Source organism: Ochotona curzoniae, unplaced genomic scaffold (assembly GCF_017591425.1).
Source record: "Ochotona curzoniae isolate NIBS_2020 unplaced genomic scaffold, NIBS_Ocur_1.0 scaffold_4506, whole genome shotgun sequence".
Taxonomy (NCBI): Eukaryota; Metazoa; Chordata; class Mammalia; order Lagomorpha; family Ochotonidae; genus Ochotona; species Ochotona curzoniae.
This window is the reverse complement of record NW_024467119.1, coordinates 18,783,536-18,855,624: the sequence shown is the minus strand read 5'-3', so window position 1 is coordinate 18,855,624 and position 72,089 is coordinate 18,783,536. Positions and strand designations below refer to the sequence as shown.

General features: G+C 39.9%; 1 protein-coding gene across 1 annotated transcript; it reads right to left on the bottom strand.

The window, feature by feature from the left end:
• Positions 1 to 39,241: 39,241 nt before the first annotated feature.
• EREG (epiregulin) lies at positions 39,242 to 54,663 on the bottom strand. The gene is made up of 5 exons (XM_040967339.1): positions 54,607 to 54,663; positions 41,892 to 41,978; positions 41,171 to 41,294; positions 40,456 to 40,605; positions 39,242 to 39,320 (listed from the first exon to the last, which is right to left on the bottom strand). Exons 1-5 carry the CDS (start codon positions 54,653 to 54,655, stop codon positions 39,242 to 39,244), a joined length of 489 nt encoding a protein of 162 aa, XP_040823273.1. The 5' UTR covers positions 54,656 to 54,663.
• Positions 54,664 to 72,089: the final 17,426 nt, after the last annotated feature.

The following is a 72,089-nucleotide window of genomic DNA, read 5'->3' as shown; positions in this document are numbered from 1 at the left end:
CTCTGGGGCAACTCGGCGGGAGCTAAGAGCAGGAGGAGGAGAAGACGGCACAGGAGAGAGCGGAGAAGAGAGCGCGTGGCTGTGGCCAACGGGCCCGCCCGGCTACTGCGGCGGCTGCAACACCCGGGGCTCCTTGGGGATGGTTCAGCTGCGACTGGGGCGTTGGCACCGAGGTGCGCGAACATTCCTCTGGGCGCCGCGCACCTGCCGCTTTATATGCCCGGCCGGCAGGAGAGGAGCCGGGGCCAGCGACGTCACTGTGTGGGTGGGGATGGGGGCCGCCCTTAAAGTTACTAACCCCGAGCCACGTGCGGGTGGCCCCGCGCCGCACCTCGCTTGTGCGTAACACAGCCCTGGGAGGAAATGGGAGCTAGTTCCTCACTGTCAAGACTGCCGGTGATTTGAAACTTACCTGAAAAAGCCCTACACAACTCAGGTTGAGATTAATGTTATAGGGAGGCTGGGAGTACATACAGAAGCTATGGACCACAACTACTGCTCACTCTGGGTGGCTGCAGTGTTGTTCAGGTGTCTGGGTCCTTTCCACCTCAGAATCTGGGCACCGAGTCCCTGGGGCGTTGTGTGCCTTTCCGTGCCTCTCTCTTACTCTTTCTCAGCCTCCATCGTGTTTGTGTGTATGTGTGTGTGTGTGTGTGTGTGTGTGTGTGTCCCTCTGCCCATCAAATAGGAAAAAAAAAAAAAAAAAAGCAGCAAAGACAATCCACACAGCTGGTAGTAGCAAAAGCCAACCAGCCAACAATTCAGCCTCTTTCCACTCTTATATAGGAATTAAAGGCTAAACTGATCTTGGGAAAGAGGATTTCAAAGGAGCGCCATGCTTAGCCCACCACTGGCATGGCGCCATTTGTGCAGAGTCATGGAATATGCATCTCAAATCATGAGATAAGAGGGGCAGTTCTGAGGACCTGACGTTTAACCGTGACAAGTAGATTTACACGAACCAAGAGGCGAGAGGAGCTGTTTATTGCTGAGGTAATAACTCCCTAACTGGACTTTTCCTGACCTAGGGAGGAGAAACAAGCACTCTTCTGCTTCCTTGTCCCACAGATAGGTATCTCTATCCTGATTGTAAAACAGCCATTTTAGGAATGTGGGCCATAGTGCACCTATTGTAATTCTGGGCTACATTTAAGAGCTTGCTTTTTAAGGATCTATCAAACTGAGTAGGCTGAAATAAACAGGAGTCGGAAATCATGCTTTCTCTGCCATGTGACGTCTGTCGAGTGTGGGATTTGTGTAAGCCACTCGTTGGATTGTTTATAGAGGGGGAGAGCACAAAAGGGGAGACTCTGTGACGACCAACTCCCTTAGCACAGGGATGTGGCACAGACCCAAAGATAAATACATCTCCTCTATAGGCATTGGGGCCACAGAAGGCAAGGAGACCCAAGGACACAGCTGAAGCTTGCCTCTACAGACCATGGAAACAGCTCAGTGCAGAGGTTCCTCCAAGCCGTCCCCAGTGTAAAGCTTAGGTGAAGGAAGCCCTCACGTCAGGATGGACCCCAGAGTGGGAAACTAGGAGCCTGCACACTCATCCTCTTTGGTGGATGAGGCAGTTCTGATTCACAGGGGTTCCGAGACTTGCCCGCAGATTTCGAAAGCTCAGGGTGGTAATTTTGTTGAGAGCGCAAGAGTTGACCAAATGGTTGTATCTTTCTGTCCTCAAAGGCTTCAATTTTGTTCTAGTTCTGTCGTTGCCATTTTATTTTGCAACTTTTAAAATCCCTTTTCTTTTTAATGAGTAAATTTAAAGTGCCTGGGTTAATGGCACATGACGTATTTTGATAGATGTATACATTATAGGTAAGTCAGGCTTTTAACGTTGCCATTTTTTTTCTCTTCTGATTGAGTGTAAGTTGCACAGATCATTAGAAGTGCTGCACTTTCTCTTCTATGTAAAAGTGGGCTCTTTCAGTTAGAAAGTGCTAAGCCTTTTTCCAGTAAGAAAGTTCAGAGTTTTCATTCCATTCCTGTGCAACCTAACTTAGGTCATGGCGACAGAACAGTGAAACCCATCTGAGCTTTTGGACACACATTCCACCAAGAAATGGGCTCCGTATGTGAAGACCCAGAATCCTCATGGGAAAATAGAAAGAAAGCCACCTGCCTGCAATTCGGCAGATCTAATAAAATAAGCTACATAAGCAAATAGCATAGATCTCAGCAATGCTCAGTAAGTGGTAAAATTGTTACTACTTTCAGCATGGTGATAGTCACCGTACAGGAAATACACGGAGGGGCCAAGTGACTCCTCAAAGTGGAGCTACTTACAGAACAAGCAAAGCAATCCCGGTATTTTCACGCCGTGAACTTTGTCTCTACTTCACGTGAAGACTGAGTGTTTTGAGCATTATCTGGTGCACCACAGGGTTGCAGGGGCATCATCAGAATTGCATCACAATGGAGCACTCATTGATGTGTCATGGTCCTCTGTAATACAGGCATGATGGGAAAGTAACCCCTTGTGGAGAGGGGAATTTCACCTTGCTGGGCTGACACGGGAGAAACAGCAAGTGGCAGCTCTAGTTTTTCCTGGCAAGTTAGTCCTCTCCTCACTTATGTATACAACTAAGGCTGGTCCCAATGTCACATGCTGCTAATAAACTACTCATATAGGCTTCTACTGTCTGGAACCTAATAATTCAGAAGTTTTGAGAAAAGAAAATCTCATTATTTGGTTAAAAATTGCATGTTAGGCCAAAGTATGATTATGTGCTTAACCACAGAATTGATTTTGAAATTTTTATAAATAGTTCCTGTGTTAGAGTATCATGAATCAACAAGTGAACACCCAAGCCACAAGTAAGAAATTGTATAGGAAGAGGACATTTCGCATAAAGGTTAACACACTGGTTAAAATGACTGACTCCCACATTGGAGCACATAGGTTTGATTCTAAACTCCAATGCCTGACTTTAGCTTTTCATTATTACAGATCCTGGGAAGTACTAGCAATGGGTCAACTCATTGGATTCCTCATCTACTCATGTGGGAGCCCTAGACTGTGCTGCTTGTTGCTAGACTCAGCCCTGGCCAGCCCTGGAAGTGGCAGCATTTGAGTGGTAAAGCAATACCTTCAAATAATTAAATGTTTAAAGCAGATGTTCTACAATGTACAGATAAAATTCCCTACATTATCAATAAACACTTAGCTTGACTTATACGTTTATAAAATTTTAAAAATGTTTACCTTGAAATTTACCCATGATAAAGTACATGTAATTTCCGGGCACTTCAAGGAGAGATCTTTGCTGAATTTGCCTGCTGTGTACCTTGACATGCAAGAAAAGTGGGGGCAGGTGCTTGGTGCTTCACTAGTTCAGATTCCAGCTGCTCTGCTTCGAATTCACTCCCTGCTGATGGAGAAAGGAAAGCAGTGGAAGAAGGCTCAAGTTCTTGGGCCCCTTCACCCATGGGGGAGGCTTACATGGAATTTCATTCTCTTGGTTTTGGCCTAGCTCAGTTCTATCCAGTTTCTGAAGTTGTTTAGGGAGTGAATTAGCAAATGGAAGACTTCTATCTCTTAAAAATACTGTTATAGGGTCCAGCACTGTGGCCTAGTGGCTAAAGTCCTCACCTTTAACGCCCAGGATCCCATATGGGCACCAGTTCTAATCCCGGCAGCTCCATTTCCCATCCAGCTCCCTGATTGTGGCCTGGGAAAGCAGTCAAGGACAGCCCAAAGCCTTGGGACTCTGCACCTGTGTGGGAGACCCAGAAGAGGTTCCTGGTTCCTGGCTTCGGATCAGCACAGCACTGGCCTTTGCGCTCACTTGGAGAGTGAATCATGGGATGGAAGGTCTTCCTCTCTGTCTCTCCTCCTCTCTGTATATCTGACTTTGTAATAAAAATAAATAAATCTTTAAAAAAATACTGTTATATATATGCACATTATATATATTATAGAATTTTTGTATACTAAATATTATATACTCTATACAATGTCCTTGTGTTTAAGGTGCATACATTTCATTAAAGGAAAACAGCTACAATGTAAGGAAACCATTCAAAACTAAAATAACAAAACCACATTTAGGTAGAACTAATATGAAGGCAATAAAATGATGTGACTTTGGAAAAGCCCTGATGAAAGAGAGCGCCAAGTTCAGGACAACATCTCTACCTTAGCTACTTACAATTTCTCTCTAAAGGAGAAGCATACAGGATAAAATAGAGAAGCGTATCCTTCTGAACAACAGTCAGTGCAGAAGATCAGAGATACAGAAATGGTCACGGGCTGGATGAGGACACGGCCCTGCGAGGAGACGGATCTCAAACTTGGTATCAAAATCATAGAGGGTTTTAGACATTGAATTGGAAACTTTCATTTTAGTGATTGTGCCTTACGCACTGCTGTGTACCCTGACAGCCGAGAGCTTTCCTGGAGTGAGAGGTTGCAGCACAGCGGGCTAAACTTTCAATTGAGATACCTGCATCTCATATCCGACTGTCTGAGTCCCTCCTTGGCTTCTAATCCAGGTGTCTGCTGATACACACCCTAGGAGGCAGCGGATGGTGACACAAGGACGTCATCCATGGAAGCCCTAAAGGAGCTCCTGGCTTCTGGTACAGTCCTGCTACTGCAGCATTTGAGAATGAACCAGAGAATGAGAGATCTCTGTTTCTTACCTTTTCTCTCTGCCTTTCAAATAAATGAAGTCTGAAGAAAAGTTCAAGTAGGAACAGGAAGTACAAATAAGTAAGTAAAAGTGTATACTAAAAATACACCTTAGGGCCTGGAGTCATAGCCTAGTGGTTAAATCCTTGCCTTGTATGCACCAAGATCCCATGTGGGGTCTCATGTCCCAGCTGTTCCATTGCCCATCCAGCTCCCCATGTCCTGGAAAAACAGTAGAGGATGACCCAAAACTTGGGGACCCTGCGCCACGTGGGAGACCCAGAAGTGGTTCCTGGCTTCTGACTTCGGATTGGCTTGTCTCCAGCTATTGCAGCCACTTGGGGAGTGAACCAGCGTTAGGAAGATATTTCTATCCCACCTTCTCTCTGTATATCTGCCTCTCCAATAAAAATAAGTAATAAAAATACACTTTAATAAATGAAGGAAACACTGAACACAGTTCTACAATTTGTTGCATAAATGTAATCATAGCTAATGTAGACTATAATGAATGCTTACTAACTTGAAGCAAAAGTTAGACAAGAAAATAAAGTATTTACAACTGCTACACTGAGTTGGGAAACATTCAGATTTCCGTACTGTGATAATTCCTCCTGTGTTGGTAACTCCACAGTGATATGTGGCACTTTAGGAGCCAGTGTTGTGGCAGAGCCACACTGGCATCCTATACCAGAATGCCATTTGGAATACTGGCTGCTCTTCTGACCCAACTTGCTGCTAATGGGCCTGGGAGGCAGCTGACGATGGCCCAATGACGGGAGATCCCCAGCTGTAATTCCTGCTCTTGACATCGGCTTGGGCTGAACCTGGCTGTTGCTAGTATTTGGCTAGTGAACCAGCAAATGAAAGATCTCTCTCTCTCTTTCTCACTCTCTCCCCCGCCCCACCTCATCTGCCTCTCCTTCTCTTTTTTGTCTACTTTCCAAATAAGTGTTTAAAAAGTTCTGACAGTTCATTATTTCAGAAAAATTAAGTATTACAATTAAATAATTTAAATCCTAGTGAAAATGTTTATGGACTTCCAATTATATTCATTAATATGTATTTTTATTATGTCATTATATATTTTATCACTTCAAAAAGACCAATTCACATGCATTTTATATAACAGTTCGAGAAAGAGTAGAATTAAAAATAATTTGTTTCTACACAAAGAAATCTCAAGTCCACATACATTCATTCATAACTACATTATATTTTAAATAAATTGAGATTAGTCCTACACATGGATTTCATTTCTGTGCACTAATATAAATTTGTATTTTAATTACATTTTCCTTGAGCTTTCCTTATTTTCCTACATTTTGTTTTATATTTGATCACTCCAGTTATTACAATTTAAGTCTTTTTGAAAAAAAAACGTATTTATTTGAAAGTGAAAGATACACAAAAATAGGAAGACACATGACAGGGAGGAGAGAGAGGCAGTGCTTCCATCCACTGGTTCAGCTCCCAAGTGACTGCAATGGCCAGGGCTAAAGCAGGCTGACCCAAGGACAGGAATTTCTTCCTGGTGTCCCACATGGGTACAGTTATCTAAGCACTTGGACCATCTTCTGTTGTTTTACCAACACATTGGCAAGGAGCTGGAGTGGAGCAGCAGGGACACGAGCCAGTGTCCCTATGGGAGGCCTACATTGCAGGTGGTGGCCTAATTGCTATGTCACAATGCCTTTCGTCATGAACTGTTATTCCCAGTTGTCAAATTCTTCTATCATCCCTCTTGTTATTTTAACCATGATCACAGATGCATGTCTCTAGGGCTTGCATGAAATACTACATTGGTTCATGTTATGACTTTGTATTATGAATGTATAGAATCTCTTCAAATGTTCACACATTTTTAGGAAAAACAACCAAGTCTGTTAGGTAAAGATTTTGCTGTATTTTCTCATAAACATAAAAGGCTTTTGTTGCAGAGTTCATTGGGAAGAGTAGTTTTATAATTTTGCAAATTTTCCTTTATTTTATAGATAATTCCTTTATATTATGTCCTAGGCAGGGACAAGCTAAGCCACAAAAGAAAATGGCTTCCATATGTTATATGTCATGAACTTTCTGAATCTATGTGCTGAAATTATGTGGCCAGAATAAGAAAAAAAACAGTTGCTATGTAACATGAAGAAAAAATATATCATACTGATTTTTTAAATCTCAAATGTGTTCTGCAGCTTTTTTTCCCTGAAATTGTTAGTTTTGTCTTAAATCTGTATTTATGTAGTTCCCAATAATTTTACCATTCACAAATTAGTGCTTCTACTTTTCATTTTTCTTTCTTCCTAGAAGTTATTAATCTTAATCCCTTCTTGAGAAGATCAAGTATGCTGATAGATTTTTAATATCAAATTGCTAGGGATTGTGGGTTCTTAAGCACTGTCTGGACAGTTTTCAGTAAATATTTGGGCCTTCAACAGAATTATTGACCTGAGCCCATCCTGATAAGAGAGGGGACTGCTACTTCAGTGACAGGGAAAATTTTTCTTCTTTTTTTTTTATTACTATTATTTTCCATGATACAGTTTTATAGATATAGGGATTCCCATCTCCCCTAATTTTAAAGATTTGTTTTTCTCCCCAATTCTATTTATTTTTAATTTTATGATATAATCCCATTGGCTTTGGGATTTCCCTTACCCCCTTTCCAAACTCCCTCATCCCAACTGATTTCCCCCATAATATTATAATAGTATAGTTTTTTATAACTTCTTAAGAGCAAATATCAACATGGCAAAATGTTTTATTTGGTAGCATATAATTCTTATATCTAATTAAATAAAAGAAAAGAACCTTTGAGGATATGTTTTGCTTAAAATTATATTGGAAAATTTAGGCAAATGCCACTTAAAATACACTTTAACTGCCAAATGGCTGAGCATATGAATTATAGAAGTTTTGCTAAGCTTTATGTTTCCAAACATGATAATTTAGAGATATTTAAAGATATGCCTGCATAGTATCTAAGCATAACCTATATTTGCTCTATTTTCCTTTTTAAAGTTTTGATTAATATAAAGAGGACAGATTCCATGTATTTCATTGGTATAATTTTAAGAAAATACCCATATTTCCTTTCTTCTTCCTCTCCTTCCCTCAGTGCCCTGCTTCCTTGCTTTGTTGTTGTCATTGTTGTTACTCTGCAAAAATGTATTTCCAATCCATTCGATAATCGCAGAGTTATGCACAACTAACCATAATATTTAATACATAAAATCTAGAGAAACTGGGCCCGGCATGATGGCTCAATGACTGAATTCTTGCCTTGCAAGCATCCACATGGGCACCAGTCCATGTCCCAACTGCTCCACTTCCCATCCAGCTCCCTGTTTGTGACCTGGGAAAGCAGTAAAGGATGGCCCAAAGCCTTGGGACCCTGCACCCACATGGAGACCCAGAGGAGGCTACTGGTTCTTGCCTGTGGATTGCCACAATCCTGGTTTTTGTGGCCATTTGGGGAGTAAATCAGTGGGTGGAGGGTCTTTCTCTCTGTCTCTCCTTCTCTCTGTGAATTTGATCTACCTTTCCAATAAAAATAAGTGAATCCTAAAAAAAAAAAAACTAGAAAAACTGCAACAATCAAATCGCATGATGTCCATAATTCCTTTGCTTTTTTTGTATGCTATATTAACCATTGCATATCAAAGAGCACATGATATTTGCCTTTTGGGATTGGCTTATTTCACTGAACATAATGGTTTGTAATTGTATTCATGTTCTTGCAAAAAAGAAGATTCCATTCTTTCATGGTGAACTAATATTCCATAGTGAATGTGTATCACATTTTCTTTTATTTTTAAAGCTATTTTTATTGTTTTTCTTTGAAAGGAAGATTTACGTGGAGAGAGACACAGAGAAAGAGATCTTCCATATGTTTGTTTTCTTCCTAAATAGTCACGAAGGTTGGAGTTGAGCCAATGTAAAGTCAGGTCCTTTGTCCAGGTCTTGCCCATGGATGTACAGGTCCAAGGACTTACGCTATCCTCCTTTGCCTTCCCTGTCCAGAAGCAGGCAGTTGGATCACAAGTGGAGCAACTGGGGCATGAACCAGCTCCCATATGATATGTCAACACCACTGGCGGAAGCTTAGTCTACTATGCTGCAAAGATGGCCCCAAGTTTTTTTTTTATCCAGTCATCAGTTCATTGCCATTATGTTTCTTAAAGCCATGTTACAAAATGTACAAAGCAATTAGTTTCAATGATGTTTTCCTAGGTAAACATGACAGCTGTCTGAGATTTTGGAGAGAAATGCCATACACACAGAGGAGGAAAAAGAGAAGAACAGGCTAAGAAGACAAATGAAAGGAAAGGAAAAATTACATGAACATACCTAACTGCTAGCATTAGAAAGATGCCTTATCAGAGTGCTGGCTTCTACTTCCAATCTAGATTCTTACTCATGAATCTGGTGAGGCAACAGAATGTGGCCTGTGCTGTGGTATCTCAGTTTAAGCTGTCTCCTGTGGTGCCAGAATTCCATTTGAGCACTGTTTTGAGTCCTGGCTGCTCCACTTCCAATCCAGTTCCCTGATAATGTGCCTGGAAAAGCAACAGAGGATGCTCCAAGTGCCTAGGCTCAGTCACTTATGTAGGAGACCCAGAAGAAGCTTCCGGCTCCTGAACCAGCTCTGGTGATTGCAGCCATTGGGGGAATGAACTAGAGGATGGAAGACCTCTCTCCATGTAACTCTGTCTTCCAAATAAATAAAATAAGTCTTTTGAAGAGGAAGGAGGAGGAGAAGGAAGAGGAGGAAAAGAAGGAGGAGAAAAGGGAAAAGAAGAATCACAGGGAGAGGGAGAAGGATGGGGAGAAAGGAAGAGAGCGACTAGGATGGACTTCCTGACCCTTAGCTTGTGCCCAGCCTAGGCCTCATTTACTGTGGCCCTTAGGAATGTGAACCAGATGCTTGAACATCTCTGTTTCTGTTCCTCTGCTTTTCAAACAAAATTGTGTAATCAAGTAAATAATAAAAAGTGTGCTGTCATTTTAAAAATGGTACCTTGAGGGACCAGCAACATGACATAGCAGCCCAAGTATTCACCTGTGGTGCCAGTATCCCATGTGGGCGTCGGTCGTGTCCGGCTACTGATCCACTGGATCCACTTCTGATCCAGTTCCTTGCTTGTGGCTTGGGAAAGCATAGGAGGATGGCCTCTGGTTTCCTTGGGTTTCTGCACCCATGTGGGAGAGCCAGAGGGAGCTCCTGGTTGCTGGCTACAAATCAGCTCAGTTCCAACTATTACAGCCATCTGGAAGTGAGCCAGCAGGTGGAAGAGCTCTCTGTGTCTAACCCCCTGCAATGCTGTCTTTCAAATAAAAATAATAAAGCAATTTTTTAAGATATGGGGTACTTGAATAAAAAATGAATAAAGCAGTGTATATAGCATGATCATTTAGTATATTAATAAATATATATGTATTATAAATAAATGTGCATATGTAATCTTTAAGAGTATAGAAAATGTTAACAATGTTTATAGCTCGCTTCAAGAACTAAATGTTTTCTGATTCATACATTCTAATAGGTATTACACTATTGCTATATTTTTAGGTCAAAACAAAAGGTGCAAGAAGATAATCTCCAAATAAACTGATTATATGATTCTATCACTGATTACAACACTTTCCGAGTAAGAATGGCAGTTTTGAAATGCTCTCCTCACCCACCCTCTTTCCCCCACCATGTGTTACACTCGCACAGTTGTCCCATTGTCTGTGCTGTGCTGAAGAGCGAGAGTGAGAAGGCAAAAGCCACAGAGACTGAGGCTTTTAATACAGCTCTGCCCTTTGCCCAGCAGGGTGAAGTGTGCAAGTGCTTTTAGGTCTACTTCTGTCTTCTCTAAAGATAATGATGGCGGTACCAAAAGCCAACAGGTTCTTGTGATACTTAAATGCAATAGTACATTTCACACCCTTGGAATGGCATTTGATTTTTTATAATTACTCAAAATTTTTGAGCATTTTTATTACCACTGAGATGACTGAAGAAGACACTAGGATTGCCAAAGTAATTTTCTCCAATGGATATTTGTGATGAGTAAATGTGGTTATAAGTGATTTTATAAATAGAGACCCTCTGCTTGCTATGGTAGATAAGCCTGTAAGAATTCAAAACCTTTCTGAGAAGGATGAAGGCCAGAGTGAGCCATGTTATTAAGATCCTTTTTCAAATAGCTTGCATTACTGACATTGCCTGAGCATTACCGGTTTTTAAGTATCTAAACTCTATACAGAAGAAACTTCTAATCACCCTTCTTTTTTGAGCTGTGCAATTCAGAACTTTCCGTTCCATTTTCTGTGAGCTCTTAGAAGCCAGTTCATCTGACATGAGCAAACATGGGTGTCTCAAAGAGTGTTTTAGAATTTTGATTTTTATTAGGTGATTTGAGGAAAAGTTTAAGGAAATAGGACTTTATTCTGGCATAGAGTCTATTGGGATATTGGCATAGTTCTATGATCAAATATCTTAATAAATCTTTCGTAGAACGGGAGAGGTTAAATCTAACTATTAAGAATTAACAATCATCAATACTAATCAGGATATGAGGGTATTTGGTTATGGTTTTGGCTTGGGCAACATTCTTGTATTGTCTTTATTCAGAAATGATTATGGAACAAACACTTTTTTTTTGTTTCATCCATCATGTCCATAGAGTGGCCTTGCCTGATGCTAATGTCCCATGAAATTATTTATGTTCAGCAGAAGATCTTGAAGGCCAAGGTTATAGAGCAAGATCAGCTCCTGCAGCCTGGTGCGATAGCCTTGTGGCAAAATGTTCTCACCTTGAATGTGCTGGGATCCCACATGGGCACCAGTTCTAATTCAAGTGACAGCGCTTCCTATCCAGCTCCCTGCTTGTGATCTGGGATCAGTCGAGGATGGTCCAAAGCCTTGGGACCCTGCACCTGCATGTAGGTGAAACCAAGAAACCAAGCTATTACTTTGTTTCAAGGTTACCAATATAACATTCAATTTTTAAAATAAATTCTGATTTCACATAAGAAACCAATGCTTATGCTAATATGATTATTGAGTATATAAAAGTTGAAAATCTATGGAGAATGAGAACTGATCATATCTGACATGAATATTTTGTAATAGAAACAAGGATGCATTATATTCATCTGTTCATCACCTTGATCCTAAGGTAATTTTATGCAAATTAGGATATTATCAATAAATATTAACGAGAAAGGGACAGAAAGCCAATAAACCAATGTTCTGTAACTTCTGAAACAGTTAGCTTGGACTTAAGTTCTTTTACAGTAAGAGACACCTCGGATGGAAAGGATTCCTTTAAATTGTAAATATTATCATGTAATTTAGATAACTTGAAAGCTGATGCTCTTAGTACTTTATAGCTCTCACTTCATATGAGCCTTATTAAAGGCTATAAAACAGATGTCATCATCCCCATATAAGAATGAAGAAATCAAGGGTTCAAAACATTCTGCCGAAGGTCAGATACTTGCCCCAGAGAGAGAAGATTTAGGGCCAGCTCCATGACATAGTAGGCCAAGCCTCCATCTGTGGCCCCTGCATTCTACATGGGTGCCAGTTCCTGTTCCAGCTGCTCCACTTCCCATCCAGTTTCCTGCTTATGGCCTAGGAAAGCAGCAGACAATGGTTCAGGTCCTCAGGACCCTACACCTGCAGGAAAATCCCAGAATAAGCTTCTGGTTTCTGGCTTCAGATCAGCTCTACTCCAATCATTATGGTCATCTGGGGAATAAACTAACAAACGGAAGATCGCTCTCCTATGTGTAACTCTGCATTTCAAATAAAAGCAAGTCTGCCAAAAAAATAGGCTCTAAATTCAAGTCTGTTCCACCCAAAGTCCATGCCTTTAGTCACTATTATACACAATGGCTAGCATAGCAGTAGCCATTCAGCAGCTGCCCAAGCATTTTTTTTTAAAAGAAAATGGTTGGATAAACTGAAATAGTTATCATACCACAGAGTAAAAGAACCTAGAAATAAACTGACATCTGCACTTATAATTTATAATAACTAATGGAACAAAATAAGTACATGAAATAAAACTAAAAGACCAAAATTAACCCTGCACCTGTAAGGCATGTTTTCAATAAAACCGAGGACTAAATGTAATGATTAAAGAATGATTTGTGAACCCAATTGTTGAGTTTGATTCATGGAAACATGTTTCTTGGACCAATGTTCTCTGATGTAAGTCTGTCACTTTTATCCTGGTAGCTGACACAGTATTAGGGAAGAGATAGTTATACTCATCCTAGACTAAGGGCACTGCAATTTTCTGGTTAGAAACTGTCTTTTGGGGGGTATGACATGTTGACACAATGATTGGACATCCCTTGGGTTGCCCACATCCCATATCAGAGTGCCTAATTCCAGACTTAATCTACTCTGCCATTCTGAGGCAGCTTCTTGATGACACACACAGTGGAGGCAATGCTTAATGGTTCAAGTGCTTGGGTTCCTGCACCTGTAAGGAGACTCCCATGGAGTTCCTACCTCATGGGTCCTAGCATTTGCCTGTGCTATCCTGGTGCTATAAGAATTTAGGAAGTAAACCAATCTCTCTTTTTCATTGAGATATTTTTTGAAAAAATTAAAAACCCTAAAAGAAGAAAACTTTTTTTGTTGTTTTCCAAGGATAATGCAGATCGAACCAGTTCTGGCACCCAAACCCAATAGAAGCCATCACTCTATCTATAAATTATGTTTCTACCTCATGCTAAGCAAATTTGCTTAAATCTCCTTTGAAAGTTAGCATTATTTTCCAAGAATGCCCATGCTGAAGTCCTCAGCTTCCACTGTCGTCCTTCCCCTCCCTCCCTCCCTCCCTCCCTTCCTCCCTTCCCTCCCTCCTGTCCTTCCTCTTTTCTGAAACTACTTATTCAACCCTATTACAATAGGCAGTGTTGAAAGTCACTAGGAAAACAAAAATTAATAAGAGAACGTTTCTAATCTGTTTACAAGGCAAAGGTGGACACAAAATAGAAGCAGTTACAATGACAAAGTAACAATGCATACTAAGGGATGACATGGTTTATGCAGAGTTGCATAATTTAGGCCTATGTTCCAGACTTGAAAGATTCAACAAGGCTTTCTTGAACAAATTGCATCTGGGAAGGGTAAATTGGAGTAGTTATAGGAGGACTGGAAAGTTCATTGCATACACTTTTTGGGAGTGAGAAGCAGGAGATTGCTGGCTTTCCAAAAGGAACAGCATTTGCAATGACCTGCATCTAGGTAGAAGCCAATGTCTAACTGCTGGTAGAGTTCTGTCAGTTGTCAGGGCCACTGTCAGACTTTACAAAATTACAATGAAACAGGCCTAACTCGAAAGACAGATCTGATGTCTTATACTCACAGCAAACACTTGTGGACAACCCCTTTCCTTAGTCACGGGCCAGAGCCCAGACAGTCAGGTGGTGCTTCTTGGTGCTTTGGTCTCCCAGACATCATTGTACTTGCTTCCTCCTATTTTGGGAACACCTGTTGCCTATTGAGAGCTGTTGCTGTGGCAATTCTGCTGAGCGTGACTCATGCCAGACACCTTAACATGTAGCACCCTTCAGGCCTCCAAGAGTTCTCAATTTGCTTACATTCGCAAGTGACACACGATCTAACAATTTCTGAGCTTCTGGTGCTTATCTGTAGAATCCACACAAAGAATGACTTTTGCCAAGAGGAAGCTGAAGGGAACATTCTGAAGGACTTTAGCACACAAAAGGAAGATTTTAATATAGCATGAGGAGACTGGCTAGGGCTGTTAGCAATACGGATGGCATGTCATGCACCTGTAAGCGTAGGTGTGTGGAAAGCCTGGATCTGCTTCATACTCAATAAAAGGATGCATCAGCAGTGTGGCAGGATCACACGGGGTAAGTAAAAAGTATAACTTTCTGAGGTGCCCCAAATCAGTGTTCCTCTGTGGAAATGACATATTTTTACAGACATGTTCCCTTTTACTTTTTAAGATATACAAATATATCTTGTAAAAAAACAAATCTAAACATTTTTTCTCTTAAAATAAAAGATGTTAGCAAATATAAAGCTGAAAAATCTCTACAGTGCAGCAGATAACCTCCCATATGGATGCTAGTTTGTGTCTCAGCTGCTCTACTTCCAGCTCCATGGTTAATAACCTGGGAAAGAAGCAGAGGGTTGTTCCAGTCCTTGGGCCCCTGCAGCCATGTGGGAGACCAGCAAGAAGCCCCTGGCTCCTGGCTTCAACCTCGCCCATCCCTGGTCCTGACTTGGCCTTGCCTTACCTAACCCTGGTCCATGTTGTTATTTGGGAGAACCAGTAGATGGAAAATAGCTCTGTAACTTCACTTTTGAAATGAATAAAATAAATCTTTTTGAAGAAGAAGGAGAAAGAAGGACAAGGAAAATGAAGAGAAGGAAGAAGAGTTTTCTTACATATTTTGAGATCCCAGGGAATAAAAACTGACTAGACAACAGAATTTAAAGGCAGTTTTTCGCCAATCATTGTTATATTTCCAAGTAATTATTGCATATAATGCACTCAAAAGAAATCAAGGTATATTCTTGGTAAACATTCAAGATATCTGATTCTGAAAAGTCCCTGCTTCCTGTGCCACCTCTTAGGTAGAATCGCTGATATCTGTTTGGGTTTTTATTTTCTTTCTGATTGGTATTGTGTGTTTAATATAATCCACTACTATTACAAATTATAAATATTTTCTCCTCTCCATTGAAGAAAAAGTATTTATATCTGACATCGTGTCTCAACTCTTCTCATTCCCCAATTCTGAGAAGTTACTCTCTTTGTTCTTTATTTAGCTGTTAACCAGCATATTCAAAGACTATCTTAAATTCATATGCTCTATAAAGAAAAATTTAACTCCCTCCATATAAAAACAGAAAACAGAAATGACTGCTTCATTTTTACCCTATACATTTTACTGTACTGGTTCCAAATTTCATTCCAATGATTAATAGTATAACATTACCCAATTTTGAAATTTTATCATTCTCTTATTTTACTATGATTGGCACCATTTGTGCTTTTTTTTTTTTGATTACTTAAAAACTACAGCTTAGTGAACAACAATGGCAGCATTATAATGCCAAACAAAATACTGTACCCATGAAGAATGGGACGGCACTTGAATTTTGCTGTTCAGAGAAGCAGTATACCTCTAAATATCTTTCCTTCTGCTTGCCTTCACTTCTTTGAGTCAAATTGAGTTGCCACTGAACATTTTATTACCTGTAATTCTTTTGTAGTTTTTTTTCTTTTCCTGGACAATTTCCTCAAATAAACTTTTCTTTTTACATTGTTCATTCTTTTTTAAAATATTTGAAGATGCAGTTCCACGGGCCCAGGGATTTCCCCTCCTGGCCTTTCTTCTCCCCTTCCCCACTGATTTGCCCTATTCATTATGATAGTATAGTGCTTCAACAACAGTTACAAGACCATCATTCTGTTATTCAAGTGTATCATGACGTCGCATGCATAGACAATGGTAGGAAGTTCAACATTCCATTGTCAAAATACACTCAACAGTTTCATTGGGATTCCATCTTTAATTCAGAAATAGAGATGCATACTGCAATGTATCTTCACTTCTCATATGCTGGTCTCCATCATACAGTTCCTCTAGATGAATATGTTCACGTGCATGTATACCTATATATCTACTGATCTTTTATTTTGCAAAAAGCTTGCCTTATATCAGAGAGAACATATGATATTTGTCCTCTTGGGATTGGCTCATTTCACTGATCATAATGATCTCCAGTTGGGACAACTTGTTGCAAATAGGATATTTGAGCTGTTGTTTGAATTCTTGTACAAGTGTGTCTTGAAAATCTTTATTTTCTCTTTCTTCTTTGCCTCCTTTGCTCACCCTTGCTGCTGAGAAACCTGGAATTATCAGGTGGATTCAGATTCTTTTTAGGACATCTTGCATTTTCCTCTTTCATCTTCCATTTATCTTTCTGAAAGCCTTTAGTTGTCTTTCTCAAGGAGTGTGGTTATGAGTTTCAGATACAGGACGCATTAAAAAAAAATTGTGAAAATCTTTTCCTATAAAAACACTGCATGAATTTCAAACTTTTTACATCAATGTAAATTTATCTTTTCTTCCCATTTTTCCATGAATTTTTTCAAGTACCTTCTTCTCTTTAATCAGTTCCATCAAAACCTAATATTTTCAGTTACATATAAAAAAGGTGTTCCATCATAACTAATTTTTTAAGACTTATTTTTATTTATTTTATTGGAAAGGCAGACGTATAGAGAGGAGGAGAGACAGAGAGGAAGATCTTCCCTCCGATGATTCACTCCCCAAGTAGCCGCAATGGCTGGTGCTACCCCAAGTGGCCGCAATCGCTGGTGCTGTGCTAATCTGAAGCCAGGAGCTAGGAACTTCTTTCCCGGTCTCCCATGCAGATCCAGGGGCCCAATGCTTTGGGCCATCCTCAACTGCTTTCCAAGGCCACAAGCAGGGAGCTGGATGGGAAGTGGAGCTGCTGGGATTAGAACCAGCACCCATATGGGATCCTGGTGCGTTCAAGGCGAGGACCTTAACCATTATGTTATCACACCAGGCCCAATCATAAATAATTTTGAGTTAAATTTTAGTTTAACTCAATGAATGAAATGGCTTAGTAAAGCAGACAATGAAATGAAGAAGGGAAGAGTTAAAATTGCTTGGTCTATCTTGAGAAGGATGCAATTATGTACTTTCTCCATTTCTTTTATCAAAGATATTGCACCAACAAATAATAACAATATAAAGTAATTATATGAAGGGAGAGTCAAAAGTGAAATGATACTTAAGCATCTTAGTTTCTAGTTTGAGTATAATTAAATTTTTTCTGCATATTAGGAAATTCTTTGAGTTAGTTTCCTAATTAGAAGAGATGAGTTTTTTCCCTCAAATGATTATTGTTCACACCACTGCAACTGCACAGCTTGTGTTCTACTAAAAGTATCTTGATGCTTTTGCATCACAGAGCTCTAACTGACTTCAAAAGGAGGAACAATGTGGGATACGAATAAGAGCCAGACTTGGCTTTCTATAAACATGCTATGTATTATGTCTGAGTCATAACCATGTTGTTGACTGTTTACCTTCCCTGTTGTCAGCTCCGTGAAGCTGACACCAACGACTGGGAAGTGAGCTACACTCTATTCTTAGTATATTACAACTAGTGCTTGATAACTTGGGAATTCATTATGTTCCCTGTGAACTAGATCGTTTTTCCCCCTGTGGTGGCCTGAGCTGAAACCAGAACTTCTATCACAATATCAAAGTGTGAACTAGGACAATGAGAAAAAGCGTGAGACCACACACAAATGGATGTTCACTTAACTTAGCTTATGACATCTGATCGGCCTCCAGGTGGGCAAGGAACTCTGAGAACTCTGTGGAGCATTCTAACACTCAAAATTCTTGAAGATTATTTGAGAGGACATTTAAGCTTTTGGCTAAAGTGTTAATAGAACTAATTATTATTTTTTTAAAAAAGGAAGAAGGACCTTGATTGTTGAAAGAGAAGATCTACATTTAGAGCTCTAAGAATAGGCAAATTTGATCCCAGGGCAGAAACCAGGAAACTAACTGCTCTGGAGGCAGAGCAAAGAACATGTCAATTAGAACAACATCACAGAGTTGAGTCCCATCAAAATGTAGTCTTGAATTTTCATACCTTATATGCTAGGGGAATATAAGGATGGAGCAAGCTCATATAACTAGTTTCCTCTGCTTTCACCCCCTACTTCCTTTTCTACCCTCAGTAGAGGTAACAGACATCCTGCATGTATGTGGAAATGGTGTTCATCTTGCACACCTGCTTAAGAACCCTTTGACAACATGGACTCCAGTAGTTTTCCTCCCACCCCTGCCTCCACCTGGAAAATGTGACCTAAGTATCCCCCAATTTTATTTTTGCTCAGCATTAGCTGATTACATTAAGAATGATTTTTTTCATTGTACTTAGTACAAAGAGTTACAGCAATTTTCTCATTATTAAAATATGTTTGGCTTCATATAAGTAGATGATCTGGGGAAATAGAATGTTTCTTTTCCAGTGGCTGTACCCATGCTAAAAGAAAAGATTTTTTTGAGGTAGTCATGTAGCTTTGTCCAATGCAAGTGTGTCCCCTTAACCAAAAGAGAAGAGAGAGAGAGAAGGAGACGGAGACAGAGAAGAAGAAGGAGGAGGAGACGAAGGAGAAGAAAAGCAGGCTAAAATCATTACTTAAATATTGAGGGGTCAAAGTGTAGCAATAATTCCTTTCTTTACTTAGTTTTGAAGCATTATTAAGGAACTATTTTCAGTAGCAAGGTGCCACAATGCATTTAAAATAAACGTGATCCAGTAACAAATGTTAAAAGATGTCTCTCACACAAAGGGAATTAAACTTACTCGTTGTAACATGGGCTAAGAATAAGATAAACAGCTTGAAGAAGGATGTGATATCACTCATCTCTTTAGGAAAGGATTTCTCTGTCTCAGAGTAAGAGCTCCAGGCAGAGGAAATGGGAAGGCGGGGAAAACATGGACCAGTTCCAGAGGAGATGATGGGTCATGGAGAATGAATGAGTCAACAGCACCAGAGGGCGAACAATGAGGGTTTGGGGAAGGGGGAAGAAAGGAAGCTGTGGAGCCTTTGAACCACTCACACCCACACCCATACACATACCCCGGGCTCTTGGGGCACAGAAACAGCCCTTTTACTCCTGAAAGAGTGACCAAATCACTGCCAGAAACTGGGTTGGCGGGGCAAGAGTCTGACACACCAAAGTCAGGGGTGATGAAAGGGGAATCGTCATAGCAGAGCACTGCAAGCTGTCAGCATTAAGCTCTTCTACCTAGAAGGGTTGGGAGAGAAACAAGAAAGGCACTCCCTACAAAGAAAAAAAAATGCAAAACAAATGAATATCACTGAGTTGTAGTAGAATGAGTGGCTTGCAATATTGTAAAATGCAATTTTACCCAATTGATCTAAGATTGCCCCAGGGTTTCTCAATATCAACCATGTGAAATATTTTAATTTCCCAGTGGACAGAAGTGGAAATAGATCATTATTTCTGTGAATATGTACTTCTACACCTCAGCCCCCTCGTACACACACCTAATATTAGTCAACCTTTTTTTTTACTTATCTTTTTCTATATATTTATATTCTCAACAATGTCATTTATATTTACATGACTCTTGTTTTCTGAAGGATTTTATAATTCTTTACATTTATCTGACTTGATGTTTGCTCCTGTAAAATCAAATAACTCAATCAAATGTGTCCACGTGAGACAAAGAAAGGAACAAAATAAAAATATAACCTAAACTTCCTCAAATTACTGTCTGTCTTTTTGACCAACTTCTTCTGAAACAAAACTACTTGGAAGTAAAAGACTAAGCCATCAAATATGCTCCTACAGTTGCTAGGATGAATCGTGAATATTAAGCTATAAATGAGGTTAGCTCCTAAATAGCTCTTTGTATGGAAGGAAATCACAACAACTTCATTATAACCAAAAGATCCTGTGTTATATGGTTCCTACCTTTCTGTCCACACTAGGATACCCAAAGTGTTGTTTGAATAGTAACAGCAATAGTAAATTGATCACTCAATTCTGACCTCACGTCTCTGCCCCTTCCAATCTCATTACACTGGCCATCTCAAAATTAAACTCTTTCATACATTTGATTCCCTATCTAAAGCATGAAGGACATCTCTCTTCCTTTTCACCTGGTTCATATCTAGGCACCTGTCAAATCTGCTAAAACTCATTTCTTCACATTATTGGAGTATAAATCTGTCACCCTCTCTTGCTACACTCTGCTGAAATGCTAGATTGTTTGCAACCCAATTGCTATGGTTTAGACTGAACTGCTTGCCAAAGATTTGTGTGGTAGAGAGTTGCTCTTCAGCATGACAGAGATGAGGGGGTGGAACCTTAAGGGGTGGAGCCTAGTACAAGGTAAGTAAGTCATGGGGAAATTTGCCCAGAAAGACTTAATGCTGGTCTCTTGGACAAGTGAGTTTGTTTTCCAGAGAGGCCCTCACTGCACAGAGCTGCTTCCCTTTCCACATTTTTTGTTTGTTTGTTTGTTTGTTTGTTTTGCCATGCGGGCCTTCACTCCTGGTAAAATAGTTGGGGTTGCCCAGTCTTGGGCTCTCACCTTCTAAAACAGTGAACTAAATAAACCTCTTTTCTTTATAAAATATCCAGGCTCAAGTATTTTGTTATGACAATGAGAATGGACTAAAGCATTTCTATTTCTGTTTATTTTTAGTATTTGTCTCCCCCACAAACAGGAGTCTGAGGCAGGTGGAGAAATGGCATTTGAATTATTCTCAACACTATCACCTGTTTAGGTTTCCAGAGGTCTGTCTCTACCAAAATTGCTCTCCGTGGGAGACATAAACAGAATAGCTCAAAGATCATCAACATTAACTGCAACTCGATGAAAAAGTCAAATCTCAGGTGTACTATACCACAGGGTGTTGTTTGATGAGACAGACTTGGTGTTTCCAGCCCACATTGCAGTTTCATTGCTTCAACTTTTTATATATATATGTTTTTATTATATTTTGACAATCGTCATATTTTTTGACACACGTTAAGTAATAGATTCGGTGATGGGTAAGGAAAGATGCAAAATGATTATCATCCTCTTTTTAGTTTGAAACAAGCTTCATAGCCTGCCAAATAGGCCAATTACTGTTTTTAGTGGAAAAGAAAATATTGGGATTTTTAAAATTATTTCAAACTTCTCAAGTGCTAGTTTGTCTTGTAGGTCACAAAGCAAGTTAGATTAGCCATAATGGTTCTGATTTTCTATCTTCAACATTGTCCTAATCTATGCAAGAGTCATCAAAACAGAAAATAAATATGCACCAATAAAATAGTATTAATTCGCAAGTTAAATAACAGAATGATGGGCTTATGACTGTCTATGAAGGACTATACTATTGTAATACTATGGGGAAGGTTAGTGGGGGGAGGGGATCTGTAGGAAGGGAAAGGAAATCCTTGATCCTATGGAACTATATCATAAATTGATTAATTTTTTTAAAGAATGTGCTATGGTATCAAAATCAGTAAAGTTTCCCATGTTAAAAATATTTGTAATTCAAATGAAAGTCCTAGTAATACATAGCCAATGCATGAATATAGGTGACTCACTCATAATTTATGCACATCTTTCAAATCTCAGGAGACTTTCACACAAAGTGGATTTTTGCCTTTCACTTACATCAACAGAGTCAATTCATTTCCTGCTAATCAAGTTTCTAAAACATCAACTGAGATGTATTGTAGAATACATGAGGACAGTTCAGGGGATCCAGGCCAATATCCGGAATGTGAGAGGCAACCAAATGAACTTTGACCCAAAGAAAATAATACTACAAATTCCATAGCTGATTTGGCATTCTCATGGACTTGTTAACCTGCTTCTCAGCCTCAGGGCCACAGGGAGGGCAAAGGAAGCTAACTCAGGGTGCATGCCAGTGCATGTTTAAGTCCAGGATTTATCATTTTGGAAAACTGCTGAATAAAAACTTGGTATATTAGGCAAGCCTTCATATATATAGTTTTCACTGTACTTGTTTAGAGAAAACAGGGCAAGGCATGAATTTGCTTTAGAAGACACCACAAACTCAGAACCTGTGAATGTGCTAGTCAGTTGAGTATGAGGTTGCAGTGTTTATTTGTGAAGCAATTAGACAATTCACTTACTCATTCAACAAATCTTGGTTGACAATCCATACTTCATTGAGCCCATCATTATGGATCTAAAAAGAACCCAAAGATCCTACAAAATGGAATTTGTATTTTGGAATTGGGGGAGGCTCAAGAAAAATTGTAATCATGCCACTCTATGAATTGTGATCTATCTTAAGGCAGAAAATCACATATTTTCAGAAGATATTTCAAAGAGAACTAGGTAATTACCAAAGACAGAAAAATCTTGAGGAAAAGTGGTATTTCAGCTCAGATGTGAGGAATGGGACATTTGCCAAGGTGATGGATCAGGAAGTCTGGGTAAAGGTAAATAGATGTGGTTTGAGTGGTCAAGTTGAGAATACTAGCTGCTCAGTGACCAATGCATCATGAGTTTAGCTGACCGCAATCAGGCTGAGCCTTGGGTTTTTCTTGTCTTGAATTCACTCGGCTGTCATTGCATCATATGGCTTCAGCGTGGAGCATCAATCAGAATGTGACAATTGTGGAAGCAGGAACATCAGTTTATCCTGGCAGGTGTCACTATCGTAACAGGAATTTACCTTTAGTGTATTTGTTTCTGATGCAGCATCATCACTGGAGCTTGCAAAGCATGAGCAAATGGGGGTCTGTAGTAGTTCACATTTCATTCATTTTCACATCATTTTGATGTTCACAGGGGAAAGAAGGAACAACCCAGTATGTGCCTCATTCACTTCCAACAAACTTGTTAAAGCTGTGTGTGTGTGTGTGTGTGTGTGTGTGTGTGTGTGCCAATTACTGTCATAGGCACTGGGAACAGAGCAGGGAACAAGTCACATGCATTGCTTTCACTGACTGTGCATTTCAGTAGGGGAAGAAATAAGCATTTAACATAGTAGCAAGGAAAAATAAATCCAAATAAGAGGTAGACAGGAAGGGAATGGGGTACAATTTGAAGAAGTCAGGGGATATAACTCACTGAAGTGGAATTTTGGGGCATTAATGAAGACTAAGTTGTTTAAATTCGAGAATGATTACTTAAGGCAAAGGAAATATAAACAAATGCAAAGACTCTAGAGGGAATGTTGTGCTCCATATTTTCAAGAAATAGTCTGGATTGTCCTGCCATGGGCTCAGAGCCAGGTGGTAGGTTTGTTCTGGTCAGCAGGGCTCTGAAGCCTTTGGCCCATTGGTCTTCCAGTGGTCAGAGCCAGTCCTGGGTCAGAATTAATGATTCCATTCTCATCAGCACCACCACCATCTTATCCTCTTCCTCACCACGACTATAACTGCTGTCACAAGCATAATCGTCATAATTATTGCTGCCACTAATATCATCATCATCACTATTATCTTCATCATTATGATCATCACCATCACCATATGTAATTTTTTTCATTGCCACTTGGAGACTAATAACACATTATTAATTTTTATTAATGATTTTTCTTCAACATAATTTCTAATTGGCCTTGATGCTAATCTGTTTCTTCGATTTTTATTGTTATTATTTTAAAAGACATACTTATTTTATTTGAAATACAGACTTACACAGAAAATGAGAATGAGATGAACAGTGAACTTTTGTCTGCTGGCTCATGCTCCAAACTGCTGCAAAGAACAGAGCCAGGTCAAGTTGGTACCAAGAGCCTGGAACTCCAATCTGGTCTCCCGTGTGGGTGGCAAGATGCCAACCACTTGGGCCATTTTCTTTCCCTTTCCCAGACAGGAGAGTAGATCAGAAGTAGAGCATGTGGGACTCAAACCAGAGTTCCTATGAGATGCTCTCATTGCAGGTTTTCGATTAACCTACTATGCCATAATGCAATTCTTTGTTTCTTGAGGAATTCTTCAAACAGATGTAGTTTATAAAAAATCTAGCATCTTGTATTCTTAAGGAATAATGTCACAGCTAATAATTGCTAAAGGTGATTTGCGAAAGTGTTATTTTCAGATAATTAGAATATGTATAGAATATTCACAGTGTTTAAACATGACAACATTGCAATAATAAATGATACCTATTCTTGTAATACAATTCTTAGTTCGTATTACTAGAAAATTCTAGTCAATAAATTGTTGGGTAATATTGCTATGGGGAGTTTGACACAGCCTTGGTTCTTATCTCACACAAAAAAATAATTTTTATGTGGACAACTTCAGTGGGCAAGGTGAGATTTGTTAAGATAAAAACCTCCTGCTGCAGCATCAAGAGGTGGGCTCTGAGAGAAGAAAGGCTGCAGACAATGGTGGAGGTGACCGCTGTCCAACAGAATCCAGGTGAGCACAGCAGTAGCCAGTATTCAACACACACAACAAGAGGATGGGAACAAAACCTTCAGAAAGGCCGAACCGTAATCCTGTCTGGCTTGCTCAAAAAGTCATCAAAGGGGTGTGACTAGTAACTTCTTTCCACTCTCACAATAAGAATAAAAATTCAGAAGGCAGGGATGGCACTTTCATCTTGCAAAAGCATCTTCTGAGCAGAAGCAAGCAAATTTTGCACTTTTAAACAAATGTCTCCTTTTCTCATTCCAACAGGGACACAACCTAACTGCTTACAATAGAAAATGATATACAAGTATTTCTTCCTGTATTAATATTTGCACCACCCCTCTGTGGTGCTTACAATATTTTGCTTGCATTTATAGCAAGTATCATTGATACCTGTTTCTTCATTAGTTGGTAGTGACCACATTTTCAACAGTTTCCAGTCTAGAAGTAGTTACTGAGGATACCATTATAGCACAGTAGAGTAAGACACCACTTGGGACTCCCACATCCTGTCAGATTGCTGTTTCTACTGGCTACTTCGATAGCTTTCGGTCAAGACAGCCTGGGAGATAGCAGATGGTGTTCGAAATGCCTGCGTACCTGCTATTCACAAGGAAGGCCAAGCAGAGCTCTAAGCTCCGGATTTCAGCTTGATTCATCCCTGGCTCTTGTGGACACGTGGGTAGCAAAGTAAGACATGGAAAAAATTGTGTGTATGTGTGTGTGTGTGTGAGAGAGAGACAGAGAGACAGAGACAGAGAGAGAGACAAGCAGAAAGAGAGAGAGCTGCTTTTTTGAGGAACAAAAATAAATAAATGAACATTTGAAAAGGTTGTGATTAGGTAAGCATGATGCTGGCTGGCTTTGTAAAAGGGAATGGGTAGCTAACACAGGCCAACTGTTTGAATATATAATTTTTTCTTTCCCTAGTCATTAGCTCTTTTTATTAATCTATTCAAAATAATTATAAGGACTATGTGATGCCAGTTGCTTTTGAGGCACATAAACCTAAAACTATCATTTTCAGAAGCATACTAAATAATATGAATAAAAAAACAGAAATTTTAGACTTGACTGTGAAATTCTGAGGTAGTCACACTGAATTTTTAAGGTTTTTTTTAAACTGTTTTTGATTATTATGATAAGTAACTTTAGTTATAAGCTGATTTTCAGAGCAGAATAATAGTTTCCATTTATATAGATCGCTGTATATTTGGGTTGAAAACTTAAGATAATTCTGTTTCCTTTCCCAGGCCGGATCCCACTATAACAGTAGTTCTTTAATCATATGTTTGCACTTACTATTGTCTTGGCTCCATGCTAAAAGTAAGGAAATTTTTCAGAATCCTTACCCTTCTGTGTGAATCTGACCAGTAGTCCTAAAACAAAGTTTGATTGCAAAGCCCAAAGATACTGAATTCTCAAATCTAAAAATAAAATTTTATCAGATATGTATCTCTAGTCTAGTTTCCTAAATATATAGTGAAAATTTCAATTTCAAGGGTTGCAATTTTTCTAAGGGGAGATATTTTATCCTTTATTCAAATGACAAGTTAAGTGAAGCAGAGATAGCTCCTGAGGTCACCAGTTTATTGAAACGCAACAAAAATCATTATAAGAAGAGGAGGCACAAGGATATATAGGCAAAAATAGGTAAAAGAAAATTGGCCAGCGAACTCATAGTGAAAGACATACTATGTGTCCACAGAAGAGACTCCAAAATAGTTTGAGAAGCACAGTTCTTTAAAGTGAAGCTCAGAGGGTCTGAATGTGGGCCGAGCCATCAGCCTCAAGCCAAGGACTATTCATGCCAACAACATCTTCAGAGTGGATTTTTGCAAGATGTGGAGTTGCAGCAAAATGCTCCTCAAGTGGCAAGTTTAAGGCACTACAATTTGGTGCCCTGAGAAGCTGTATTATCTTATCTCCAGGTGTCAACCTTGGAGGGTCTGGTCCAAACCCACGCTGTGTCATGTGCATATCAGCGCAGAGTTGCCAGTGTGGCCATCAGGCAGCTTATTGTCTGCCAGCCAGTTACAGTTTATGTTACAAGACAAATCTCAAAGTTAGTCAAATTAACCATAATTAAAATAACAATTTACTAAGATTCCCAAGAATTATCACAAAGTATTACACACAGCATAACAAACTACCAGCAAATTGATTTCTGGACAAGCTTCACCTAATTTAGACCTCAGTCTAGGTGCCAGTGAAGCAAGATCTGACTCTGCCAAAGATAAGAGGATGTATATTTTCTCTTCATTCCCTACTCTATTTCCCAAATGCAGTCTTGACCTCCAGAAATCTAGTGAAACAGGTTTTCTAATCTTCCATCTTCAGACCACGGTGTAGTCCCCCTGTGCCTCTTTGATGCTGTCCCATTTTCCCTGAAATGGGAGAGCAGAATTCATTTGGTCTCTACTTTAAAGGAAGACAAATAGGGCCAGACCCTGCAGCAGGAGAGGGGGTGGGCAAGGGTTTGAATTAACAGCATTGGATGTTCTCATTAATGACTTCTTCAATTTCACATAACCTAAGGGAAAACCACCCCTATTCCCCTTAGAGTTGTTGATGAGACACCGTCCTACATGCACACATATAATTTTATTTTAATTGGTTTTTAAACCTTTGCCAAGACATTTCCTTGGCACATATATCCATTTTGAACATTGCAGATATAAATCATCAACTCAACTAGAAGATTCAGGTATAGTCTTTCTAATGGGAAAATTAAACACGCATTACACGGTAACCTAAGGCATTTATAGCATCTGCTAAGATTTCAGGTTTCCATTCCAAGCAAAGTTAAATGCACTCTTTAGGCTGTGGCTCTGCAGCCTCTCCCGTGAGGAAGCTCCAAGTTCATCCAAGATGTTGGAAGGACTGCAACAATCCGAGACAAGCCAGTTCTTGATCACCTGTTGGCTATTTCACAAAGGCACGGGTCATTGTTTTCTGGCTTGTAACAGTCCTACGGCTTGGCCGTGGCACATCAGGATGAACAGGAGACATGGAGTCATCTTGGGAGTAAAGACCTCAGTATTTTATGCATGCCATGGAACATAAGCTTCTTAGAAATAGGGTGCTGTGAATAGAATGTTCACTGTGGTTAGAGGGCTGAGGCAGGATTGCTTAATCGTATTCGCAGAAGCAACTGGATCTATTCAAAAGGAACTTATTGAGCCTCAGTTTATAATACATTGTGAACATTTATATGGAATACAAAGGTAAATCATGCACAGAAATTAACTACTTAACATTAGTTAACCTTACAATAGTTTATTAGAGGAGTTAGGAATGAATTAAATCACTGATAAGCACAAAGTAGATAATGAACATTAGAAATACAGTAGTTTAATATATTTATTTGTGTTTTCATACCAATTATTCGGTGCTGTTATAAAAATCTTTTAGATTTGATACAACATTTAGGTAGGAGTAGTATACACAGAGCTAGGGGCTCCCCAAAATTCTAAAATTGTGGGTAAAACATAGTTGGTTATCTGTTTTTGTCACTGGATATTGCTCGCTGGTCATGCTGCGATAACGAAATCCTATGCAGTTTGGGGATTGCAATGTTTAGTAGCTTTTCCCTGTTGTAGATGGACATGGCAATGATTAGAAAGGAGTTCTGAACCTGAGCCTGTGACAGGTTGGGCCTAGTGAGCCATGAAGACTCTTCCTGGAATCCTTGGCCTCCTGAGCGCTTATGGTCACTGTTAGTCATCCTTTTGCCTAGGCATGTATAGCGTGCAAGTGCGTGTGATCATTTCCACACAATGTTACCCCTATGCAAACCACCATCTGGGAAGAGAATTTATTTAGCCCTTGTGCATCTTAGATGAATTAAACAAAACATTGTGTTACTGCAACTATCCTTTATTTGTAAATATTTCTGTTGTCTATGACACAGTTTAAAAAAACCTCTTGGTTTCTCAGAATTATGGTGCAAATGAAAGCTTGTGATCCATCCGATCAGTTGTTTATTCAAAGAATAAATTTCAAACCTGAAAGTTTATTGAAAAATCCAAATATATCCCACCAAAGGCAACATTACCAATGTTAATTTTAAAAATCTAAAAAGTAATTTTACAATGTGAAGAGAGTGCTGATGTGGTTTTGGAGTAAGCACAAGGTTAAAGGGGAAAGAATTACAGGAAGACTAATGATTCTGAAGGATGTCAGCAAGAATTACGGTGCTTTTAGGGAAAAGGGGTTGACTCATCTCCTCTCTAGACATTTAATTTATTTTCTTAAGATCAGTCATTAAGAAACATTCCTTATGACTCCAAATAATGTCACGTTCCCATTCAAATGAATCACATGAATGGTAGCCCTGGGCAGTCTATTTTGCTAGAAATCTGTAAGTTCAATTCCACCTAGACGAAGCCTGACAAGTTTCTTTGGGCTTGTGATGACAAAAATCTTCACTGGGGAATGCATTGTGGATGGTAAATGGAATCAAAACAGCCCTACCTGCACAAGTGCTTTGGATCAGTTTTATTTTGTTTATCCTCTTGCTCATTCTAGCCTCTAGTACCAACTCCACAGGAACTGTATCAGGTACAGATTCCAAGTCAGACATAATAATAAAGGAAAATGGGACCTGGCACGGTAGCCTAGTGGCTAAAGTCTTTGCTTTGCATGCGCTGGGATCTCATATGGGTGCCTGTTCACATCCTGGCTGCTCTACTTCCCATCCAGCTCCCTGCTTATGGAATTGGAAAGCAGTTGAGGGCAGCCCAAAGTCTGTACCCACGTGGGGAACCCAAAGAAGCTCCTGGCTCCTGGCTTTAGATGAGCTCAGCTACTGCCACTGCAGCCACTTGGGGAGTGAATCAAACGGATGGAAGATCTTCCTGTTTGTCTCTCCTGCTCTCTGTATATCTGCCTTTCCAATAAAAATAAATATATTTTTTTAAATAAAGGAAAATAAGATAATGGATCAACACCACCTGAGGTAGCCTTAGCTTCTTGCACAGCCTTTTGTTTTGACAGAATGAAAGATAGTACACACATGCCAGATATCCACTGAAAATGTCATTCCGTGTAATTCTTACCATAATCTTATAAATTATGGGAGATAGCTACTGTAAATTTTTAAAGAGTAAACATTGTTAGAATTAATATTTGCATCATTAAATTTTTCACCATTAATGGATTTTTAGATGTAACCACACAATTTGAAATCAACCCTGTGTTTTAGACTATTCACCTGTATTCTAGAAATTTCATATCATTAAGCTACTTAAAAGTTGGAACAATGATTGCAGGCATAGGATAAAGAAAATCTGACACAAGCTCTTCAGACTAAACCTAAAGTGTCACGTCGAACATCCTTGGATAAATGAGTGGTAGAAGCAGGCGTCACCCTTCTGCCATCTGCAGATTTGAAAAGCTGGATTGCCCATAGATAACCCTCTCTTTCCTCTTCTTTTTAAATGAATAATTATCCCTGCCTCTACCTTTGGGCATAAATTAAAGTCTCACTAATTGACAGAACTAAATATCCAAACCCTTTCATCTTCCCCAGGAGCTTGTCTGGGTGCCACAGATGGAAGAGTGAGGAGATGAAAATCAAGTTTCTTCATGTGGCTGTTGAGCCGTAGCACCTGTAGAAGATGTTTTGGGAAGGAGGACATTGCTGTTACTGTATTGCTGCTTAGAGAATAGTCCAACATCTTTACTATGATGTTAAATTCTTGTCTAATATGGTACTAGTGGGTGCTTTATTGGCATACTGGGTTACATTCACTCTCCCATTACAAATGCCAGGAGCCTATGGAATTGTATCATAAAATGATAATAATAATAAAATGTTTAAAAATAAATAAAAATCAAATTAATTAGACAGTGTTTCTGTTGTCTTCCATTTTAGAATCTTTCCTCAAATTATTTTTCTACTTGTTTAGCATGTCCCTCTTTCATCTAACTTCACTATAATCTGAGCTCAACTTATGCCAGAGCCCAGCTTCAGCCGAGTTCAGAACTCAAGAAGGGTGCATGGAATAGGCATAAGAGAGAATAAATGGACCACTACAATTTCAGGATCATAATGGACAATGCAAGAAAGCTGTCCTCTTAATTTATACAGAAGCCTTCACAAACTCTGGCACCGACTTTTCACATCTGGTCAAGAGGGCATTCCTAAGGATAGTTCTGCCAATTGTTTCACCTTGAGGCAGGATATCAGACATCCTAACCCTGTGCTCAGGAAGTTCTCAATAGACAGTGCATATCAATCAGTAACACATTCTTACTACAATCCTCATTCTATAACTTAGTCTTGAATCAGTTAAGGGAGGAAATGCATCACAGAAGGAGAGACCTAAAGATCAAGGAAAGAGGAAAAAAACCAAGCATAGATTCCTACTACACCCAGGGACTCAACACCCTTGATTAGCATATGGTCAATGGACAGCATGAATAGTAAAAGGCCGTTTTGTCAAGAGGTTATTAGCAACATCAACTTCCAAGCTCACAATGATAGTAAAGACAGTGAAGCAGTGGCAGACAATACCTAAATAGATTACAGAATTCTCAGTGGGGTTGTCTGGTGTCCAAGCAAAGGGAGGTGGAACTGCTTTTCAGGTGGTTGTAGAGACATCTGCTGGGCCCTGCCACGCAGTGGGAAATTCCTTGTGGCTTTGCCTGCAACAGAACAGTTCTCTTCACACCTTCGTGCCCTCCACACCCACCACACGGACACCATCAAGCTTAAATATTTTTTGTTTTGTTTTGTTTTGTTTCCTCCAGGACATTGTTCTTCCCTTGGTGTTATTTAGATACAGTCCCCTCCACTTCCTGTTTTCATAGAATGTAATGGTTATAGAATAGCTAATATATCTGTCTTCTTTAATGATAAGGATAAAGATACATTTCCTAAGGAAATTTCCATTATTATTTCTATTTACAGATGGGGTAAATGAGTACTAATGATTGAATAAGCTATCCAGGTGCACTGTGAGTAAAGAACCCAAGAGTTACACCTGGTCACTTTGACAGCCTTACCTTTGGTCATTTTGCTACTACCTGACCTGAACCTGGCCATATTCTTTTCCAAACCAATCCTTATTCCTCACATAATGCCAGGTGCATCCTGAAACTTACACATACTTGTTAAACAGGAATAAGTGGCTCCAGAAAGGATGTAAAACTGAAACAAAATGACCTTGTAGCTGAGAGCTAGACTACAATATCCTGCAGTAAATCTGTAGCATGTCCACAGAATCCCAGCAAGGATCAGGTAGTTCCATTCAAACACTCTGGTGGGACATGACAGAGTTAAACCACTGCCTATTGTCTGCAAACACAGAGAAGGATTCAACTCAATCACGAAAGTAACCAAATGCCCTCCTCCCCCAGTTTACACAAGAGGCAGCTGTTTCTTAAATGGTGACAACTGGGTCCTTAATCCTTTTGGCTACCTCTTTAAACGTTTTCAGTCAGTTATGAAGCTGCCCATGTTTCCTGACAGAACCCAATCCAGAACAAGTCCCTCAAAGCGTATAACACGTATGAAACATACAAAGCCTATGCGCTCATACCCTTGTGCCTCTTCTAACTCTCTTTTACCAGAAGTGCTTATGATGTGTGGTTTCCCTTGCGACAGCAGCAATGGAGCTACTAAACAGTTTGGCTTTACCATCTGTGTATTTCTGGCTGTCGTGGGTGGGCATTGACAGAGCAAATGAGTGCTCACCCATAGCTGTGACGGAGTGAATGAGACCTCAGGAAGGTGGCACTCTTACTCATTAAGCTACTAATACTCTCACTAACGGTTTATGCTGGGAAAACTTATAGTTGACATCAATGCACTAAGATCTTAACCAAATTTGCCAATATACACTATAGCTTATTATTTAGCCAAAACTATCATTTTCAAACTTTCTGTAATTTATATTTTGACTTCACTCTCTTTCCTTTAAAAACCCCTCCCTTAATGGAGCCTACTGATGTGTGATGTGACAGGTGAATGCCATGTAGTAAAGGTCACTACCAATTTCATGCCCTATCAATCACTTCTTCTATGGCATTGATCTTTACAAAGAGTCACTAATTTTTAATCCAAAGGTTTGACAGTAATTATTGAGAACAGAATTTATGGTTTAGAAGCAGAAATTTGAATTATGAAATAATTTTTCAACACCAGCTTTAAAATGTCAGCAAATTTTGCTACAAAGGCAAATACAGATACCTAAAATGATCACGATCCATTTTAGAAATGTCAATATTCAGGCACTTTCAGTTTATGAAAACTTGGGTGCTTTATAGCTACATAAGAGTGATAAAATGCAAAATCATGCTTTCTGTCTGGCACCAACAAGTGGAACTAGGGTTTATGAATGGTTACATCTCACTTTAATGAGAAGATTTTATTGGCTCTTTTGTCAAGTTTGAAGGAATTTGAGGAACTTAGACTACTATCGTTGTTCTCATCTGAAAACCTGGTTAGCAATTTTACCTATCCCTGTTGCACTATTTGGTATTTAAATGAATAAATGTAAGTAGTACATTAGCATCAAGCTTCATTTATATCAATGATGTTATTATATGTGTAACTTTTATCACTTTAAAAAAAATCTATTTAATTTTATTAGAAAGGCTGATTTGCTGACAGAAGGTGATACAGAGAGAAAGATCTTCTGTCCACTGATTTATTCCCCAAGTGGTTACAAGTGCCAGTGCTAAACCCCCCTTCACCCAAAACCAAGAGCCAGGATCTTCTTCCAGGTTTCCCGTGCATATGCAGGATCCCAAGGACTTGGGTCATCCTCAACGATTTTCCAGACCACAAGCAGGGAGCTAAATGGGAAGTGTAGCATCAAGAACATGAATCGGTGCCCGTATGGGATCCTGGTGCGTGCAAGGTAAGGATTTAATCACAGGCCATTGGGCAGGGTCCTATTAGGTTTTTGTTTGTTTGTTTGTTTGTTTGTTTCAATAACACCCAACCTTCAAGATGTACAAATCATTTATGTGTCATTGTCCAATTTTGTATTCCTGATTATTTCAATAATTATTTTAATAAAAATGGCAGGGCCTGGAGCGGTGGCGCAAGTGGTTAAGGTCCTCACCTTGCACGCCCCGGGATCCCATGTGGGTGCAGGTTCTACCCCGGCAGCCCCGCTTCCCTTCCAGCTCCCTGCCTGTGGCCCGGGAAAGCAGTCGAGGACGGCCCAAGACTTTGGGACCCTGCACCCGCGTGGGAGAACCAGAAGAGTCTCCTGGCTTCGGATCGGCATAGTATCGGCCCGTTGCGCTCACTTGGGGAGTGAATCATGGGACGGAAGATCTTCCTCTCTGTCTCTCCTCTCTGTATATCCGCCTTTCCAATAAAAAAATAATAATAAAAATAAATCTTTAAAAAAATGGCTAACTTACTAGCTGATGATGCTGTTTGCATGCCATCCACAGTCATTAATGACAAGAATATTACCTTCAAAAATGGCAAAGCTTCAGACAGTTACAAGAAAATAAGCATCCATGTTGAATGCCTTTTGACATTAATTCAAGAAAATAAATTCCTTACAGAATGTAAAGGTTGGGCCCGGCGCGGTGGCCTAGTGGTTAGAGGTCCTCGCCTTGCACGCCCAGGATCCCATATGGGAGCCGGTTCTAATCCCGGCAGCCCCGCTTCCCTTCCAGCTCCCTGCCTGTGGCCTGGGAAAGCAGTCGAGGATGGCCCAAAGCTTTGGGACCCTGCACCCGCGTGGGAGACCCGGAAGAGGCTCCTGGCTTCGGATCGGCATAGTATCGGCCCGTTGCGGCTCATTTGGGGAGTGAATCATCGGACAGAAGATCTTCCTCTCTGTCTCTCCTCTCTGTATATCAGCCTTTCCAATGAAAAAATAATAAAAATAAATCTTAAAAAAAAAAGAATGTAAAGGTTAAATAAGGCAGAAATCATAATTGATAAAAATCTTTTGTTAAGTCACTGGTGATGCATAGATGTGAGGACTGTTGAATTCTTTGTTTAAGTACCACAGACAACTGCGGACCAAAAAATAAACACATACTAAAATACAAACAAGTGAAGACTGGGACCCAGACAAAAAAATATTGCCATAGAGACTAAAGAAGATTGGAGATTTTTTTTGGAGACACAAATTTAAAAGTCAGAGAAAATACTGTAATATCATAATATGTTGCTAAATTTTGCAGTCTCATGCCAAGATTAGGATATTACCCTTGAGAGGTCAGCTAAGATTTATATCCACTAACCTAAAAGCTCCTACTCCTGATGTAATTACATAATACCACCAACAGGTCCAGGTACCATCATGAGCAATGAATTTTCATTGTCGTACCCATGCACTCTTCAATTCAGTCTTCTGTTCCATAGCCCAACCCATGTATAAAGAGGCCCTACCCACTGATAAAGGGCTTATTTTTGTTCCCACAGCCCAGATTCCCATTACAATCTAGACTGCATCTTATGTAAGCACAGGACTCCTACACATTGGTCCCTTCCTGAAACTTAGGGTGAATGCCAACTTTCAGTTTTCTGTGGCATGAATGCTAACGATGACTGAAAGTGAATTCCAATGAGCATTTCCAACTACCATTCCAACCAGTGACTCTTCCCTAAGCGCTTCCCTAAGGTGAACTGCCCTGTGCCAATAGTTTTCATCAGCACAGAACAGTTAGAGAAAAAAGCAGATGCTGGTAAATCTAAAATCACAGTCTCAACAGTAAACAGTTGAGAACTTGTTTTTTTCTATTCTCCTTTACAGACAAACTTCTAGATAAGTATTTTCTACCAGAAGCCACCATGAACTCAAACCCAGTGAAATCTAGCCTCCACCTTAATCGCTTACTGGAAACGTTCTTTCAATCTTCGTGACATTTGGAATTAGAAATCAGTGGCATCTTCCTCTTCCTTGTTCTTTTTTTTTTTTTTTAATCCACTTCTTTCATGCTAGACAGTGTTGATTACTGTGATTAATCTTGTGTTTTTTCTTCTCCTCCTGACTTTGCATCTTTACCATGACAGCTTTATATCTACACATACTATAACCAGATCAGTGTTTTTAATCCTTTCAAGTGTTACGGAAAGAAAAAGCAAAAGAAGATAAAAAAAAAGACAAAAGAGACTGCATTGTCCGTGCAGATTTTTAATGCATGGTATTTAATGCATTTTTTGGTTTTCAGTTGTTGTCTTTTTCCAGTGTCCAACAAAAATAAATAAAAATTAACATTATCTTGTAAATTATCTATATTTTCCTTCAATATCTTAAGGTACACAATTATCAAAGCTGATATTGAACACAAACAAATTGATACAATTCAGTACTCTGACAAAATTCAAAGTCAAATAAGTTACTTTAAACTGCATGCAATACAATTTTATGTTCCATAGCATCTTTAATAGAAAATGTATACCAAGTGGTTCTTCAGATTTACAAAGTGCAATTACAGAGTGCAAAACAAAGCAAAGACAAAACACATTAGATACACTTAACACAATGAAATTTGAATATCAGGCATATTCTAGATAAAATTCTTCTTTAGTTAAAACATCAAAATGTACTCCAGAACCAGAGTTTATAAAACTTTTTACTCCCCCTGCAACCATAAATAGAGTAAAAACAAAAAAAAACATCAAACTTTTGTAATGTCTGCAGAACAGTTTGGAGCAAGTATAAGAGTGCCTCATTCAGGAAGTTTTGAAGACTGCACTACTGAATGCAACAAAAATTAGTCACTAGCATCAAATATTAACTGCGTAAAATTTTCTAAATTATCCATGCAGCTGACTTTAGCTAATTCTTTTCTCAAAAACTGAAAAATAAGAGTATGTGTTAAGATTTAGTCACACCAGTACACCAGTACCGCTACTGAGACTCTTGGCAGAGGTGAGGACAAGTGTGTCCAGGAGAACAGTGAAGTTATATTGCACTGAAAATGTTTAATATTTTAAATAACTCTGTTTCAAGATTAAGCCTTTGGTACAAGTCAGAGACCTTAATGTCTTTGATTACAGTGTATATCGATTGGTTTATTGTGTGGCCTTAATGAAATAGTGTAAATTATGCATGTATACGTTTTTAAAATTTTTATTCTACAGGGAGCTGGATCAGAAGTGAAGCAGCTGGGATACAAACTGGCACCCATATGGGATGCTGGCACTCACACGTGGAGGACCAGACAGCCGAGCCATCACAATGAAACCCATAATTTTTACTTTGGTCTCAAATATGCATAGCAACTTTCTAAACACCTACATGGCGAAATCCATAAACTGAGGGAGACAGTCTAAATAGGAGTTGAGTTTTTCTCAATTGTTTTTATGGCTATTTGGCGTTATACTTACAAAATCTTTTTTTCACTAATAAAAATAAATTCAGGACTTTTTTTATAATTGGATATGAACTTATAAATTCAAAATGTAATTTGGGCTCATTTCATAAATACTCTTACTGAAAATTGAAGCTGGTATTGTACTGGAATGACTTAGTATCCCATATTGAAAGTGCTGATTCGAGTCCTAGCTGTTCCACTTCTAATCCAGTCAGTGATTTGGGGCCTGGGAGAAGAGTGGAGGATGACACAAGTACTTCAACGCCTTCCATTACACAACGGGCTCTTGGCTTCAGCTTGCCTAGCCCTGGCCCTTGCAATCTTTGGGGACTGGACCAGTTGACGGAAGATTTCTTTACATCTCCACCTCTTTCCTTTCCCTCTACTACTCTAATTTTCAAATAGATACACACAATTAGTTATTTAATATAATTTAATGAAGTTTTTAATATGATTTCAGATACTTAAATAGATCAATATTGAGAACCTTTTATAAATGAAATAAACTTGGTTACTGGTCAATTAATAAGCTTTCTTTCAACTATTCAAGATCACTGAAAATTTTCTTTCCATCCATCAGCGTGTATAACGTTTAAATTGCTTTTATGTAACACATTAGACTTCAGCTGTATTAAGTAGGAAACAACAATAAGCCTTTAGATCTCCCTGATTTTTATTCTATTTCCCCTTTTCTTTTTTCTAAGTTTAATATATTCACAACAGAGCAACAAGTGACTGCAGTTCTATGATTGATGAGTTCCTGGACCCATATGTCTTTGGGTATGAACATATATTTGTATACATTTTTATTTGTTTTGTCTGCTTGTTTCCATAATAGTAAGAGACAAAACCAAGATGCTACGAGAGTGTCTGGTAAACCCATCACTGTATGCAATGCATGGATATACAGGGAGGCAAGTCCCCACACCCACTAATCCAAGGTGAGCCATGGCTTATCATCTCTTTGTTACATTAGCAAGATGGAGGAAGAATGGATCCTCCCTGATGCAGAGACTCTGACCAAAGGTTTAGCATTCAGCGGGGTAGCCTCCTGGGGAAATCAAAGGCAGGGACAGCATGGCTCCTTAAGCAATGGCCCCAGTCATTAACTCATTGCAACTCATGGGGCTCTGTGTGCAGAGGAAACCAAGAAACCTGTCTCTCCCAAAACACAAATGATAGAAAAGGGGTTTCATCTTATCCTCTGTAATGAGGCATGGTTAATGAAGCCTCTAACTTTCAAGTCTTTCAAATGATTTTCTCATTTGGAAAAACGCACTAGTATTTTTCTATTTTTCCCACTTCGTGTGTGAAGATATGGTTTTAAATAAGCAGCTGCTTCTTCGGTCATGACTATCTTGGTGAAAGTGAGATAACTTTTCATCTTTAGGCAATATAAATAAGTATTGTCTTCTTAACTTATAAAACACTAGTTTATTAAATTTTGGACTCAGAATTCTTCAACAAAGTCTTTATGAATGCAAATACCCTGAAAAGCAGCGGAAAATCTTGACAACGAATGCAGACTTTTTCTTATTGTCATGTAAGTAGCAATTATGCAACCTACATGTTGTCTACACAAAACAGGCAACTTTGTGACTCCATAAAATACCTACCGTGTGAACTGTGACATAAGATTAAGGTTTTCAGTTCATCTGATGGAAGGTTAACCAGTTGCTGGGCAACTTGTACCTGGAAGAGTACCGGCTGCCTGAGGGAACTGCCTGCTTTCCCTCCCTGCAGCTGAGTCCGGAGTGGCAGCTGAGATCACAGGGGAAAGAGGTCAAGATCTTCCCAGGCTCAGATTGTTACTAGGTTTTGTTTCTCCTAGATGCTAATTGCATTACTATTTCAATAAATGACACATTGGTGCCAACTGTTTCAAATCATGATATAGTCAAACCAGTGATCACAGGTTTGAGGATTCAAAAATAAACCACTTAATTTCACCATATGTTTAAGCTTATAGAAATCTGTCATTCGTTGACACTTTTTCAGCCACGAATTGGACACTGCTCACTCCTAAGCACTGTGTGACAGGCGCATAAGCTTTGGAGCTTTCAATGAAGCATTCAGCTCAGGAAATTATTTCTTACAAAAATATCAATTCCCTGGTGGTATTAAATATATTTTACATATTATATATTATCAAATCATCAAAAACAAAACAAAACAAAAATAAAAACATGTTCTAAGTATATTAAAAAATATACAGTTATTGACCTAACACATGACTCAACCATAAATATTATTAATAAAATAGGAATATTAGCCTTAACAAGGCATGTTGCGTGCCCTTGACTATACAGTGGATGGAGCCATTCAGACTTGTAGTAATCCTGGATCCCGAGAGGTCACCCTCTCATACTCCTTTGATTCTTTACTTTGCTGATGTTTATACCTGGAAATATTCAGAAATGAAATTGTTAGTCCTGTAATTCAAAACAATATGAGCAAGATATATTACCAACCAAAAAAACCCAAATAGACTCCAATCATATATTCACACAATTTCCAAAATGACAACTGTAAATAAATTAAGGTTGGACAAGATGAGAACAGGAGAGAGGAAGAGACAGGGTTTGCTGATGACACACTTTAGAAAGAAACGGTGAAACACTTAAAGGATTCTCGGAGGCTACAAGCAGATCACATATATTGAATATTGTGAAATTCCAGAAGGATATGTGATTGCCTTAGACTCTGGGTTTTGTTTCTCTCTCTCTCTCTCTCTCTCTTTTCCTTTCCCATCTCTCTCTGTTCCCTCTTCCCTCCCTCTCTGGCCTGCCTCCATTCATTATTTTAAAGAGCTAGTATTTCAAATATCACCCCACATCATTACATTCCACCCATCACATTTAGATAATGCTATTACCAACCCAAATGATATTTATCACATATTAACTATGTGACTGGCAAAATCTTAAGTGCCATAGAATCATTATGTATTTTATCTTCACAATGACCCATATCATCCTCATGTTATAAACAAAGCAAATTAAGTAGAGATATATTACACTTAGAATATTCATTCATTGATTGTTATAATATTTTTTATATTTTATTGATTTATTTTTATCTGTTTGAAAGGCATAGAGACAGAGAGAAAGAAGGACCGAAACACATATAGTCCCATTCTCTGGTTCACTTCTAAAATGTTCACCACAGCTGAGGCTGGAACTGGCCAAAAACTCAATCCAGGCTTCCCATAATGGTGGCAGTGACCCAAGGACCCAAAGAACCATCATCTACTGCCTCTGAGTGTGCATATGAGCAGGAAGCTGGATTGAAAGAGGAACTGGAATTCAAACTAAAGCAATGCAACATGGGATGCAGGTGTCCAAGCTGATACTGGCAACTTAATCACTGTACCAAATGCCCATCCCAAACTAATAAATTCAAGGGGTTAAGTATAATAGCACCATCATACCTATGTTTCAATTTCACAGGTACAGTGTTATTTTTACACTGCTTATAGAATCGTATTGTTTTTTAAGTAATTTGTTAAAGTGGAGTGTAAAATTACATTGACTTACCATCTGCAGAAATAATATATGGAACCAGCAACTATGACGAGAAACAAGATGATAAGTATCACAGTCAATGCCACATATTCTTTGCTCAAGGGTTGGTGGACCGTTAGAAAGAAGTGTTCACATCGGACTCCAGTGTAACCCACTTCACACCTAAAGGATAGTGCAAGAGAAGGATCAGTTATTTAAGAAAGATTTCATGATTACGAATTAGCTTTGTAAGAATGCATTTCACACTACAATGCAAAAAGTTGGCGATATCCTAGATACTGTAAACATGGATGCAAAGATTCATTGTAGAGATGGGGCAGCATTGATCAAAGGTCTCCACATGGTTATACATGGTAGTACATGTCAGTTTGGTTCAACTGTCAGCTGGGCTGATTCTGTAAGATGATGTTTTGTTCGTGTTGCAGGATTTAGATACTTTTTTCCCCAAATCACTGGAATCAATCTTAACAAAACAGCATCCACAGAAGCCCTGTGAAAACAGTTAAATACAGAGTTTCTGAAGTGGCCAGAAGAGGTAAGCCTCTTAAACGCTCTGCATCCTGAGCTCTCTGCACATTTTGTAAGTCCCTCTTTATTGTTTAATTTTTAAAAAATCAGTTAATAAAGTTTCTGTTAATATAAGCAAAGTGCACATTAGTAGCCCATGAGAATAGAAGGTAACTTCAAAATCTGAGAAACAGTCTTGTAGATTGTTTTTGCCTTTTACCTGCAATAATTTTCACTCATGTCCACCAGGTAAATGCATTGTCCATGTAAACAATAGCCATTCATGTCAGAGCCACACTTGGTGATGGACACCTGAGCCACACGTGGATTGTCTTCCGTCTGAACTGTGAGGGAAAGGGAAAAATAAACACATTCTGTTGTCTTCTTGGAAACATCACTTGCCATTTCAGAACAGTAACCACTGGCCTCAAATTCTAAACACTCATGTAGGATTACATGTGAGATACATACATACATATATATGTGTGTGTATATGTATACATATGCTTAAGCATGCATGTATATGCATACATATATTTGTATATGTATATCTTCACTCTCTCAATATATATATCACATATACATATCATATATTTATATCATATATATACAAAACACCTAAGTTTATATATATATAAATACTGAATATCAAGTTTACATCCTCCTATCTGCTTGGGATGCAATCTGCCTCTGTGACAGTAAAGTTTCAGGGAATGGATAAATTGTTCTCTGTCTCTTTAAGCTCAACTCTTCAAACAAAATAGGGTTTCCCCCCACCACTTCCAGTTATTATTCCTCTACAAGGAGTTTAAAAAGTAATATAGCAGCAAATACCTTCCTTTTTTTTTTTTGATTGCCACATATTTATAGTCATGTCACCTACATTTCTGCTTTTAAAATAGTGCAGCCCTTTGATATCACATTGATGAAGCTGGATTTACCTAAAGCTGTGCAGTTATCTTCGGCTTCTCCTGGGATACACGATGGAATTACAGTGGTACCAAGAACTGCTTGTAGAAGATGGAAACCTATTTGTGGAAGAAAACAAATATATAATTAACATTTAAGAGAAAACCTTTAAGTGAGTTTCCCCATAACTTCAATATTTGAGATACTGTGGTGTTACGTAAGAGAATATGCATAAAATGAAAATGTTCATGGGAATAGGCAGTTAACCGAAAGTAAATGAACTTTCAACTCTTCTACACAAAGGTACATTCAATGGCATTGAAGTCATACTTAAGCTTTGATCTACAACGTGGCACAGTAACATTCCAAAAACCTAAATTTAAAGCCTTGTCAGTACAATGGAGCAGTACAATGGAGCAGTAGGCTAAACCTCCAGCTATGGTGCCAACATCCTCCTTGGCCATCGGTTTATGCCCTGGCTTCTCTACTTCTGATGCAACTTCCTGCTTTTGGTCCAGAAAAGCAGCATAGGATGGCCCAGGTCCTTGGGCCCCTACACCCATGTGGGAAACCTGGAAGCAGCCCTGCCTCTGAATCAGTTTAGTTCTGGCCGTTCTCTCTATCTCTCTTCCTTTCTGTAACTCTGCCTTTCAAACAAAAAAAAAAAAAGAAAGAAAAGAAAAAGAAAATTTTAAAACATTTTTGAAGCCTTATTTCTTAAGAATCTTAGCAATTGTGGAATTTCCATTGTTGTACCTCCATGATATATTCACAGTGATGCTCCAATGAAGACCCCATCACAAGAGGCCAGTGTTGTACAGCAATGAGTAAGCCACCATCAGAGGAGCCTGGCTGCTCTGCTTCCAGTCTAGCTCCCTGCTAATACACCCAGGACAGCAATGGAACATGGCCCAAGTGCTTAGGTCCCTACAGCCACCTGGGAAACCCAGACGGCCTTCTTTGCCCATGGCTTCAACCTGACCAAGCCCCAGCTGTTTGGGAAGCAAATCAGCAGGTGAAGATATTCTCTCTCTCTCTCCTCATCTCTTTCTTTCTCCTCCCTCTGTAATTTGATCTCTCAAATAAATAACATCTTTCTAAAAATTCCTATTACAAACGAAGCCATCAAATAAAAAACAGCTTCTGCTGGTGGTGACAGTTAAACAGGAAACCTAATGTGGGATATGCCCATTGTTGATTTAAGTTCCTACGTTACTTATTGCATTGAATATACTGTACAGAAAAACAGATGTCAATTAATAAAACACAATCTAACTAAAATCATAACACAGCCATCCCCTGATGTACACATGGAATTATGAATTTACATCCTTTCTATAAAATGATGTTGTATTTTCACATGCTCTATACACAGCCCTCCTGTAGACCTTAAATCTCCCAATTACTTATAATATCCAATACAATGTGAAGGCATAGTAAACAGTCATTGTACCGTATTGCTCAGTGAGTAAGAACAAGAGAGAAACTCTGCACAGAAATACCATATTCTTTTTCATGTGTTCTCATGAGGATATGGAGGGCCAACTCAAATCTCTTATCTGACATGAAAAGGAACAGCACACTGAGCCCTAGCCACAGATCCAGTATCTGTCCACACAGCAAAGATTGGAACCAGCTGTTCTGTGTGTTTCCAGTTAAAAGATAATTATCAGAAAATGGGCATCAGAGTGACTCAAATCACTTCTGAATTGTATAAAAGCCCTGATAAGAAATCTTCTGTTGGCACACATGTTTGCCTAAGAGCATTTAACTTCTTCTGTTTAAGCATCAGGTATTTGTACTTCAAGCACTCTTGCCAGTTGGTATCAGTAACTGTTGTGCCGTGGATATCAGCGATGACTGCAGTGGTAAGAGTTAGCTGTTAAAATGTTGTGAACATGTACTCTGTACTATGCATGCTTCTACTCATTTTACACCTATTATCTCACCTGATCCCCTCATTCACTCTAAGATACTCATTATATATGAAGAAAAAAAAAAGCACAAAAAAGAATTCAGATAACATTTCCAAGGAATACCTTTTATTGAACAGGCCGCATTACAGAACTTGTAAATGGACAAAATACTAGCATGCAATGGACATCACGTCAGACCCGTGCTCTGTCATTGAAGTGCGTGCTTTTTACCTCAAGGGAAGCATCAACCTAGTGTGGAAAGGCAACTTTGGGAGAAAGCATGAGCCACATGTCTTGGGAAGAATAGACTATCTTCTTTCAGTCTTAACTTTTCCTACTTTACCCAGTTTTTGAGAGAATGAAACGAAGTGATACCTTTCTGAAAACTCCTGGTATAGTAGAGACTCCCAGGACTGTTTCTTGACGCGCAATGTCCAGCTGCACACTAGAAGAATGTGAGCAGTGCCCTCTACCGGTTCAAAACAAAATCATAATTCTTTATAATTTGGGAATTTATAGGATGATTTAATCCACTGAATTTTGTATTTTTCTCATGCAAAGGCTTGTGTAAAACAAGTTAACTATATTTTTGTTCTAAACTCCAAATTTCCCATTTTCAGAATCGTAGTTTGTATTAAGTTTCAAGTTTGACACTTCCCTTGAAGTAGTGACTAGCTCCAGCAAGCCCCAAAGCATTTAAATTAAATGTCTTGCCTGAGACTTCTTATTATATGGAAGAGTTAAGAATTCATATGTCAACCACGAGTCTCATCTGCTGCCAGTGATTTGAAAAAAATAATAATACTGTTTCCTAGAAAAGTTTAGGACAATGATGTCCCTGCTACAACAACTCGTAGATCTAAAACACATCTTCCTTCTTAATGACAAAAATGTGGCTAGCACCTAGGTCTCACTGACAGCTAAACAGCGATGAAAACAATTTTCATCAGACTTTTTTGTAGAGTATGAGCTAAATCATCACTCCAGTCATTTTTTGTTTTACTTTTAATATAATTTTGCCATGCATTTCACTGCTGAAGAAATAGAGCCCTTCACATTATCTCCTCAACACCCTGGGATTGTCCTTGCATGGGCTGTGCATATGTCATATCCATCCCTCCATGTTTCTTCAACAGAGGGAAAGTTCTGGAACGAAAATTATTACTTCCCCTCTAGGAAAATGCCAGTTATGAAAAAAAAAAAGAAGAAGAAGAAGAAGAAAGAAATAGACCTTGAAAGCCAGTTTCCCCAAAAGCCAGAAACAAAAACTAGCACAGCGCTGTGAACTCTAATATAGAACCCAATGAATTGTTTGGGGCTATTTCTTTCTCTTTTATCTTTATGTTTTTCCCCCCAAGGATTTTAGTAATTGTTAGTTTTTCCATTGTTAGAAATTTTTCTCTAGTTGCTCAGGCCACAGGTGAAATATTTGCCTTTGTTATTTGAAGAATGCTCAGCAAAGGGTGTGCCTGCATGAACACTGGGCTTTGCTTTCCTGGGACGCTCCCTTGGACAGAGTCCACAGCTCAGGACAGTTTCTATGAGACTTACTGAACTAATCCAACAAGAGCATGGGTTGCAGAGGAAATTACCAAGAATTTTTATACTTCCCTCAAAGTGTGTAATCTTAATTCCATCCTAAACATACTGATATATAGCCAAGAAAACAATAAAATCCTGTGTCTGGCTCTAAATCCTATGTCCATCTGCGCAGGGTCAAGGCCGTGTTTTTCAAGTGTCCCTTTCCTGTGCCTCAGTTGCGGATAGTCAGAAGGTCGAAAATTCACCTAGAATATTATGGGACCCTGCATGTCCCCACCATGAAGAGTCAGTACTCATTATTTTGCTTGGTTTTTATTTTTTTCAGATTCATTTATTTTTATTTTAAAGACAATTACAGTGAGAAACGGGGACACAGAGAGAGAGAGAGAGAGATCTTCCATCCACTGGTTCACTCCTCAAATGTCCAGAATGGGCAGAGCTGGGTTGGTATGAAGCTGGTGCCAGGAACTTCTTCCGAGTCTCCCATGTGAATGCAGGGGCCCAAAGACTCCTGCCCTCCTCCAATGCTTTCTAAAGCCATTAGCAGGGAATTGGATCAGAAGTAGAGCTGCCAGGATTCAAACCAACACTCCACATGGGATGCTGAAGCCACTGACCTGAGCTTATCCTGTTATACTATGAAGTCAACCCACTATTCATTCTTTTAAAGTGGAAAGAATAAAGCCATCGCTATATATCTGTTTAATATTTCAGCTTTATTCACGATTTCATTGTAATTTGGACAGAATCTCTCAATGAGATATTTTAAATCTCTCAATTTCAAACACTATATTTCAGGTTTTGACCCTTGACAACAGATCCATATGAAGTATATAGATAGGGGCTATATGAAAAAACAGATCTAGTGGGAGGTCCTACTTGGGAAGTTAAGATATCAAGAGATTTTGTGCAATTTGGAATATATGAGTTGACAGTTACAAGTTTTTATTTTAATACAGCTACAAGAGATCGATAATGTGGTGTAGTGGGTAAAGCTACACTCCACGCCAGTCTTCCTGATGACTATCAGCTACACCACTCCTAATCCAGCTCCTTGCTAATGGCCTGGGGAAAGCAGCTGAAGATGGCCCAAGCCTTTGGACCCCTGGCACCAAAAAAAGAGACAGAGATGAAATTCAACCTGGCTGAACAACCTGGAGAATGGACTACAGGGCAGAAATCTCCTTTCCCTCTCTCTCCAACTCTGACTTTCAAATAAATAAGTAAATCTAAGAAAAAGGACTATCTAAATCCTTTCAGAAGACTATTTGTATTAAATCCCAAATGGTATTTGAGAGTATGGTTCATCTATTCATTTCTCTACCTTCACCTTTCAGAGGTTGTGGCCCAGTGAAATCTCAAGTGTGCCAGAAGGAAGTGGTGCCACTGACTCACAGGATACAAGTCTCCTCTTCCCTGTGAGTCAGGGCCAAGCCCACACCCTTACACAACACTGGAGAGCGTGCGTAGGAGAGGTGGAGCACCATCGCTGGAATGGGGATGGCACCAAATGTCGTGGGCCCCTGAGCAGTAGAAGTATTTGCCAGCAGTCAGGGCAGCATACCAATGGAGACAACATCCCTTTCATTGCACGTGGCTCCTTTCGAACCCACTTCCTAAAGCTCACAGTGAGGTACTCAGCTAGGCACAGTCAATCGAGAAGAGGATGGGACCCAGGGGCTGCCTCACCCAGCCAACTCAGCAGAGTCAGCTGCAAATCTCAGCATAAAATTGATCCTTTGGGAAACAGCCAAGCAAATAAAAGAAATGAGGCTACAGAATGTAAGCTATGTACCTTATTTTCCCAATTTATGCTTTTTAGAATATTTAGACCAGAACAGCAAGCTCATGATGAATCATAATAATTGCCTAGCCAAAACAGGTAGCAAATTCCACTTTGTTAACAATTTTAATTTGGTTATAGGTGTAGCCTACTGATGGACTGTTAGTTTGGGGTTTTATTTTTATAAGATTTATTTACTTTTATTGGAAAGGCAGATATACAGAGAAGAGGAGAGACAGAGAGGAAGATTTTCCACCCACAGAGAGGAAGATTTTTCACTTCCCAAGCGGCCACAATGGCTGAAGCTGAGCCTTAGTGTTCAAGGTGAGAACTTTAGCTGCTACACTATCATGCCGGGCCCTGGACTGTTAGTTATTTTTTTTATCTTCTTCCATATCAGTATGTAATTTTAGGATTAAGCAGTAACATAATAAGTTTGTTAACACTGTACTTTCAAAACTTGAACATGCTAAACATTTTTAGTATCTTTTTAAATTAAATTTCACTATTAGGTAAAGTCTTAACCATACCTGGTTAAAGTAACTGTAAACTTTCTATCATATGAGATGTTAGAAAGGCCTTACAGTCACTACTTTTCTGTAGTAGGCTTCTCTTTGGGGAAATCTTCCATATATTAGCTGTGAATATATACAAAACTTAATTTGCCTTCTACCAGCTGTCACTCAAGTTCTACAATATTGTACAGTTAATCTTATAAGTAAACTTCATTAGAGGATAAATATTAAAACGATTTGAGACAAGATAGTGTAAAACCACAGTTTGCCACAACAGCTCTTTACTTACAAATATCTCTTACTGTTACATTTTAAAAGATAGGGTCTGGTGTTCTGATGTTTAAGCCAGTCCTTCCCTGCTAGGATCCCACATGGGCACCATTTCAAGTCTCTGCTGCTCCACTTCCCATCCAGCTCCCTGCTAATGCACCTGATAAAGCAGTAGAACATGACCCAAGTGCTTAGGCCCCTACCACCCTCACAGGCTATCCAGATGAGGCACGTGGCTCCTGACTTCACGGACTGAAACTCAGAACACTTTCTGGCATTTTTAGAAGCATGTTGACCATCTGGCTTTCTCTGAAGATACTTATACACAGAAATTTGTAAACAAAGACTTAAGCTCTAATTGTAGGAACAAATAAAGGAGGAAAATGTGAACACACAAGAGATAATTTGAAAGTTTCGCAGCTAATTACTTTCATTCAATGCCATGTGACTCACTCACATACTGAAAGCTACTTTATGAATTTCATAAATATGAAAATTTCATAAATATTGCTTTATGAAGATGTAGGTGGAGTTATCATTGAGACCTTGACTTCAATGAGAAGCAGACAGTCACAGTATGATAACAAGATGGGAAATTACAGCCTCGTAAACAAAAAAGAGTAAGGATGGCAGCTATTCTGCACTTCATTTTAGTAACTTCATGTGTCAAGTGAAGTTTACTCCAATCTATTAAGATTTCCCTATAGACACAATATTGAACAAGATGTCAAAAGGAAAAGTTATTTAAAAGACAGGGTACCTGCCCTAAATGGACTTGTTGAGGCCAGATAATGAGGGAGTGGGCCAAGAGGAGAAAGCTTTTTGGCTAGAAGACAATAAAGGAGATAAAAATCATTAACACAGTAGAAAACACACAGATATTTAGCACTGGAGCATGACAGGTGGACAGGAGGAAATGAGTGAATGAATTTGAGTTTGAAGTCCATAGATTGCCTATCTATATTTATCAGGCAGTAGAGAATACAGATCTTGAATAAACAGTGCCAAAATCAGCACTGAAAATTTCTGTTTAAAAAAAATTAATATTATATTTGAATCCAATGTACATTAGTTGCATTTGTATTGGTAAACTCAATCATTATTAAAACTGTGAATTATGAATGCTGAAGTGTTACAATGGCAAAATACACATCTAGATCATGGTTCTAAACCAGGAACGATGTTGTCAGATGGTTATGGCTGTCCCACTGGGATTTGTTACTCCTGACATCTAGTGGGTAGAGACCAGGATTGCTGTTCAACACCCTGCAGAGCACACACAGCCCACTATAGTAAATACTTCGCCAATCCATAGCGTCAACAGGGCCCAAGTTGAGAACTCCTGCATAAAGGAACTCAGGTCTCACTCAAGTGCTCACTGTTTCCCGCTGCATCTGAGTTTCCCTGTCTCTGAAAATAGCAACCAGGGAGTCGGGGTGGGGTTGAGGTAGTGATAGAATTTGGATTAGGTTGCGCTAAAGCTTGTTTCATTTCTGAAAATGTATTTCTCTCTTGCCTATTGGCTCTCCAACGTTCAATCATATCACTGCTCAGAAATCCATCTTTCTTTGCCTTTCTCCTACATGCATGAACGTAACGCAAATGTATTTGAACTTTATGTAGGCATAGCTTCAGTAAATATAGATTACAGTTCAAAGTGGAAAGAAAAATCATTAGATAATATTAGAAACAATAAAATCAACTTGTCAGAAACTACTGATGGCTTCTTGAAAATTGTTTAAAAGAATGGTTGAGTCAAAACTTGGTATTAAAAGAATATTGACTTCAAGGTCAATCCAAATATTTATTGGGCATTGAATCTAATTCTATTACAATATGAATGGAAAAGATGAGTACAGAAGGAATGAGGACAGAAGCCTGGATGTACACAGTGTGGTATAACCAGGGTGGGACCAAAGGAATGGGAAAGGCAGAACAGAGCAGAGGAACCTGGGCCTACCAGCCTTGCCGAAGGGAAATGGCACTTTTCTTCAGTGTTAAAAGGAAGGAGAACTTGCAGCAATCATACAGAATGATTTGGAAGCCTGCACAGTGCAGAGTTCAACAGACTGACACATGGAGCTTTACTGATGGCCTGATTCCTAAGTGTACCTTTTCGTGTGCAAAATGCAAGTGCCAATACACATTCTCACTGAAAGGGTATGATTGTAAGAACCAAATGAGATCTTTTTGTGACAAAATATTTTGCTAACGATGATAATGACAATAATGATCATCTATAAGTTTAAAGAAACATTATTTATCATTCATCAGTGTCATTAAATCCCTTAACCTGACATGATCCATGATTTCCATTTCACCAGTAAAGAAAGTGAGGCTTAGAGAAGCATAAATATTTCTGGCAGTATAATAGAACTGCACTGTGAATCCTGTGTCCTTTGCACTATGCCTCTAATTCAAGGCTGTAAAAGCTAACATAAGTAAACAGGAATGCATCCTGTATATCCTAAGTAGTATCATAGTTATTGCAGTCATTACTTTAGCTTGGAATGCAATTGAACCTTTATCTGCTCTGTAGCCCAATGCCTATCCTTACATAAACTCTAAGACCAGAGGACACTGACTCTGTCTCATCACTTCCTTTACCAAAGGTTCTGGAACTGCCTTAGCAAGGCGAAGGCTGCCAAGCCACTGCTCCCTGAGCGCCTTTCCTACTATAACTTTGGGCTGTCCTCCCACTGTCTTCCAATGGAACGTCCCTAACAGCCATCACTTACAATCTGCATAGACCTATATGCAGAGTGAAGGTTGAGGGATATTATTGAAAACAACTTCTTAAGCTACAATCACGTCAGTGTGGCTTTTTTATTTGACAGATCTCCTGGGTGACTCTTGAGCAGGAAATGAAGATGCTTGTTCGAAAATGAGCAGAAAACACAGAACAAGTTTCCAAAAGCAATTTTGTGAGGATCATAGATTTTATTTTCAACTAAAGAAATGTACCTACCTGCTCATAGTATTGGGAGTGAGTGGTAGCACTGCCTTGATTCCTTATAGAAGCTGTATTCAATTTACAATAATATAAAGACGCAAAGGAAAACATGGTGTAAGATATCCTTCTCCTTATTGCTTTAATAAACATTGTGGAAAACGCAGAAATGAATATTCCAGGGGGCTACATTCAATGACTGCTTTATAATAAACTTCACATTCTAGTCGTCAACTCTGTTCATTGAAAAATACCAACGGATGGTAAAAATGTGTTTTAGCAAAAGCTAAAAAGTCACGTGCTCCCTGTCCAGGGATTTTGAAATGAATCAGAAGACCTATTTCTATTCATATATGTGCTGTCCCTTAACAACTCGTAAAGCATGGGAAAGCTCCGTGACACCTGGGAACTTCTCTACAGGAAGCTTGTCGTCACCGTGCTCTTGCTAACCCGAGGCTCACTGGCTCCTTGCAAGTTGTTGCAGAGTAAACTTGACATTGACTACCCCAAATCCCTGGTGAGGAATTTTAGCTCCCTTAGCCTTTCTTTCCTCACAAGTGGGCTAATCCTACCTGCTTCACAATTTTAGCAGTAAACGAGGTGATGTGTGTAAGGCACTTAACATGCAATACAGTTGGCACACAGTAAGCATATGGTAATCGCTAACCCCTCACAGTTCCTGGATTTGAGCCCCTAGAACCAGACACCCAGATTTCCCAAGCGGCTCACATGCAAGGCGCTGCAGAGTACAGTTAGGGTTCTTGAGTCAGATTCCAGACAGGAGAGGCCTGTCATCACATTTTTCTGCCAAGACGTGTTACCCCAGCTGGGCCAAGACTCATAAACTCTCAGGGTCAGCAGTGATGATTGAAGGCAAGGCAACTGTCCGCTGCAATCTGCACTTCTGTATGTTGAAGAGAGAATGCTTATTCTGTGGATTGTGTGTCGTGGTGTGGTGAAGTTGGATGAAATTGTCTTGGAGATATCATTCAGGAAGATTTCCAAAACACCTATCTGGGCACTAAAGAAAAGGCTTGATTTCATTGGGCAACTCCAAACATAACTACAAAAAGAAAAAGAAAAAAAAAAAGTCTTGTCTAAACCAAACCATAGATTTGAAGAGGAACTTTGGTTCCAAAATTCAGGTTACTGAGAAAACAAGTGCTATTCAGTGTAAAGTATCCCAATCCTCTTACTAGTGTCCAATAGGCTAAAAGTACCATCGTACTCGGGTGTGAATTCCTATTTTAGACAAATGTGGACAACAGTTTCTCAATCTATTAAACAAGAAATCTATATCAAAAATTTTGAAGCAGAGGATGGTACAATTGTATAATAGACTAATCCTCTGCCTGCCAGTGCCAGCATCCCATATAGTCCCTGGTTCTGGTCCCGGCTGCTCCACTTTGAATCCAGCTCGCTGCTCCAATCACCCCTGCGCACATGTGGTGGACCCAGAAGAAGCTCCTGGTTCCTGACTTTCCTTCAGTTCTGGCTATTGTGGCCTTCTGGGAAGTGAACCCTTGGATGGAAGAGCTCTGTCTCCATCTCTCCTTCTCTCTGTAAATCTGCTTCTCAAATATAAATTTTAAAATCTTTAAAGAAACTAAAAGAAATGTTTTGAAGCAACTAAATAATTATGCATGTGTATAATAATTTAAATCTGTATATGTTTGAGGTGGAGGTTGAATTTTTTCCCCCCATGGTCATAAATATATGTAAATTCTGGGCCTGACGTGGTAGCCTAGTTGCTAAAATCCTTGCTTTTTGTATACACCAGTATCCCATATGGGCACTGGTTCATATCCCTGCTGCTCCAATTCCCATCCAGCTCCCTGCTTGTGGCCTGGGAAAGCAGTAGAGGATGGCCTAAAGCCTCCTGCACCCACGTGGGAGACCCCAAGGAAGCTCCAGGCACCTGGTTTAGGATTGGCTCAGCTCTGGCCACAGGATCACTTGGAGATTGACCCAGCAGATAGAAAATCTTTCTTTCTCTGTCCATCTCTCTCTGTAAATCTGACCCTCCAATAAAAGTAAAAAAAAAAAAAAAATCATATATATGTATATATACTAAATTACATAAGTATATATACACAAAATTACAACACTAGAATGAAGGCAGTGATTTGAAATAAATATTTTTTCCAAAGGACAGAGTCTGGGAAAAGTATTTCTAGGTTGTGATTTGTTTGGGGAAAATAAAAGCAACCTTAGGAGAAAGGACCTTGCCTTTTCTCCTGGTGTTTTAGAACCAAGCTGTTGAGTTTTCCTATCTGGGTAAAGCATAAAGATATGACATAGAACTTCAAGCAGGAACTTTCCTGGTGGCAGAGAAATACTTAAACAAACTGGGAAAACAGAAACTGACCTAGCTCATTTGGAAATGGGCTTGGCGGCTGATGAAATAGCTGAACTGTAATTAAGTCATGCAATAAAGGAGCTAAGCACTTTCATGACAACAAAAACACACAACACATACATATTTGGTGGGGAGTAACCAGGTTATTCGTAGGCCCTCAGTGTCTCAAATTAGAATGCTCAGTGAGATGCCAAGAACAGATACTTGCACTCTGCAGACACAGACAAAAAAAAAGCGCTAAGCCACTCTCGCACCTCTGGGCTAATGTCTAACTCTAGGAAAACTGTCACTTCTCTGCTTCTTTCCACAAAGATCTGAAAGCACACACAGTTAATGCACATCGTCCGCTGAGATCCTTGCAGCAAGTCAGTCTTCACTCCGTTTAGGCAGAAGTCACAGAGCCAGTTTCTATTTGTGATCCTAATTTTGGATGGGTAAATTCCAACTATGCATAGTATGCATTTCATTATATCTCCCAGCCCCTGAGACAAGATGTGTCGAAGTAATAATTCAACTGCCACGCCCTGTGAAAGAGTCAGTGACTTAGTGAAATTTACCTCATTGCAACTCCAGGAAGAACGTAAGATCAGTAATTTATTTCCTCAGTAAAATATTTATACACCAGTACAATTCTGAACTCCTCTGGGAGCCTACGGATTCGGGAAAACTGATTTTTTTTTTCTCAGTGTAGAAAATCTACGTCACTATGTTACGTTACTTCGTTTGTTTGGCCCCAAAGAACAAAATCATCTCAAAGAAGCAGATCCACTGTAATGCCATCTGGGATTATGGGCTATTGGGTACACTTTGCAGCAAGTACCAAGATCAGCCTCTGGAGGCGCCCGTTGCTGAGAAAGCCGGAAGCAGCAGGTGTAAAGGCCATGGGCGGTGGGAAGAGCCAGGACCTGTTGAAATTCTTTCCACTCCTGTTACCCGCGACGAGCGTGTTAATTCTGCTGCCACCGGAACTCCAGCCAACGTGCCCCGACGCACGCTACCGCTCCTGGAAACTTTAGCCATGCTAAGGTTTTAAAAAGCTGTGCGCCAAAATTGAGGAGGCAATCGTTACACTTCCTTTTTTTTAATGTTTAAATCCACTTCCTACTCCTTTCACACTCCAACCAGAAGCAATAAAACACGAGGACTAGCATATTTTCAAAAGAAAAATCAAAACCTTTTCCATTTTTTAAGCTTGTGCTTGGTAAGGAGACAGGACTTCGTGCATAAGCTACAAAGCCGTAACTATTGTCAACGAAAGGCATTTTTAACCCCCCGATTCCCATGCTCCTGGGAAAGACAGAAAAAGCATCAAACGGGAGGCCTCATTTTCAAAGGAGTGCACCTGAACCCCGCGGACACCTCCGCACTTGGGGATGACAAATGCGCAGGGGTTGGATTAAGGTAGGGCTTACCCAGGCTGAGCAGCAGCAGCGGCACGAGGCCCGCGCGGCGCGTCTCCATCCTGGTCCCCGCGGCGAGCATCGGCAGAGCGCACGGGCGCACGGGCGGGCGGCAGGAGCGCGGCGGGGCGGCTGCGGGGAGCTCGGGACGCGCTCCGGGGCTGAGGCTGGGGCGCCGCGGGAGAGCCTGCAGGGGCCGCGCCTCAGCTCTAAACCCCGGGCCTGGCAGGCGAGTGCGCTCCACTGCCCAGGGCTGAGACCTTTATATGTCTGGGGAGGAGCCTGTAGAGGACTGACTAGCGGGGTGAGTTACAAAGTGCGCGGAGTTTCCTAATCTCGTCTGCCTGCGAGGACTCTTCCATGTCACCCTCCCTCTGAGGAGCGCACACCTCAGAGTCGTGCTTGAGGAATGACCTCCTGGATTGCCTGGGACTACTCCCCAAACTTTTCCACCTGGCGCGGGAGGAGGTGGCGAGCGCCGACCAGATGAGTTGGTTTGCTCCGTGGGGTCACCTGCCGGATAAGTGGGTGGTTTCAGTTACTGTGGGTGACAGGCGTAACTCGAATGGAAGTCGGTCTTCCGGCCAGGGCTGGTGTTCCAGGACATGCTTTTGGAGAGCGGTGTGTGTGTGTGTGTGTGTCACTGCCTGTTTGGGAACATAGTTCTAGCCTGTCCCGGGCTCAAGCGCTCTCCTCCTCCCATTCAAAGACGCCGCCGCCCAAAAATGCCTTTCACATCGGAGCTTCCTGCAGGGCTCCTCTGCTTCCCGAAGCGCCTGGCTATTTCTCGCCTTAAAGTCAGTCCTAAGGCAGAACAGCCCTGCTTTTCGTTTTTGTTTCTTCTTTGGGCCACCTGTCAGCTTCTCCAAACCCCGCTTTAATCCTGTCCTTTCTCCCCAGTACAAAATCTTTCCTGTTTTCTCTTGCCTTTTGGACAATGTGAATCCAGTCTCTTGTTTATTGTTTGTTTGTTGTTTTGTTTTTATTTGAAAGGTAGATTTACAGAGAGACAGATCATTCATCCCCTGGTTCACTCCCCAAATGGCCATAACAGCCCAAGCTACACATCCAAAGGCAAGAGCCAGGAGCTCCTATCCCAGTCTCTCGGCAGGGGGCCAGGGTCCCAAGGACTTGAGCCATCTTCAGCTGTTACCCCAGGCCGTTATCAGGGAGCAGCGCCGGAAGTGAAGCACCCAGAGTGCAAACCGGTGCCCATAGGAGATACAGGCACTGTAGGCGGAAGGTTAATGGGCTGTGCCACAGGGTCGGCCTGAAATCAGTCTTTACTCTGACGTTTGCTTCGCTGCCACCTGACTGCAAACCAAGCCGTGCCCCTCTCCTGGCTCTTGCTGACGGAATCACACGTGCTGGAGTGATTATCTCTGATGGTCAGATCTAGCCAGATCTTCATGAGTCTCCACAGAGGCCTGGATCCACTTTGACCTCGTAACTTTTACTGTGTAACCTCTTTGTTGATCTCTTGGTATCTCGATCTGGAACTGCATACCTGATAAAATTCCTTCTTGATAGTTGAACTTTCATATTTGTAAGTCATAATCACTTCTGGACATCTAAATTCTCATTGTGTTTAATAACTCAGTTGAGTATTACACAAATATTTAAACAGAAAAATGGACTCTGATGGATGTGTTAACTCCTAACCTACTATTTCTGCTTATAATTGTTCCCTTAAAAATTAAAATTCCTTTTTACTTGTTTTGGCTTTTCTCCCTTACCCCAAAGCACTGTATTGTCTAGCATGATCTTGCTGGGAAAGAATACTTCATGCTTATTTGAGTGGTTAATATTTAGGCTTTCTTCATGTGAATCTTTGTACAAATTATTTAATCTTTCTCAGTTTCCTCAATATAAACTAGGGATAATAATAGCATTGAACTCACAGGAAGGTAAAGAACATGCTTTGCTCAGTGCCTAGCACTGAATGTTCAGGAAAAGCTATTCTTCGTGTATGTAACCACTGTTGCTTAGGGATGTCATGATTTTAATTCAAGGAAACACTAAACAGTAGAATAGAGGTAGATTGGTTCTCAAGCATCTGAAGTAAGCAGGAAAGCCAGCATTATGCAGCCTCGCACTTACTTGCTCTTTTGTAAAAGAGTAAATAGAACCAGGAAGGACAATGGCAGCAGTGGATTATAGTATTGATAGTGATAGAAAGGGAAGCCAGTTAAAACTAAGGAACAGGAACACTGGTTATAAAATGGCTTTTTTTCTGCAGACTGAAGGAAGGGGTCTGGGGAGTTCAAATACGGCAGGAATGAGAGCAGAACTAGAAAGAAGGAGCTGCCAAGTGGGAGCATTTCCTGATTCTTCGGGCCCTTGTAAGATTGGAAGGAGAACTCATCAGTCTTGGCTAATGTGTTCCCTTCACCAAATAGAGTGTTGTGCTTTATGCTTAAAAGGACGAGAAAGATGGAGTGTGAATAGGATGGGGGAAAACGGGGTCATGCTGGCAACAGGTGGCAACAGTCAGCTCTGCTATTGATATGTGGGGCACTTCACAGCCTGTACTTACAAACCAGATACCATCATCCTGAAAAAAAGCCTTACAGTTGTCTCAAAATTTTCCATAGCAGTGTGCTGATCTATGGGCTGATTTTACATGGTGTGAAGAAATCTTTTCTTTATTGGCTCTATGTTTACTCAATTTTCTACCCATCAGTTTTCAAGAATGACTCCACCATGACACATCAGGGAAGATTCACCACTGCCTCCGCAAAATAGTTTTCTTCTTCTTCTTTTTTTTTTTTTAATAATTGGGAACAATTTTCATTAATCGTTCATTTAAATATGTAAACATAGTATTAAGTACAATCATGATTGCTCTTAAAGGCACAAAGCGCACGGGAAGGTATGGCTGTTCTTCAGGGGACCATGCAAATCCTACAGCCTTTTCCATCGAGGAATTCTCCCACCCCTAGCTTTTTCCCTCAAGCTGGTGCTGCCTTTGATGACAACTGCTACTTGTTAATGATAGAATAACTGCTTTTCAAATTGAAAAATTGAAGATAGTTCCTGCAGTGAGTTTTTCTATTAATCTTCAGCCAGGAAAACACTGAAATACATTTGCCTGATATGTTGCAAAACAGCGTTGAAAATTACAAGAAACTAACTAAGATGGTACTGTGATGTGTAATATCCAAAATATGGGAACATGAACATAACTGTTGGTCATCCAAAAGCTGATTTTTGAAGGAAGTGACTAATTTCAATGGAATGTTAATGATAAGGGCCTTTTCAGCAAGATCGATTGAATGAAAAATTCATGCCTTTCCAACAAGGGAAATCCACATGGAATTCCTGGCTCCTGGCTTCAGCCGAGACCGAGCAACTGCTGCTGTAAGCAACTGAGGGATAAATCAATGGATGGAAGGTTCTCTGACTCTCTCTTTGATTTCCAAATATTTTTTTTTTAAAAAGGTTCATTTCTTTTTTATTGCAAAGTCAGATATACAAAGAGGAGGAGAGACAGAGAGGAAGATCTTGCGTCCAATGACTCACTCCCCAAGCGAATGCAAAGGCAGGAACTGAGCCAATCTGAAGCCAGGAACCAGGAGACTCTTCCCGATCTCCCACGCAGTTGCAGGGCCCCAAGGCTGCAAGAAGGGAGCTAGATGGGAAGTGGGGCTGCCAGGACTAGAATTGGCGCCCATATTGGATCCCAGCACATTCAAGGAGAGGACTTTAGCTGTTAGACCATTTCGCTAGGCCCTCCAAATAATATTTTTTTTTAATAAAAAACAATTCTAACACCTCTAAAGCTTCACATGAGAATTGGGTATTGTGTGGATGATTGCGAACAATGAATGGTTGATTAATTGCGTGACTGAATTCACTGAAAAATTAATTACTCTATGTTTTATTTCATTTAGGTTCAGAATTACAGGTATAAAGGGACATGAAAGTAGTTGATATTGTTCTTAAACCTAAAATATATCAAATGGTAACAATAAGAGTACCTACAGAAGCTGGTATATCTAATATTTTAACTAAGTGGGTGCTTAAATTGTATGTCCTAGCTATTCCTCAAAATAATGCTGTTTTTCTCCCTCCATAAGCTTCCTTTCCAATAAAAAGAAAAAAAATCATTGAAAATAGAGGAGATATGTTTCTATCTCGTAGATAGGATTAAAGCAAAGTAGATGAAGAAATCCATTCAAGGCGGTTCAGCTTAGAAACAACAGTTACGTGTTTAAACCAGGCAGTCTGAGTATCTCCTTCACCGTCATTGTAGATGTCCTATTGCCTTTCATATCCTAATCTGTAACATCCATACTTTACCTAAAGGTCAGAGCTTATCATGTATTTGAAGGCAATGTTAAAAGCTCATGAAAAAAGGGAATGAAAAGATGGGTTTTTATCAGAGTTTAAAAAAAAAAGGAAAGAAGAAGAAAGAAAAGAAAAGGAAGGAAGGAAAGAGAGAGAAAGAAAGAGAGAGAAAAGAAATACATGCATTTTTGTTTTACAATGTGAGTTTTTCATGGATTGTTTCAAGACCCCTTGTACAAGCTTTCACACATTTTTGTTAATATCCATGTCTTTGCATTTCCTGGTATCAAATTATCTACAAAGACAATAACATTGCTTTGCAGAGAGCTGAAATTTTCTTTGCTTAAGAAAAAAACTATCTCTGCTGCATTCTTCCTATAAAGGAGAAAATCAAGTATTCCAATCTGCTAGTTTCTATCACCAAAGTGTTTATAAATCTTGATTTTATATTGCCATTTATGCTTTTAAAAATTTATTCTAAAATGTCATATGAAAAGTGCCAACAATGAATCTTATCAACAGAATCCTCTGGAGATTCATTCCACAGTCACAAAATATTGAGGGCATATTGTTTGCTGTTAGGTCCCAGAGCGATTCTGAAGCTGTTCTTAGAGTTCCTGCAAGTTATGCCCTAATAATAGAAGACCCTCCTGGTGTGCTTAGGCAAACCCACACAGTATGAATTACATATGCATTGATTAAAAATTAGGAATGCAGCTATTTAAAGCACTACTATTTAGTGTTTAGCTAACACATTCTGGCAATGCTTACATTGATATTGCTACTTCTTAAGCATAGTTTTGTTCTTAACATGCTAATTTTCAAACAGGCACTCATTCTACAGCCAATTGGCATTCACCTTTTTCATCTTAAACAAACACAACTCAACTATCTAAATAAATAAGTTTATTTCAAAGAACTTCGCACCATTTACATGGTTCTTTCAAGTTTACTTGTGAATTTACATATTTAAAATTATATTTAACATGCTCTAGCAGCACAAATACTAAAAAATAATAATAATAATGTATTTGTTACTGGAAAGACTGAGACAGGCAGAAATCTTCATCCATCCACTGTTCACTCCACAAAACACTTGGCAACATCTAGGTCTAGGTCAAGATCAGGCTGAAGCCAGGAGCTAGTAGCTCAGCCCCGTCCTTTCAAGAGGGTGGCAGGAACTCAAGTACTTGATCCATTTTCTATTGCCTCCTAGGATGTACATCTTCCCTTGAAAAAAATTATTTGTATATACTGTTAATATTTTATGGTATTCCTGATGGGACATTGTCACCTAGACTGCATTTCAAAATCATGTGGTTGGCTTCAGAAATAAACCTTGATAAACCTTGCACAGTAACCTAATGGCTTAAGTCCTTACCTTGCATGTGCCCAGATACCATATGGGTGCTGGTTCATGTCCAAGTTGTTCCACTTCTCATGCAGCTCCCTGCTTGTTGCCTGGCAAAGCAGTGGAGGATGGCCCAAAGCCCTGAGACCCTGCACCCACGTGGGAGACCCAGAAGCTCCTGGATCCTGGCTCCTGGCTTTGGATTGGCTCAGCTCCCACCTTTGTGGCCACTTGTGGAGCGAACCAGCAGATGGAAGATCTTTATCTCTCCTCTCTGTATATCTGCTTCTTCAGATAAAAAGAAATTAATCTTTAAAAACAAAGATGAAGATGGGGGTTGGGATTGGAGCATGCTGGCATCCCATGTAAGTGCTTGTTCAATCAAGTCCAGGCTACTCCGGTTCTGATCCAGTTCTCTGCTAATGACATGGGAAGGCAGCAAGGGATGTTCTGGTGCTTGGAACCCTGAACCTAAATGGGAGACCGTCGAGAAATTTCTGGCTCCTGGCTTCAGTCTGTCCCAGCCCTAGCCATTGGGGCCATTTGGAAAGTAAACCAATGGATGAAAAAAAATCTGTGCCTGTATGTGTATGTGTATGTGGCGTGTGTGTGGCGTGTGTGTGGCGTGTGTGTGTGTGTGTGTGTGTGTAACTGTGCATTTGCAATAAATAAAGCTTAAGAAAGAAATGGCAGTTCCATATTCCTGGGTGTGAAGACGTCTGGAAAATCATGAATGGTTTCCCCATTTGTCTCTCCCCTTGCCCTAGGAACAACAAGAAGAAATAGCAAATTTTGAAGCAATGAGTTCACTCAACTTTCCCTAAACCTTGATCCTTCCAATCCTGATCAACCATGTAATCATTATTAAAAAGTGAAATTTATAAAAGATAAAATATATTGACAAGAAGGGTAGCTGGGCCATGTAGCAATGCAGGTATGGTTTTCAAAAAATTAACAGAAATTTTGTGTTAGGACAAAAACTATACAAGGCTTTCAAACTTCTTTTGCCCTGAAATAAATTTCATTTTTGAATTAAGAAAAAATAAAAGAAATGAAGAAGGTGGAAACCCAACTTTATTAACCTTTGACACGCACATTCCTTTAATCACTAAGCAACATTGGATCCGTGTATGAAGGTATTGGCTAAAATATACTCTAGAAATAGTACAATGTCCTTAGGTTATGCATAAAGTAGTTCCTCTTACAACAGGCTTCTCCAGTTTTCTAATATCTTGACTTCATCTGTTTGAGGATCTTCACTGAGGCATTTCGTTGTTGTCGTTTCTTTTTTTCATTTTCTTCCCTGTGCTTCAACTCGTGGGTCATGAACTCTAGGAAAAATAGTATGGGGGATCTAGAAAGGAGAAAATTATAGATTCTGTTAAAAATTAAGCAGACTGACTTATGTGGCCCAAGCCACATATATGAAAAAAAATGTTCACTTTTTGTTTAGAAAGTAAATGTGGAAATTAAAGAATTAAAAATCAGAACAGAAAACAATCAAGTAAAGCTAGTTTTCAAGCCTACCTCGTATCATGCATGAGTCTTTTGGGTTTATGACCTTGTTTAAACTGTGCTGGCCTCATCTATAAAACTTGGAGGTAATTGTTCCTGTATTTTATGAGACTCAAATGAGATAATGTTTAATGAAATAACGAGACAGAACTGGAAGATGTAACTGCAGAGGTTAGTAAACCTCAAATGGTTTTGTAGGGCCATAAGATAGAAGAGAGTCAAGAAAAAAAAAAAACCAAAGCTAAAACAAGTAACCGTGAAAGTGCCAGATTCCCAAAGCAAGGGGAGGTAGATGCTCCAAAGACAATTCACAAGCACCAGTAACAGGTGGACCAGTGAGGACAAGAAAATAGGAATGGAAGATGGGCTGGGGAAAAAAAAAAAAAAAACAAGAAAACTCTTAAGAATGGAGAGGACAAAAATCCAGTTAAAAACATATGATTGCTCCCATTCTAATTTCAAATACTAACAGAAGTAGATAAGCTATTTGTAAATCTCAGAATGGGGACATTTGTAACATAACCTCACAGATTGTCAAATGTAACACAGAATCCATCTAATAACTGTGAATCATCGTTCCACTCATGTGTTGTTTCATTCACAACATACTGAAATTAATAAGGTAGAAAAGCTGCTTCTGATGAGTTTTTACCTTAACATATGTGTATTATAGTTTTCTTATTTTTTTAATTTTTGATTTTCTTTTTAATATTGTCTACATAATTGAGAGGGATACACGCCCATATGCACATCTGATTAGGGTTGGGAAGGTAAGGTATAGAGGAAGGAGGATGGCATAAATGCTTCAGTTTTTTTTTCTCCTGTGTCTATAGGGGAGGGGAGAGGGAAGCCTCTCCTTGCTGTTCAACTATATCAGCACCTGGGAATGAGGAACACTCATTTGATGATGTCTTAGCGACTCCAATGTGGGGAAGAGTGTTCTGATGTTACTTGAGTGGTTTTGATAGTTCTGAGAAGTTGTTGGTTTCATCGCTTCAGGGCTGAGAAAATGTTTCCAAGGTTTGTTGGTTGATAAAGTCTGCTTTAGTTCCTCCACAGACCCAGACACCTGCTGCAAAGCCTGGCCAGAATTAACCAGTGTGTTCTGCTTTCTCTCCTCTGAGAAGACACTCCACATCCCCTGGTGGCCTAACTGAGCCGCCTGTCATGTCCTTGGTATGCATTTTGCCATGCTGTCATCCACACAGGAATCAGCAACTGAGGAGGCCCAGTTCTGATACATGCACTCCAAAGTTGGGCACACATCCTGTGATTTTTCTCCCCCTGTATCATGGGTCTGAATCCAATAGTCCAGTTGGGGGATTCCTCTGGAGTGACCTCCTATTCAACTTTGTGTACCAGCCAGTGCAATGCCAGGCTTGGTCTGTAGCATACACCAGTCAACACACATACCAGTGGATATTACTGCTGGTCAGTTATGCCCCAGCCCCATATCTTACACAAACCAACAGGTGCTGCGGCCCAGCCAAACCATCCCACCATACCTGGTCCTCACACATACCAGCGGATTTTGTGGCCTAGTTGGGGAAGCTCCCAATAACCCCCACCAAGCCCACCCTCATCTGAGGTTTTTGTGTGTGCCACCCTCTGCTGTGGCCTAGCCTGGCCCAGCCTACATCCCATCATGCATTATTATCCCATGGTGCTGCATTATAGTTCAGCCCGCCCCACCCAAGACCAGACCCTCACATAGGCTAACAGCTGCCAAAGCTTTGTCCAAGCTAACCTACATCCAGCCTGTTTCTCATACTCACCAGCAGAAGGTACAGCCTAGCAGGGGAGTGACCACAGTTCCCCTGCCAGACATGTCCCAAGCCTTTCATCTTGCACCTGCAAGGGGTTGCTGTGGTCAAGCCTTATATGACTCACATCCAGTCTTGGAACTAGCCAGTTGGTACTGCGACCTAGCCTGACTGGCCTGCACCCAATTAGGCTCTTGTGTGCACCATAGGGTGTGGTAGCCTAGCCCAGGAGGGCCCAACCCCAGTCTCACCTCTCATGCTCACCCTTGGAAGCAGCAGCCCAGCAGGGAAGTCCCAGGGGTTCCCCTACCACAGCTCTAGGTATTATGCATGTCAGCAGGTGCTGTGGCCCAGTTTGAAATGGCCTGACCCCAATCTCAACATTCATACCAAATGTTATAGCTTGGCTCATCCCAATTCACCCCAAATTCAGCTCTCACTAACAAACGCAGCAGCCTAGACCATCGTGGACACTCCAAGGACCACCCCTCATGTAAACTGGCAGGTGTTATGGTCCAGCTAGGTCTGCCAGAATCCCATCCTGGCTCTTGCTTGGGCCAGTGTGTGATGTGGAATGACCCAGCCAGGACCACCCCAGACCCCACATATGCCAGTGCGTGCAGAGCCCAGCCTGGTCTAATATGTCCCTAGCCCCAGCTCTTACATTCACCAGCAGGAGCTCTGACTTGGCAGGGCAGTTTCCCAAATTCCCCTTCCAGGCCTGTTCTCAACAATGGATCTTGTGCACTTCTTCGGGTGCTGTTGTAAAGCCAGCCTGGCCCACACCGATTCTGGCTCTCACAAGCACTAGCAGGTGCTGGAGCCTTGCCCAACCTGGTCTACCCATAACTCTGGCAATCACAGTCACCAGTGGGAGCTGCAACCCAGCACGAGAGTCTCCAGAGTTCTCCCATCAGGCCCATTCCCAATCATGAGTCTTGTGCGTGCTGGTTGGTGCTTCATCTCAGCCTGGCATTGCTCACCTGCAGTCTCAGCTCTTGCTGGTAGGTACTGCAGCCTAAACCAGCCAGGCATGGCCCACACTCTGTCCTGACTTTCGTGTATGCCAATGGATGCTGTGGCCTGGCCCAGCCTGAAATGTCCCTACACGCAGCCCACACAAATGCTGATGAGTACTGAAGCCCTGCCTGTCCTGGCCCAGCCCCAGTCCCTGCTCTCATGCCCTCCCAGAAGGAGGTTTCCCCCAAGTTCTCTCAACAGGCCTGCTCTCAGCCCTAGATTGCACACACACTGGTAAGTAGGTGCAGTGGCTCTGCTTTGGCATGGTCTGCCCTTGGTCCCAGCCTTTTCCTGTGCTGTATCCCACATAGGTAGGAGCCTTGCCTTGGTCTGACCTAGACATGCCCTCTGGGTTCCCTCCTCCAAACCACTCCATTTCAGCTCCCTTTCCTACCTGCAAGGGCAGTGAGCCAATCCATGGAAGTATCCAGAATCATTCCACCCTGTCAAACATGTTAGCCACCCCACTTCAATAGGTCACCTGTCTCCCTTCCCTGAGCAATATGAATCCACTCACCCCACTCCTTAGCCTCCTCCTGGGAGCTGGGATGGTGTGTCCTGGCCCAGCATTCCCCAACTTCCCCACACATCTTTCAAAACTAAAATAGGATAAGAAACTGTAGTGAACAAGAATTTAGCATTAATCAGCCTGAGAATGCCCACAGCTACTCACTGTTTTTCTCCTAGCAATGTAATATCTGCCTAGATGCAAGGCAATCAAGGCAGTTGCCAACAGCTGGGGTACAGAACTCTCACGTCATTAAATAATGACAGTGACACTCTAAGATTCCATACCTAAGTTCTCACTCAATCCTTATTCAAATTAGTTGGGATCTTCTCATGTCCCTTTCCAATTATACCTATTTCACTATTTGTAAAATATACATATATGTATATATGTATGTATGTATAAACCTATATATCATCAGTGAGAGCCAATAGCTGACCTTAGAGAAATAGATGTGTGTCACCATGCTAATTCTTTACGTGGTGCTATAGAAGTTAAAATAATTTATACTTCAGAATGACACAAGATCAGAAAAATTATGACATGAAAACATCATCTTTGTGTCTTCCAGAATCTACTATCAAGCTATTATTGGGCCTCCTTAGACTGTAAATGCTGCTTCAGTATCTTTCAAATCCATTATCTTACAAACACCAGAAATTTCCTGGGACACCAACAATTTTCTGTCACCCAGGACATGTCACAAGACATACCAAGATGTGAAAGAAAGTCAACTTCCTACCTCATCCCAGAGGAAACAGTGCTTCTTGTTCATTCCCTCTAGTTCAGTGCAGCTTGACATAAAAAGCATGTAAAAAAGTTGAATGAAACACGGCATATCGCCAAAAGAAAGCATGAAGTTTGTGGGATGCTCCAGTCGATTTCCCAGAAGTCTCTGAACTTACCCACATGACACTGTTACAGGGAATTTGGCACAATGGATGGGGGCAATCTCGTCCTTGTCTTACATGAAAGAAGAATTTTCATGTTCACAATCTCTCTGAGCAGTGCGAGGCTGATTAAGTCAGAAATCTCCTGCAGCAACAACCACAGTGGGCTCCATGACAGGAAACAGCACGAGGGTTCTGATGGTCAAGTGTTCTAAACACACTTCCAGGGAGAGAAAAATTAGAGGGTGCAGAGAAAACTTAATAAAAGCCTGGAATTTGGAATCCTGTCTAGCTTCCTCAAAACAAACAGCCACATTTATGGGTTGGCAATCCCCTCTTTGTAAAGAACATTACAAAATTAAATTTTAAATATTAGGAGAAAAACAAAACAAAGAAAATCAGGAGTGTGTGATTGGTATCTTTTTTTTCATGGTAAGCTAAAATCTCAGAATGTCTCCTTTCCATTCTCATGATAAAGTTAGAAACTCAGGAGAGTGGGAACCATATTCCATTAAGAGCTCAGCCCATCTAACTGGCCAACATCAGCTATTCTTACGAAGCAGAAAGAGAGAAAGAGAGAGAGAGAGAGAGAGAGAGAGAGAGAGAGAGAGAGAGAAATCAGGAGGAATGTTATACATTGTTATACATTTTCAAAGAGATGCTGGGTTTTCTCATTTCACCAGGGACCTGGCCCTAACTACATTTTACCCCATCTAACTCCTTACAATAGGATACATCTTTCAACTTGGAAAATCTATTCACCACAAAGCTGTGGGATTCCAAAAAGAGGTGATTGAAAACTCCCATCTCTGGGCCCGGCGGCACGGCCTAGCGCCTAAAGTCCTCGCCTTTAACACACCGGGGTCCCATATGGGCACCGGTTCTAATCCCAGCAGCCCTGCTTCCCTTCCAGCTCCCTGCTTGTGGCCTGGAAAAGCCAAAGCTTTGGGACCCTGCAAATACCCAGAAGAAGCACCTGGCTCCTGGCTTTGGATAGGCATAGCATCGGCCGTTGCACTCATTTGGGGAGTAAATCATTGGACGGAAGATCTTCCTCTCTGTCTCTCCCCCTCTCTGTATATCTGACTTTACAATAAATAAATAAATCTAAAAAAAAAAAGAAAACTCCCATCTTTCCATAGCTCCCAATAAAGCCAGTCTCATTCTGGACACAGTGAAACTCAAAGGTGAAGCTTTCTGTTCTCTGTTCAGATGCCAGGAGTTCTCTTTCCCACGCTTCCAGATGGCCATGAAAAGTTCAGGAGCCAATACTAGGGAGAGGAAATCTGGATCCAGGAAAGCTGTTGCCAAATGGAAAGATTAAAAGGAATAACCTCAAGGTCCAAGAAAGCCCCAGAAAGGGAGGGCTGCTGTTCTCAAAATCTTGCTTTATCAAGGGATCTGCCAGATAGCCCCTCTCCATGAGTATTTCTCAAGAATTGCCTACCAGGGGAAAGCTACTCAGCCTCTGCTAATGCTGAAATTAAAAAGATAAAGATTCTTATTACTGTCAAAAATCCAGCTGGTGGTGATGAGAAGGCTGGCACCAGAGTGGGTAATTACCAAACAATGCCTAGCTATTGTCTGTGAAGATATATCTTGAAAGCTGTGGAGACAAAATAAGAAGCACATACTTCAGTGTATGAGAAAACTGCAGGCCAACATCTCTCCCAGACCATTCCCCTTATCCCCACTGGCTACCACAAAGGCAAGAAGGAAGGTCTTCCTGCAGCTGCTGAGCAGTAGCTTTCAATGGTACAGAATATACAAGAAATCTGCCATTGTCACTTCCATGACAATCATTTTCAATGCTGCAAAAATCCCCCAAAGGCAAAGCTTTTCTACAGCTCCACGACCACATATGATTTGAATTCTAGCAAATAAAATTTACTTTCACAAATTTTTGGTTTACATTTCTTACCAACAAGCTAATTAAATCATTGATATATGAAAAACACCTCGAATCTTCTGAAACTTCATGGGAACAGCATGCTATGAAAAAAAAGCTCTATATGGATTTCAAAACACTTTTGCACGAGAATCCACTTTAAATTCAAATTTTCCACACTTTTTTGGCATGTCCTTGGATCAGTTGTATAAAGATCTCAAGAAGTTCTGAGAAAGTCTTGATCCTCCACAATCACTGCTTTGTGAAAGCTGAATTAAACCCAACAGTGGGAAAAGACAGAAATGACTTTCCACATAAGCATGTAAACTTGAGTTGAAGGCTATTTTTACTTCCATGATTTTTTAGTTCAATATAGTTTTATAAAAGCTTTTATAGTTTTATAAAAGCTCACTCTTGTTTATTTCTTGTTCTGATCAGCTGCTGAATGAGTTTTGACTTAAATGTCATTTTCTCTAGAAGTTTTTCCTGATCTTCATCGTTCCATAAAATTATCCTGAGCAATGCCTTTGCATCGATAATGAACTCTGTCTGCAAACATACCACTTCATGCACTTGCTTCCTTGTTTCCACTGAAAAGTGAACTCTAGGAAAAGTGATCATTTCTCCATCAATCTAACTTAACGTAGTGTCTGCCATAGAATAGGTGTTTTATAAATATTTGGTGAATATATTAATTGATAAACATGTATTGTCCTGGAGGATTCCCAAACTTTTTGATTCCATGTTGCATAGCAAACATATAAATAAAAATAATTTGGAGACATTGTTTAAATGCTAAGTAGGCAAAAGTTGCAAAATGTCTTTTATGCTTGCTCTGTGTTCTTATTTCAGAACATCTTAAGAAGAAAGGCAGGCCAACTCCAAATAAATGGCTTTCTCTTTACAAGAAAGGGAAAAAAAAAGAAGATTTAAATCATAATGTCTTCTTCTATATCCTCCTTTTTTGAGTATTAATTCATCTTCTGCACTGTTTTTCCTTACCATTTCTTAGAAAAATGATTTCATTTTCTAGTGATTTGCTTTGTGTTTCCTCTCAAATGTTGTTCAGTTATCGTCCATTAAATCTTTAACTGGGCCTCTTCTTCCTTCTGTTTTCCTCTTGTCCCTCTCCTATGGACACTTGAGTCCAGCCTTTTCCCAGCCAACAAAGATGTCCACTTCATAATGACCTGTAACCAATAGCCTTGCCTTTTGTTCACTGTTAAATTCTTCAAATTTTAGACTGGTTTTCCCAATTTCATCCTCCACACCTCTCATTGTGACTACTACAAAAACTGTGCCCTCGGTGATTCTCCTCCAGGTTGCTCAGTTCCTACAGACTTTCTAATCACCAAGACAAAGTGTTTTGGCCACTAATATTTCCCAGATTTCTCCCCCTCTTTTCTTTTTACTTGGTTACTACCATATCTAAAGGAGGGGTTTTTAGAAAATTTATGGGAAATGCATGTTATAAAAAAAATACATGGATTACAAAAAATTTCTGCACCAAAATAAATTTGTCTTTTTATCACGTTTTCACAAACTTTTGAAACATCTTATATTTACATTCTGAGATCCTAACTAGAATTCAAATTTTATTTCCGAAGCCATCTCATTCAAGATGCCCCAGTTTTGCAATTAAGTGTGATTTTTTTCCATCTTTGATAGATTTATTTTTAAACATATTTCATCTATTTCAGACTGACAATAGGGACATTTTTATTGCTGTCACCCTGCTAATCAGTCACTTCTGACTTGCCTCTATTTGAATACAATAAATAATCGTGTGATCTTGAGAAAGCTGTCTCATATGTAACAAGATATGGTAAGGGAATTATTGTAAATTAAATGCAATAATAAGGTTAAAACACCAGAACTTGGACTGGAATATATAAGTTGATCAATACGCATCATCTGCTGTCCTTGTAAGTGGCAATTTAAATGCTTCCTTTTCAATGCCAGATTTTAATATTCTTGAAATTAAACAATACCTTCCTTTTGTTTGGATATCCTGCTGCCTCTAATTTAGTTATATCACAGGTACTATATACATAGTTGGGTTGAATTTATTGATTACTAAAGCTGACTCTCATAGAAATGCCAGGAAGAGAATGAAATGGCACTGAGAATAGGTTGTCCTATATCTGGTAGTGATCAGGCATTACAATGTTAATCATTATTGCAACTTTGATTCCTACTGCATTAACAATGTGCGTATTATCACAGCTAGCTCCTAGACCAGTTTTGTTAGACACTTATGATTCAAATTTAGGACCCATGGTAAGGAAAAAGAGCCCATTAATCGGTCCACTTCACATCGCTTCGCAGCAGTGACTGGCACGCTTCACAAGTCACAATGCATGATGGGTTTGGTGGAGACAGACATAAACCTGTTCAGAAAAAAAAAAAGAGTAAGCAACTTCAAAAATATGCTGTTTGCTGAAGACTCCACAGCACCTTGAATCATGCTTAGAAAAAGTGGTCAAAGATGAGCTGATTCACTTTGGGAAAACACCTTACAATTTAGAAAGCCAAGCGACTCCTCCTACTAACAACCCAGCAATTAGGAGCTCAACCAACACAACACCCTTGCGTTCCACATAAAAAAAGACCTGATTACATTGGATGTTTATTTCTGTGGAAACTAATGCAGGAGTCATACTGAAACCTGAAAGATGAATATTTCTGAAGTGTTTATAAGCGTAATCACTCGGTTCTGTGGATTAAGTGAGTTACGATCCCTATTTTCAAGTTTAAAATTCCTTCACATGTACACCTGCAATTTAAGAAGGATTTAGTGACTATGGTAGAAGGCATAAAACAGTTTATTCAATAATGTTAAGTTTGAAATGAAAAAAAACTTCTTTGATACAGAAAAATACCATTATAAATTTTAATGAGTGAGATATGAAAAAAGAAGTCCCTGAAATGTCCTAGGAAGAAATGAGAGGAGTCAAAGGAGAAGCCTACTGGAGTAGAGTACTTGGAGTACTCAACTGGTCTCCCAAATGAAAAGTATCAGACGTAGGCAGAGCCAAGAGTTAGCCCTTCCTCAACCCAAACAGTTTAATTACATAAGGGACAAGGCCACCCAGAGAGGATAGTTCAACATCGTTGCTGAAATTGGAAAAGACACTAGTGGCTGGGCTGAAATGGCAATGGGTTCACGGTTGATGGAACACTTCATTCCGGCTAAACAAAAGGCCAAAATGAAGAGTAAAGCAACCCAAAACTTTGGTGTCTGCTCTAGAAACCTGAGAATACAGAGGAGAGTTTCTTTATGTTATAATGATAGAATGTAATGTTGAGGAAGGAGGAATGCCTCTGCTTCCAAGCCACAGGGAAATAAAAATACGGAACATAGATCTCCAGTATGTAGACTTGTTGCATTTGTGGTGTTGTCGATTCCTGGAAAGCACTGGTGTATGGAGTGTCCCAAAGACTCCTCTTTGTAGATCATAAAAGGGCTTGGGAGCACAGTTGGATTTCCCTAGATCACACAAAATAATAATTTTTGCTTTCTTTTGGATGGTGAAGGAAGCCCATGTCTTATACTATTTGGCTTATCCTCCAGTGCCTGGCTCTGATACAAAACATTATTGTGCTTTATTAATGTTCTTGGGTGAATGAAAGGCTTGGTGTAAAAATGGAATGATTTGTGGGAAAACAGTAATAGGAGTGGAGAACTAAAAGGTTGGGCTTAGAGCCAAGTTGGTTCAAATTTTGAATATTTCATTTACCAATACTGTGACCTCAGGCAAGTCATTTAATCTTTCAGTGCCTGTTTCTGCTCACTTACAAAGCAAAAATAATAATATCTCTACCTTTTAAAGATGTTGTGAAACTAAACAGTTCCAGTGTCTAGACCTCTACCTGGCCCATGATTAAAAGTTCAGTAAAATTTAGTCACTTTGAACCTAGCAGCTTGAAAACTATAGGTCATACAAAATCACCAAGACTGTGCAAAAGGCTAATGCAGCACAGAAAGTTCACAGTGTTCAGGGCTTAGTATTCAGAATGTATTTATTATATTCAATCCAAAAGACTGTAATTTGGAGCATTTATGCTTTTACCTATTTATGAGTTTGAACTGCCAAGACTCTGATGACTGAATGGATACAAGATGAATTTTTATTTTTTGGAGAGTGTCCCAGAATTTCTCACAACACCTGGCTGTTCGTGTAATTATATACTCAGCACTTAGTTTCCTAATAAGCAGTATGAGAACGAGAACTATGCCTGTTCTGTTTCCAGAACTTAACACAATATC

What these genes read in the sequence shown, in the direction of transcription:
- EREG (XM_040967339.1), bottom strand. Translation starts at nt 54,655, where the DNA reads ATGGAGACGCGCCGCGCGGGCCTCGTGCCGCTGCTGCTGCTCAGCCTG. An exon ending in AGATAACTGCACAGCTTTAG is followed by an intron (nt 41,295 to 41,891) that starts GTAAATCCAGCT and finishes TTTCCCTCACAG; the next exon opens with TTCAGACGGAAGACAATCCA. An exon ending in ATATATTATTTCTGCAGATG is followed by an intron (nt 39,321 to 40,455) that starts GTAAGTCAATGT and finishes GAATATTTCCAG; the next exon opens with GTATAAACATCAGCAAAGTA.